Genomic DNA, 72,089 nt, shown 5'->3' on the forward strand with positions numbered 1-72,089 from the left:
GATGTTCATTGACGATTTTTTGCGTAAAGTCTGGGCTTACCCCATTAAGCTTAAGTCTGAAGTCTTGGCTATATCTCAGAGATGGCTTGCATTGGTTGAGAACCAAACTGGACATAGATTGAAATGCCTTAAGACGACTAACATTGGGGGAGAATATGTGTCACGTGCTTTTGAGCAACTATGTGATGAGAGGGGTATTAAGTGTCAATTGACCACTGCCTATACCCCACCCTAGAATGGTTTGGCGGCTAAGCGGATGAATAGAACCATCCAAGAGCGTGTATGCAGTATGCTTAGCCATGCATACTTACCACATAGCTTTTGGGCTGACGCAGTCAATACAGTTGTGAATGTCATAAATAGTTCACCTTCTAGTGGTTTGGATTTTCCGATTGTAGAGGAGGTATGGATTGGAAAACCTCCATCTTATGCACATCTACATGTCTTTGGATGTGAGGCATTCTTCCATGTGCCCAAAGACAAGCGTACTAAGTTGGATCCTAAGAGTGTCAAATGCATTTTCCTTGGCTATGGGGATGCAGGCGAGATGGATTACCGCCTCTGGGATCCGCAAGCATGGAAAGTCATCCGTAGCCATGATGTAGTCTTCCATGAAGACAAGATGCATAGACAGCCTGTGAAGGTGGTAGAGATACTCAGGGTTATATTCCAGGAGGAGCCACGTGCTCCTGCACAGCTAGTTGGACAGCCTGCAGCAATAGTTGGTACACACGGCCAGGGTGTTGGACCGGTCGTAGAGCCTGCCATGAGACGGTCTACTAGAGATAGACGTCCACCTGATAGATTTGAGCCCTCGATGCATTATGTCTTGGTTACAGATGCAGGAGAGCCTCTCACCTATGATGAGGCTATGCAAAGGGGCGACAGTCACTCTTGGGAGAGGGCTATGTAGTCTGAGATAGACTCCCTGCACAAGAAACTGCCTCAGGGCAAGAAGACTTTGCCATGCAAATGGGTGTACAAGCTGAAAAGTACCCCTGGAAACCCAAGGTGGCTTATAAGGTAAGACTTGTCACTAAGGGTTTTAAACAAGAGCATGGATTTGACTTTGATGAAGTCTTTTCTCCTATGGTCAAGATGACCACCCTACGCTTGGTTTTGGCCTTAGTCGCACAGCTTGACTTGGACTTGTACCAAATGGATGTCAAGACTACATTCTTGCATGGGGATTTGCATCATGAGATTTATATGGAGTAGCCTAAGGGCTTTGCAGAGCCTAGTAGGGATCATCTAGTATGCAAGTTGAAGAAAAGTCTTTATGGCTTGAAGTAGGCACCTAGGGAGTGGTATCATAAGTTTGATGCCTTTATGCAGTCACAGGGCTACAGTAGAAGTGCTATGGATCCATGTCTTTATGTGAAGAAAGCCCGTGATGGCTCATTGCTTATTTTGGTACTTTATGTGGATGATATGCTGATAGCAGGGAAAGCTCATGATGAGCTGGATGCTCTTAAATCTCAGCTAAAGAATAGCTTTGAGATGAAGGATTTAGGACATGCCTCTCACATTCTTGGTATACGCATTAAGTGCGACAGGCATCAAAGACTACTCTACTTCTCACAGAGGGAGTACATTCATAAAGTCCTTGAGCATTTCCGCATGCAGGACATAAAGCCTATTGGTTGTCCATTACCTTCTTATGTGAAGGTTTCACAGACCGATTGTTTACAGACGGATGAGCAGAGGATTGAGATGGTCAAGATCCCTTATGCATCAGCTGTGGGCAGTTTGATGCATGCCATGATAGCCACTCATCCAGATATTGCCTTTGCAGTTGGTGTTGTGGCACGCTATATGCCTACACCTGGAAAAAAGCATTGGGATGCCATAAAGGGTATCATGAGATACTTGAAGGGCACAATAGATATGTGTATTTGCTATGGTAGCCAGGATATAGGACTTGTGGGCTACACAGAATCCAACTATTCAGGACATGCAGATAGTAGGAAGTCTACTTCCGGCTATGTCTTTACCTATGCTGAAGGTGCTATTTCTTGGATGTCCAGGGTTCAGAAGTATACGGCTCTCTCTACCACTGAGGCCGAGTATGTTGCAGCCACTGAGGCTTGCAAGGAGGCCATATGGTTGGGCCGTTTGGTTCATGACCTTGGGATTGATACTATACCTATGTTGCATTTGGATTCTATGAGTGCTATTCAACTAGCCAAGAATACGATCTTCCATGCGAAGACGAAACACATTGAGGTGAGGTATCACTTCATACGTGGGGTCATGGAGGACAAGTCTGTTGACCTTGTCTGACGAAAATCCTGCAGATCTGCTTACAAAAAGCCTCACTAATGAGTGCTTTGCCTTCCTCAGGAGATTGATGGGCGTTGGATGAGATGGTGTTTTTCCTCATCCTGTTGTACATGTGTACATTGTACTATCTTTTTTTTTCTTTTCACTCCTCACTAGGGAAAATTCACCTTTTAGTGGGAGGTTGTTGGGGGTAAAGGTACCTCTGCCTAGCCGCCCATGTATTACTACACTAGCATTACCCGCCACTGCACACTGTAGGTGGTGGGCGCCCGTCACCTTCACTTTATTCTTTATTCTTTTGGTGACAGTTTGAATAAATGAAGGCCCGGTCACACATTGTGACTATTGGAGTTCCCATTTGTGTCTCTCTCTCTTCTTGCTCTTGCTCTCCACCATAGCTCACTTCCAAGCAAGCTTCGATCCTTCTCACCTTTCAACTTGCTATTAATAGCAAAAGTGGAGAGGAGAAGGGCGAAGAAGTGTTTTTTGTCTTGGCATCTTCCTACTCGACATGAACATTTTGTTGTTATCACCATTGAATTTGGAAAATGATTGGAGAGGGCAAAGGTTGATTTGATGATTTCTCTAAAGTGATTGTTGTGTAGCAAGAACTAGCTGATTGCGTTGACCGAAGACCCCTCGGTCTTAAAGCACTTGGGCCTTGGCCTCTAGGCCACCAATTCATTGCTTGGCCCATGATATACAAGTTGGCCTTATTGGGGATTAAGCACTCTAACTCTACTCATTGGCCGTAATCCTTGGGTTTGGCCCAATAGAGGGTTTTCTAATTTGACTTCATCTATGTCACTCTGTCCATCTAGGCCCATTCGACACCTCCTCCTCCTCCTCACAACCCTCTACTCTCCTCCATTTAGCCATTGACTTCATAGCCCATTAGACTTCCTCTTGCCACAGAAGGCCACAAGGTTTTTATTTTTTACATGTTATTCTTATCTTGATATATTTATTAGACAATCATTCATTTCAATCCTTGAATGACCAAATAAGCCTTTAGTAAGACAGAGTGAGGCCTTACACATGTCACCCTCATTGAGGCGGCCTGTGATACATGCCAGCACCTCAAGAGCACCTCGATCACCAACACACTACTCAATCACAAGGTCAACAAGCCGATGAACACACAACATCCGCTTCCTTAATCAACCCCACAACTGAGGTGGCCTAGTCTGAATGGTCGAATGTGCCACCAGCCCCATGAACAATGGGCTCATTCTGTGACTAGAGTCAATGGGCAATCCAAGTCCCCCTACCACCTCATGATTGCAATCATCAAAATCGGGACCCCATATTTTTAACAAAAATACGATAACTTTATGTTCTTATATTTGGTGGGTCTTGTAATGAGAAGCCATAAATATGATGTAGGAGGTGATTATCTAGCTTGCTTATACATCGTTGAGTATGTCCTACCTACACCTCCCAAAAAATCCAGTTGCCCTACATTATTTTCTTATCTTTGGGGGCCTTTGAGATTAAGGGTACACTCAAGAAAATCACATGTGGTACATTATTTTAATATTTTGGGGGCCTTTGGGATTAAGGGTACATTCAAGAAAATCACATGTGCTACATTACATTGTACACCTTTTTAACCATCCACTTTTAATTGTTGATGTGTACATGCCGTCTTTGATACAAATAGAAATTTGATCTACCTTGAAAACAACTCTTACCACCAAAAAGAAAAAGAAAAAAGAAAAATGCAATTCTCAATGTTCTTATTATTAGTGGCTTTTGCTATGAGTAGCCACATATAAAATTTAGTAGGCAATTCTTGAAACTCTTTTGGCTTCCATGCTACAAATTATTTGATGTCACTTGCTTTCACCTCCCAAAAAAGGTGTGTGTGTGTTATTTTCTTTTGGTAAATGTTGGGATATTTTGGGATTAAGTGCATGCTCAAAAAACTAACATGTGATACATTCCACAAAACAAGTTTTAGCCATTTGATTTTAACAGCTCATGTGTAATTGCCCTATTTCAAGGAACTCTTGCCTCTTCACGTTCTCCTTATACATAGCTTGAATAAGTGAAATTTCTTGTCATTTTGGGGGTTGTGGAGAGATGAACATACAATGACTTGGAAGGGCTTGTAAGCTTGGAATAACTACAAACCAAAACAAATGTTCACAAAGATTCAAATTTCTTCCCTAGCTAGTTGTGCTGTGACATTAAACCATTGTAGTATAAAACACGGTCTCATGACCCATGTCATTAGAAATGAAGAATATGATAATCTTATTAAAGTTATTATCAATCCACGTGCAAGTAGCATACATAAATATAGTAATTTGGCTTGAATGCCAATGCATGCTTTGAATGTTATTTCATTCCGACAACATGCACCTCTTTATATAATCAATAATTGTGACAATGAATTGTTACAGCGTTATCTATCCATTCTTTAGATTTCACACATTTAAGAAATCATCATCCGATTGCACTATATTATCCCCCATCTTGCAAAACTCTTAGCTTGGCCTTTTTGTGTATGAACAAAAGTCATAGGGACTTAGGTAAAAAGAGTTCAATACAAGGAAAGAACTTTTAGTGATGGGAGATGAAGAATACTTCACACAAGAAAGTTGTTAATCATAATTATGACCTTATGTATGCTTGAAAATCACTATACCTAGCTTTATAACTACAATTTTCCTATTGCTTTGATACCACGTGTGACATGCCTCACACACTCTACTCTCCTAGAGGAAGCTCCACTCCATTCCCATGAGGATCAACCTATAACAAAGGCTCCCAATTGATCCTTATGTCTAACAAGTTTCTCTAGCATCAATTATGGGCAGCTAGCTACTTGTGTGAGACAATCTGAACCAAAGAGGACATATATCATACTTGATTCAAAGAGAGTGAGAAACAAAGGTGAGATAAATGTGTCGATCCCTCTACTTGTAGAGTAAGGTCTCACTTGAATCCCATGAAATGGGAAATCTAAGATGACGCTCTAAGATAGTCAACATTCAACTCTTACTAAAGACTTCTAATCTAACATGTTCTTGTGGAAAACCTCTTTGCTAACCAAGACCACCTACCATAGGATGAATCCGTTGGGGATTCACCCTCAACTTTTCATCCTTGAAGGGTTTTCCTTGGTTTAATATGTAAAATCAACTTGCTTAATTATCTCATTAAAAAAATGTATGTTTAGTAATTTAATCATTAACAAAATAACTAGAAAAACAATCCTTTCTGAAAACATAATCCTTTATTTCAAGTTGAGCAACTATTTATTGATTACTTCAATTCTAGTCTATATATAGGGCTTTGCCTAAATGGCAAATACCACCAATCCATCCTTAGCTAATATCAGGGCCTTGAAGGAGACTTATACCAAGCTTGTAGGTTGTTGGACTAGTCCTAGTGCACTAAAAGAATCATGGTCAAACCCCATTGGCATAAGTCTCCTAGCATTTGGATCAAATAAAGAACTCCTTTGTGAAGAGTTCCAAGCTTAATCTTGGGGGAGGCCTAGCACACATTTCCAAACTTTTTAACATATGTTGGTGCAACCTTAAGTTATAATGCACAACCATCCAAGCTGTCATATCTAATGCACTAGGAAATTGCTAAAACACAATTTATACATTGGAATCCATTCTAGGTGTCATTCCATCCAGCATGAGATTTTACTTAACTAAGTTGTCATGAGCTTATCTTAAGTATTAGCCTATTATTTTGAAAGAAAGGTCTAGTCATGGGCTATGGTGACCTCTCTGATTGACTCTAGCTCCCTCTGTGGCACTTTAATTCCTCCTAATTAAAGTATGTGACTTATAAGGATCTTACGGTTTCCTTGAATCATAACCTCTTTGATGCATTATAAGATTTGTATTATATGACTTATTGAAAATTTGTGGGGAAGTCTTCTTTTTCAAGGGTCTTAGAAGGGAACTATCTAAGTACGTAGACTTCTAAGCTCTCTCCAAACTAACTTATCTTTGTCTTTAAATCTCGTAGTGTGGATGATGACTTGCTAGTTCAAGGAATATATACTTATTCTTTTTAGCAAATTCTCCCTATAGATAAGGCCTTGATGAGATGGGGTTTTTAAAATAACGTTAGGGTTATTCAACCTTGTCTAGATTGGCTATTTCGTTTGTATTTACATAGTATAGCTTGTTATCACCTAATTTATTGTTTTTTTCTCTCAAGAAGGGCTAAGTATTAAACCTAACATTCTTTTGAGGCTAACTTTCTTAGGGGAAACCCAAGTTATATTTAAGGTTACATCAAGCATAACTTAGAGAATGAAAGTTTAGTATTTGATCTATCATGAAAATTGGCTATATGTTCCTTTCTCTATTTCAATAATTTTTATATTATCACAAATGAAGAAATTAATTTAACTAGCACAAGATAGCACATTATGTATGGAGTAGTTGTGCCACAAGAGGGGATGCTCCTTTTGAATGTATAACACAATCTTATTAGGGATGTATATCATACTATACCCATCGATCCTGGCTAGAAAAGCTAGTTCTTAAATCTATGTCTCAAAGTAGTAGTTTCTAAATGCAAGAATGGGACATCCTTAGCCACATGCCTTTGAGAGTTAACAAGACTTGATTCCTTACTCCTCATGTAATGATTGTTGCAAGGTGAGGTGCAAATAGTGCATTTACTAGCATGCAAGGTGATTCAATGTACTTGTGTTGCCTCGATTTCTCAAAAGTGTGCTTTGTGTTCCTTTAAGGTTTTGCTATGTACCAGCAAGTCATCTGTGTAAATGATGGTAAAAATATTTACATCCTCCCCAAAGACTCCACCCATCAATCCATAGAATTTTCTTGGCCCACTACTCAGTTTTAATCCTAAAACTAATTGTTCATATTACCATATCAAGTATAGAACACCATCTTTGGAATGTCTTATTCAATTATGCAAAAGATCTATATTGTTATAATATGTAGCTCCATGTAGTCTATCTAGAACGCTAGCTACCAAGGGCATTGGGCACTTGTTCTTTGTGGTGATTTTATGGAGTGCCCCATAGTCCAGGCACAATCTTAGCACAATCTTAGCCCTCCATCCTTCTTCTTCACAAATGACACTAGGGCTCGAAAGGGTGACTTACTTGGGTACATGAAGCCTTGTTCCTCTAAGTCATACTTTTGCTTTTTAATTTTATTAGCTATTTGTGATTCATTAAGTATGGGGCCTTGATTGGTGTACTGAGAGTGTATTGATCTTGGAACAAATTCGACCTTGTCCATTTCTTATTTCCCACTTGGAACTTAGGTGTTTCTACTTCCAAAGGCCTCACTATACATAAATAAATCATGTTTCCTTGCTTCACTAACTTCTCCACTTGTTTGGTGTTGCATATTATGATTCTAGGTTGAATGCTAGCACTCATGTTGGTCATGGGCCCTTTCAATGAAACATGCTAGAGATCCCAACTCTTGGATGGTCTTGGATCTATCCACTCCCATATGAAATCCCTTGAATCCATGGGGCTTGTGGCTCATCTCATCCATAGGCACAAGTAGTTGCTACACTTGATCCACTTGATGTTGTGTCTTCCATGTTCAAATGCTCCCCTTGGTACCAAGGTAGATTGTGATGTGACTGGTGTCCCTCAAAAGCTTCCACGTATGATTTCTCACTTTGGTGCTCTTGGAAGGGCTAGCTTAGGGTTGCTCCTCTTTCTCCTTCTTCTTCTTTCTAGCTACTTTCTCATGGGCCCTCCTATCTACTCTTCTTTCATCTTATGCCTATTCTCTTCCTTGCTGATGTCTCATCCATTCTAGGTGAGCATCTTCATTAGCCTTCCTGTGAGCTTCCTCTTCTTCCTTCCTTTGCAGTTTCTTCCAAATGGTGTCCAAAAGTGTAGATATGCCTATTATGTACTTCTCCAACCTAGCTATTAAGAGTAACTCTAATACCTAGCATAATGCACCTATCCCCAACTCACTCTTCCTCACCCACTCAACATGGCATGGAAAGAACACATGAAATGTAAGAATAAGGTAAGCTCTTGTATTACTCAAAAGAAAGAAAGGTACGACATCAACAAGCTTCATGACTACGCCCTTGTAACATCATGCATGTGATGGTTTACTATTGAGCATAAGGTTAAGTAAATAGTCTTTGGAATATCAAGTTAACCTATATTACAATTCATGGATGGATACCCTTAGAACATTACACCTATTTTTTACAAGTGCGTCTTATATAGACATTTATTACAAGTGCTCGATCATGAGTAACTAGGTAACTCGATCTCTCTCACTTGATTGCCAAGCAAATTAGTCATGTAGATCTATCTTTCTTAGGGAAAGTCAAGCATATTTATGCTTGGCATTTATCAAATTTTCTAAAGCAATATTATAGACTTTGTATACAATAGATATGACAAAAGCTTTTATTTGCTTTCTTCAGTACATGAGTATACAATGTTGTGTTTACATTTTAAGTGGATCTATGTGCATTAGAAGCAATGGAAGTATTGTGATGCCACGAAGCAACCTAGCAGTCCTTGCACACAAAGCGCACGAGGAACGTTAGTTGGAAGCATGAGGAATGCTAGTTGGAAGCAATGGAAGTGTTGTGACTTATGTTGCATTACCTACACTAGCATTCTGCGCGCTCTTCTCGCGCATGGAATGCTAGGCCGCTTAGCTTTGCTGTTTCAAAGCGGCGAGCAAAGTAGCGGTGCTATCGCACGGCAACTTCACTCAACAATCCATTTCTCATCTTTCTCTTTCCTCTTTTTCCTCTCTCTCTCTCCCTCCCCCTTCCAAATTCCCTATGTCTAATTCTCTCTTTCTTTGGCTTCTATTTTAGTTTTTTTTTTCTCCTCTCCTGGTTCTCTCTCTCTCTCTCTCCAATTTTTCTCTCCCCGCTTTTCTTCTCTCTCTCTCTCTCTCTCTCTTTATTCTCTCCTCTCTCCTCTCTTTTTCTTCTCTCCCTCTCCTCTTTTTTCCTATTTTTCTTCTTCTTCTCTCTCTCTCTCTCTCTCTCACTCTCTCTCTTCATTCTCTTTTTAAATTTTTTATTTTCTCTCTCTCTCTCTCTCTCTCTCTCCTCTCTTTTCCTTCTCTCTTTCTCCTCTATTTTATATTTTCTCTCTCTATAATTCTCTCTCTCTCTCTCTCTCTCTTCTTCTTCTTCTTCTTTTTCTTTTTTTCCTTTCACTTTCTCCCCCCCCCCCTTAGTCTCTCTTAAAGTATGTAAATTTTATATTTTCCCTATATATAATTCTCTTTTTATGTTTATATTCTCTCTCTTCTTCTCCTTTCTCTCTCTCTCTCTCTCCGTCCCCTTTTCTTCTTCTCCCATTTCTCTTAATTTTCTGTTTTTTCTTCTCTCCCTCTCCCTCTCTTTCTTTTAAATTTTATATTTTTCTTCTATTCTTATCTCTATTTTAAATTATATCTTCTCTCTTCCCCCCTCTCTCATTCTTTCTCCCTTCATCTCTTTCTCAAAAAATATTTAAATTTTAAAAAGACTTTTCTCTTTTCTCTTTTTTCCCATCTCTCTTCCTCTTTCTCTTCTCTCTCTCTCTCTCTCTCTCCCCCCTCTTCTCTCTTTTCCTTCTCTCTCCTCTTTTTTCTTTTTTTTCTCTTTTTAATTTTTTTATTTTCTCTTTCTTTTAAATTTTATATTTCCTCTCTCTATAATTCTCTTTCTCTCTGTTCCCCCTCTCTCTCCCTTCCCCCCTCCTTTTCTTTCTTTTTTGCTCTTTGTATATTTCTCTCTATTTATTTTATTTAAAAAAAGTTTATTTTTTTCTCTTTAAATCTTTTCTTTTTCTCTTTCTTTTAAATTTTATCTTTCCTCTCTCTATAATTCTCTCTCTGTGTTTAAATTCTTTCTCTTCTTCTTCTTGTTTTCTCTCTCTCATTTTCTTCTCTCTATCTTTCTCCCCCCTCTCTCCTCTCTTTTCCTTTTTTCTTTTCCTCTCTCTATCTCTTAAATTTTATATTTCATCTCTCTATAATTCTATTTCTTTCTCTCTCTATAATTCTCTCACTGTGTTCAAATTCTTTCTCTTCTTCTCTTTATTTTTTCTCTCTCTCTCTCTTAAATTTTATATTTTCTCTCTCTATAATTCTCTTTCCCTCTGTTCCCCCCTCTCTCTCCTTCTCCCTCTTCTCTTCTTTCTTTTTTACTCTTTGTATATATATATATATATATATATATATCTTAGATTAAACCTTTAAATGTAAACTTTTTGTTTAATAGAGAGAGAGAGAGAGAGAGAGAGAGAGAGAGAGAGAGAGAGAGAGAGAACCTAGGTCCTATATATGAGAGGGAGAGGGGGGAGGAATTTAATTAAAAAGGGGAGGGGGAAAAGAAAGAGAGAGATTATAAGTGAGAGAGAGGGGAGGGGGTTTTAATTTAAAAAAGGGAGGTTTGGGGGGGGGGAGGGAAGAGATGAGGCTTTAATGAAAAAAGGGAGGGGAAGAGAAAATGAGATATTACAAGTGAGAAAGAGAGGAGGGAGGTTTGGAAAAGGGGGTAGGTTCGGGAAGCCCTCTGGATGTTCGAGGCTTTCCAAACCTATAGCTAAAATAATATAGTAGTAAGATATGGGATCATCTTCTACACATTATGTGCCTCACGGACATAGTTGTTTTCATTTTTCATAGTAGAGACTTTTGTATTTACCATAAAAAATAAAGTGTGTGAATATTGGTCTAAGATTTGCGTGCATAATGGTCTAAGATTTGTGACATAAAGTTTTCTTAGCAGGTTAGTGATTAATTATAACTTTTTAATGATCACAACGAAATACGGCCGTGTAAATGTTTAGAGGCTGATCATTAAACTTGTAATGATTAATGGTTTTTTTGGCTGGAGGAGAGAATCATTCGTTGCTTTACGTGTACTTCAACAACGACAAATAACAACAACAGGCCAAGGATGTAACTCGCGTCTCCCAACAGACGTCAATGGCTCTCATGTCATCTTCTTCTTCGTCTCCGGCGGTGGATCGCGGGGACTCTGTGTGGAGCGACATCGACTTAGCCGAGAGGTACTGTCTTTCTTATCATGTTCCATGCAGGAGGGGATCCTGACTACATAAAAGCTCAATCTGTAACAGCTTTACTTATGTTTTGAAAGCTTTATCACAGGCACTTGGTCAGCTCACAGTTTGATAAAGCGGCAGCCCTGTCTACAGAAATTTTGAAGAGATTGATATATTCAGATTCAAATCACGCAGTTTTAGATAATGAAATTGAAGCAAACGAGATTGATGACATCCTGGAATCTGCAGGAATGGTGTTCATTCAGGCGTATAACGAGGCTGACAGGTAAATTTTGCTTTTATGCAGATTAGCTGTTGAATTTTGCTACTGCTATTGAGTCAAAAATGACAGCAGTTGGAACCCGATCTTAAAAATGAGACTTCTTGCAAGGCCAATACACATTAGGCATATGCTGACACTGGATTGGATGTTTGATAATGACATGTCCTACCATCACAGAACTAGAGAAGGCAGGTTACAAGTCTACTGCTCAACAACAGTCCATCTAAATTGATCCTCTAGTTGGGTTTCTCAAATATTGGCTCTAGATTTCAGTTTTTTTTATCTGTAGCCCAAATAAAAATAAGTTTGTGTATCCACCCCAGCAATGAGGCATGCGAAAATATTGAACAAAATTAGATCAAATAGAAAAACATGGATTTAGACCAATCTCCTTTATGCTGACCACTCAAGGGAGAAAGTCCAGCACGGCCAGGGTATGGATAAGTTTTATCCAAACTTGTGAGTCTCTCGTGGAGAGGAGGTTTGATGGTCTATGGCCTATCTACAACTGTCTGTCCAAATGTACAAGGCTATGATGCTGAAAATGATCTACAATCTGCTGCAATGTTTTGCGTTTAGAGTGTAATTCACCCTTAGCCAACAATATAAACTAAAATATGGGATGCTCTCATATATATCCTACAAGTAGAGCCCATGTTAGTGACCATTTTAAATGGACATCTTGAGTGGGCATCAAGAAATTGGCCACTGAACATTGACCATTAAGTCACCAAGTGTGAATATGGCCTAAGGCTAATGTGTTAAGGGCCTTGTATTGTGAATGTGACCTAAAAGCTAGTGTTGCTAAGGAGTCCTGTAAAAAGGACTCAAAGTCTCATTTTTGTGACATCTTGTGTGACCAGTGTATTGAAGATCCTAGGCACTCCCTGTTAGCAGAGTATTTGTCAGCTCATGTGTGAGTCTGAGCTTGATCTGGGCTGGACATTTTTGTTAGGTATTTTAGGTATTTTTCTGGTGTGGCATTTTATGCCAGTGGGACATTTTATGCACCAGTCGGCCAGCATTAATGCTGTCCGACCAGCATTGTTGCTCCCCACTTTTTTAGCCTATTTATACTCAGTGGCTCCTCCTCAGTCAGTCACTTCATCTTCACCATCTGCAGTCTCTGTGGAGAGAGGAGCCAGTGGCAGTGCCCACGCAGCCAGTGACTCACTGTTGTATGCGACTGTCTCGTGTTCAGATATATGGATTCCATTTCCCGTGCATACATCTGAGTTCTCATCTGTATCGTGTTCTTTTCTTTTCTCTTTTTGTCTTGTGTTTCAGCAGTTTATTTCAGCACATGTTTATGCTTCCACCGCTGCTCCACTTCTGACATGGTATCAGTTTTCAGGATTTGTGTTTCTGCTGTGTTTTCTTGCTGATTTCAGGACTGTTTTGTATCCTTGCTGATCAGACGACTGCTGTCACAGCCAGGCGACCTGTTTTGGGGCTGTTTTCAGCCTGCGTTTTTTGCAGTTTTGCCATCGCCTGCTGCCTCCGCACCCTCTGCTGCCTACGCACCCTTTGCTGCCTGCGTTTTTCATCTGCAGCTGCTGGCGATAGTTTTCTACCTGTTTTCTCCAGTTTACAGCCTGCGTTTTGCTGATTCAGCATCTCTCCTGGCTGGGTGGCTGTTCCTTCAGGCCGTTTTTGCTGTTTTTGGCAGTTTTTGACTGATTTTTTGTCTTTGTGCAGCAGATTTTGTCTTCTATTGATCAGATTTTGGGTTCTATTGCATGTGAACTCTCATTTTCTGTAGTCTGTGCTTGTGTTTTGGCTGTGTTTCCTCTCTCAATTCCATCTCTTCTCTACTTCTCTTCTTATCCTCTCCATATGGCTCCTCCGTGCACTTCCACTGATGATAAGCATGAGGCATCCTTGAGATTACAGGGGCGGCTTCCGGCACATTATGGAGGTGAGGCTTATGTAGCTTCAGAGAGGGGTGACGGGAAGAAGAAGTCGAAGGCCCAGTGTTACCACTGTGGCAAGAAGGGACATTTGCGGAAGGCCTGCAAGAAGTTAGCGGCTTTCAGGAAGAAGGAGCAGAAGACGAAGCGGGATGCTGACTCTACCGATGAGTCCTCTCCTTCCTCAGACTCCGACTCCGATCCTCCAACCAAGGTGAAGTCCAAGGCGCGGAAGGGATCCTCTTCTTTGGATCGCGGGAAGGGCTTGGTGGCCCCTTCCTCGGCTGCTTTCTAGTGGTGGTGATGAGGTCATCCCTCACGACTCTCGTGCCAGAGAGGGAGTGTGAGCGGGTGTTCAGATGGGGCAGCCGCGCCTCATCTATACTTTTATACAGGTGCACAGGTTCCAGAGAGGGACGTCCCTGACGCATCGACTTTCGTCTGGCGGAATCAAATCCTGGAGCTGGGATTGACATCCAGGTTCATGCTGAGCTGGTTATCTGACAGAGAGCGGGAGGCTTTCGTCTGGAGCTCAGATGAGGGGACACTTTGGCGGTCTGGCCAAAGGCGGGGACTCCATGGTCACCTATGTTCAGAGGCATTTTTGACAGGATGGTCTTGTATGCTACTGCGAGACATTGATGATGGATACAGAGACATGCTATGATATTCTCTATTTTCAGGTGTTTGGTACGATCGACATTGACATTAGGTTCTCTCCGAGGCACCTTGGTGGTGGCTTGATCACCCACTGCTTGGGTACCCATGGTTCTACTTGGTGGTTCTCTGTTGTATAGTTTATGATCCCTTTTCATTGTACTATTGTATTGTATCAGATCACTCATGATCTGAGAGAGGGTGTTAGCAGAGTATTTGTCAGCTCATGTGTGAGTCTGAGCTTGATCTGGGCTGGACATTTTTGTTAGGTATTTTAGGTATTTTTCTGGTGTGGCATTTTATGCCAGTGGGACATTTTATGCACCAGTCGGCCAGCATTAATGCTGTCCGACCAGCATTGTTGCTCCCCACTTTTTTAGCCTATTTATACTCAGTGGCTCCTCCTCAGTCAGTCACTTCATCTTCACCATCTGCAGTCTCTGTGGAGAGAGGAGCCAGTGGCAGTGCCCACGCAGCCAGTGACTCACTGTTGTATGCGACTGTCTCGTGTTCAGATATATGGATTCCATTTCCCGTGCATACATCTGAGTTCTCATCTGTATCGTGTTCTTTTCTTTTCTCTTTTTGTCTTGTGTTTCAGCAGTTTATTTCAGCACATGTTTATGCTTCCACCGCTGCTCCACTTCTGACACTCCCATCCACACATGGGATGGCATGGGCTGATGGTATGGGGCATTAGCTCTTGCGATGAGGTGCTAGCATAATATGTCAAAAATCCTAGGCTCAACAATGAGCACATTGGTCTCTATGAATTGGAGGTGAGTCCAATGTCTATCCTTCTATGTTTTTTGTGTTTGTATGGCTTGTGCCATGAGCATGTTGTTGAGAAACCCTTCACATGCGTTTCGTGTTTTGTGTTTAGGGTTTCGCGTTTTGTGTTTAGGGTTTCACAGTGGATAGCCCCAAGAAGGGGCTGGGTGCCACCCTAGACAACTGGCGCCCTCCCTTCGGGCGCCACCCTAGACAGTCTCTTGTCTATTTATAGGCTACCTTTGTCACTCATTATACACGGCTAATTTATTTAGTCTGTCACGTCTTCTCTCCAACCTCTCCACTACCCTCACACCCCTTTAAGAGGACATTGCGGTTTGTGGTTCGTGGCTGTCTTCATCATCTTCCTTGTGCTATGGCACCCTTGTTCCCTTGTATCACATTCACTCCATGATTTAAAACTTCATCATTCCATTCATTAGAGTTTCTTTTCTCTTCTCTTCTCTTCTCTTCTCCATGTTTGCCGAGTTCACTCCGTGTTCCTCCCCGCAAGCCCTGCTGTCTCACTAGTATGTTGTCTTTTGACACGTGCAAGTTGGAGATCTATGGGGGTTTATCATTGGTATCAGGACTGCAATGTGACGATCTATGGGGGTGTATCCCTATTACATGCCAATCAATATGGACAAAACCATTGGAAACTCATGGGGTTGTGATGGTCCATGCTTGACGGTTGTACTCGTGTTAGGAGTTTAGACAGCTCATGTGTGACTCTAGGACATGCTAGATATTACTAGGTTATTTAGGCATTTTATTGGCCTTTGTGATACTTATTTGGGTATTTATTGCTGGCCGACCTGTTGCTATTTATGGCATTGTTTTATCCTATTTATTTTGGGCTCCCTCCTTAGCCAGTCATTCATCATCTACAGGTTCTGTTGGAGAGAGGGGGCCGATGTCATCGCCTAATACAGCTAGTGACTCACTGTTGTACGCGACATTCTCGTGTTTGGTATATGGATTCCATTTCCCAAGCATTCTTTTGAGTTTTTTTCTTTGCAGCGTTCTTTTGTGCTTTTCTCTTCTGTCCTTGTGTAGTAGTTTATTATGGCATCTCTTTCCATTGCTGCATCCACTTTTGACATGGTATCAGATTTTAGGATCTACGCACCTGCTGCTGTTTTTTTACTGATTGCAGGTCTTCAACTGCTGATTATCGATCCTCTTTGTCTATTGCAGCTAGGCGACCAGTTTTAGGGACCTTTCAGCCATTAGAAATTTCTGTTTCATAAACTACACTCATCTTACATGCTGCGCCGATTGCATTTAATGCCATTGCTGCTTGCATTTTCAGATTTTTTTGCATTATATTACTGTTGGTGACTGTATTTAATGCCTCTTTTGTCTGTGTTTTGACCTGCAGCCTTTGTGTTTTCAGCCTCTTGGGTTCTTGAGGGCTGGGTGACAGCATTTTCAGCTTTTGTCCGTTTTCTCTTGGCTGATTCTTCCCGGTCTTTGCAGATTTTGTGATCCAACATTGTGTATGAACTCTATTTAGTGCAATCTGTGCTGTGCTTTGGCTGTACTCTCTCTCTCTCTCTCTCTCTCTCTCTCTCTCTTCTTTCCTTTATTTTCTCTTCCTATCCTCTCCAAATGGCTCCCCCCCCCTCCTGTTCTACTGATGACAAATTATATGGCCCTAATTACCTCACATGGATGGTTTGTGTAGAAGCAACTTTTTTATGTTGTGTTTGGTGCTTGTGAGCGTCCTGAGCATCCTACTTCTCTTCGAGCTGATTTTGACGAGAACAATTATGAAAAAGCTGCACTCACATGGGATATTGATGATGCATGTGTATATTTTGCCCTTTTTTGCTGCATCTCTAAATAAGTTCTTTTGGTAGAGTCACCTCTTGCAAGACTTCTCTAGCGATTTGGGTGAAGCGTGAGATGTTGTACGAGGCCTCCTCGCCTATGCATGTCATCATTCTTTATGGACAGCTTGAGTAGATGAAGTTCAAGTCGAAGAAGAATACTGCACTAATTGAAAAAGAATATTGATACAATACAAATGGATTGATCAGTCCTTGCACACAGTGGGGACTGTGCTCTACAAGCTCCCTCTAGAGCTTGCTAAGAGAGGCCAATGCTTTGAGGACTTAGACGTCATTGACACCTGTCGATTTCTTTAGATGTCCTCAATGTTGCTTGAGCATGAGACATCTTTGCGGTTATAGGACAGGCTTCCATAGCAATCTAGTGGTTCTAGTGAGGCCTTTTCAGCTTTAGAGAGGATGACAAGTAGAAGAAATCGAAGACTTGGTGTTATCATTGTGGTAAGAAGGGCCATTTTCGCAAGGATTGCAAAGAGTTAGCGGCTTCAAGGAAGAAGGAGAAGAAGATGAAGCTGTCTTCCCCATGTGCATGCAAAGACACCTTGAGGAGCCATCATTTCAAGGCCATGGCTAAACCTTTCTTGGCTGTAGGTGAAGATGTGATATTGGAGAGGATAAATACGTTTATTTTTGAAAAGCTAAATTAGCTAAGAGTCTTGTAAAAAAGACTTAGGTGTTTATTTATGTGACATTGTGTGATAGCCATACTTGTACTCCAGATCCTAGGCACCTCCATCCAACATTGGGATCATATGGGCTGATGGTATGGGATGCCAACTCTTGCCATGGGGGTACAATCTATTGTGTTGCTTGTTCTAGGCTTGGTGTTACATCCTCGGACCTCTAGGATGCACTCCTAGCATTAGTCACAACCTTGGATCATGAGTAACTTAATGTGAATGCATTAATAACATTTTAGGGTTAGTCCATTTGAGTCTTATAAATAGGACTCAAGGTCCATTTGTGGTTGCTCATATTTTATGATCACTACTCTTGGATTGAGCAATGATTGTCATGTTCGAACTTCTTACACTAGAACAGTGGGGGTTGGTGGGATATTGGTTCTAGGCTCGGGATGAGCATGTTTGGCTCTATTGGTGGGAGCTAACTATGTGTTCATTTCATTATGGTTTCTATATATGGGTATAGCTTGTGTTGTGCCTTGAGTGCAAGTTAGATCCTAGGGGGATGTTTCATTGGTATTAGAGTCTCAACTTATTTTATAATGAAACAAAAAAAAAACTCGTATCCTCTTAAATTAATTTGCATAGTCAATTATTTATTAAATTTATTTTCTTTGTAGAAAGCTAATAGAGATCTAGAAAAGTGCATTAGAGTTAGTTATTGATGAGTGGTCACAAGCTACCCACGCAATAGGTTAGAAGAAAGATGGTACACACTCCCATATCAATGACCTATTGAATGCTTGTAACTAGAACTCAAGCATGTTAGGATTAGACTTGCATATAGGAAGGATTAATGCCTTGGAATTGTAGGCTAGATCCTCTAGAAAAGAAAATTATAGTCAATAAGATGGCATTGTTATAAAAAGTTTGTACAATATGCATCACGAGGACGTGAAATTTTATTGTTTTTCGCATTTGATTAAAAGTTAATCAAATGTGCTAATGTGACTTATACATATGAGATATAAGTTAATTGTTTCACAGTGTGGGACCCAAGACCTTGAGATATCAATTGGTGCCAAAGGCAAAAGTTGTAATAAGTTATGCCTGGCAGGTACTAGGTGGCACCTGGTGTCAGATTTGTGCCTAGACCAATTTATTGGTTGCTAAAGTCAGTGGTGACATTAGAGACTAGGTATTAATTAATTAATTATGTTGGTCTAACGGTCAATAACTGCTCAAGGATACTTGTAAGAAAAATTGGCCTAGCTAATTTAATTATTAGCGTGTGAAATTAATGTTTTGAGCACTAGAATAATTATTAAATTAATTTTTAAAATTAAGCTTTTGAAAATTAATTTAATAAACTGGATATTGGGATTAGAACGCTGTTACTTGGCAAAACTTGCCCATGCAAGTGGAAAAAGCCTTTTTGGGGGCTGGTGGAAGTTTATTCGAGCCATTGTGAGAGAGAAGGAAGCTGTTAGAGAACAAGCAGAGACTGCTGATGTGATTTCCAGCCACCAGGGATTAGTCCTATAGCATGTGACAATAGTTTTGAGCCCTCCAGGAGCAGGTGACAGCAGCCCTGTCCTTTTGGTGTAGATGACATCATATAGGAAGGGGCAACAGTCCTTTTGGTGGTTCTAAGTTGTAGGTGATAGCTTCCAATTTTATTGCTTGCTGTAATTAGTGCTTAATCAGGTTATTCACCACCCTATATAGGGAGAAAGGTTGGTTACAATGTGCATGTGTAGGTTGAATGTTTAAAATACACGTCTTTTCATAGAAAAATCTTGTGAGAATTCTGAAATTGTTCTTGTGATGAATTCAAATAGAGCTTCTTCACAATATCTATATTGGGGCCGCTAATTGTAGGAGCCTTGAGTTGGCCTAAAAATGCTAATTCTAAATACGTGGCCAGTGTCCATATAAACATGCTCATATGTCAAGTAGGCAATGGGTTGAGTGGAGGCGGATGACATGGTCATTGCAGCATGATGGATGATGATGATGACGATGGAGAATTGGCATGGTACGAGATGAATCGGGATGATAGTGGGAGTACACATTGAGTCCCTTTTTACATAATGTTTTGAGCCAATTGTCCTACTGAAATGTCTCTGTAGTGTCATAAATGAATAATCGCATTTTGGGGCTGATTTAAGAGCCAGAAAATAATAACAATTTGAAGTCAATTTTAGGTAGCTTAACAGACTATGGCCGGCAGCAACAAGCTAGGAGGGTGAAGCACAGGAGGGAAGAGGGGTAACACAATGTGGGGAGTAGAGGCGTGGAGGAGGGAGAAGATGGGGTTGTGCTGGCTGGGCTTAAGAACCACAGTGAGGAGAATAACGGCAGTTCTGTGAGCTCACATTGTGGATGAGGATCTTTGGTTTTAATGCTATGCTTCCAAGTTGTATGGATTACTTACGTTCGCACATGCATGTGCATGCTCACAAAATCCTAGTGCTAGGTGGGACTGTTTGTTTTAGCTGTTCTTATGTTCTACACATAATCAGGATTGCCTGCACCCAAAAATAGGAAAAAGAAACTAGTCATAATCATTAGAAATTTTCAAGCTTCCACTTGCATTCATTCTTCCCAAGCCAAAGGTTTTCTTATTTTGCTATTGGGTAGCAGATTGCTTACTCCTTTACACATGCATTACAGAAATCTGTCTTTTTTTTGGAGTTTTGATATAATTTATCCCCTTGTTCTGTGTCATGCTTTTTCAATGCTCTAATGTGGTCAACATCAAGAAAATAAAATTGTGTTTTGTATCCTTTGTGCAGGGCAAACAAAATTTTTCAAGACTTGGAGGTTGTTTTTGGTTCACTTGTTATGATTCCATCTTCTGTATTCTTTTATGGGTAATCTTTGATCCTAAAGTAATGCTAGCAATGGCTGTGGACAATGACCTATGCTCAATAACTTGTTCTCATTTCCTTTCTTTATGAGTAGAGCAGGTTGCATGGACTTACACTCATGTACTATTATTTAAGCTACATTTGATCCTGAACAGTCTCTCTTTTATCTGGTCAATGCAGCTCTTATAGGGCAGTGCTGAGTTAAGGTCCTCTTGTGATGTGCTTGTAGTGTGCATGTATACCTGCTTGCATGGACATGTGGATGGGCATGTAAATGTGTTATTGCTGAGCCTCTTATAAATGGATTTTGCAGAGTTGGCTTGCAGTTATCTAGAGGGCATTATGCGGATGCTCAAATTGCTTTGGAGTCTTATCTACAACAATGGACCTGCAGTTCGGAAAGTGAAAACTTTCGTGTACTCAAGTCTGCATCTAGTGCAGATCTCTGTACTTTCCATTTAAAGTTAGAGACATACGTAGAATTACTGGAAATATATTGCATCCATGTATTGGCGAAAGGTTTAAAAAGTGTGGACCTGGCTGTATGTTGTGCAAAGGAGGCAGCGATTCCAGCAAGCAAGAAGCAGGTAATCACTTTTTCTTTGGCCTTGTCTTAAGAGTGGTATGAAAGTTGCAACAAACAATTGCTGCTGCTTTTTCTTTGGCCTCTCTTGAGAGTGGAATGCAACAAAATATTGCAGGTTCTTCAATACCACATTAAAAAGTTGGCTTGGTTGGTGTTGTCAGATAGTCAAATATTGTAACCCATGGCCATTTACCTGAAAGACTATATACCCCTATGAATATAGGATACATACTTGCTTGCATGCACATGAGAGAGAGAGATGGGGGGGGTGGTTAACGATCATTCCCTGGACACAGGCATTTTCCTCTTTCAGGCAGTGTGCAGAGCAGTTCAGGGTCAGTTTGAGTGCCACATCAGCAGCAGGGTGCCACATCATCATTTCTGCCAGGTCAGCAGTCACGGGTGGTGGGAGATGCTGTCGCAGATGCCACATGGCAGAGGACTGCGCAGTCGGACAGTTTTTGGCATTTTTGTTGCTAGACATTGTTCCTTTCGAGGCTATATATAGCCAGTCTTTTGGTACACTCTCACAGATTCACAGGCACGCTCAGCAGATCGTGATCAGGCCTTGCTGTCCTCGAGGTGTGCTTGTGTGGTGACATCATCGAGAAGGAGATACGCAGACATACGCACTGCTCCCTTGTACAGATCTGCATTCCTTTGTATTCAGCATACTTCTTACAGCAGATCTTCTTGTTCTACTGTCTCTTTCTCTCTCTCTTCTCTTTGTGTTCACTCTCTACCTCAGTCTTGGTCCCATGCTTCTGTATCGTTGCACTCTGACATGGTATCAGAGTGGTTAAGACGGACTGACTGAGTGAAGAACCTATCTGAAGAGGAGATTTTAGTGCGACACAAGGCTGTGTTTCAAATGTTCTAGGGCGAGCGGGAGGGCTGCGCATCGGAACAAGGCTGAAGCGAGCGTGGGTGCGTGGGAAAGGAGTCCAGTTGGTAAATTCGCTGTTGTTTATTGCTGTTTGAAGAGGAGGAAGGCTTCGTTTTCGGCCTTCAATTGCAGATTTTGCCTTCTCATCGCCTTTGGCGGTTGAAGAAGGTTTGGGAAGTTGAGGAAAGAGCCCTAGCAGGTTGCGTCTTTACAGTCAGAGGGAGCTGCTTTTGCGTTTGTGCAGGCATTACAAGTGAAAATGTCTATAGAGACTGACTTGGAGTTCCAGGCGATCATGGACCATCCTACCGGCTCTTCCATCAGATTAGAAGTTTGATGGCGACAATTACCGTATTTGGCGAGTGATGCTATTGGCCATATTGGAGTCTTATGATTTGGTGGAGCTTGTGATGGAGGAGATCACCCAGCCCTCGGTGAGAGATGAGTCCAAACTCTCTTCTAGTGCTTGTGCGGAGTTGACCAAAGCTCAGTCTCATTGGAACAAATTGAATGTCGGGATTTATTCTTTTCTCTTTCTGTCTTGTACAACAGTCGTGATAGCCCATATTGAGCACTTGACGGTGGCTTGGGAGATATCGCTAGAACTTGACCAGATGTACAACTAGATGACCCTTATGAAGAGGGTTTCTTTGGAGGTGCAGATGCGGACCCTGTCCGTGAACAAGTCTTCTTCGTTGGGGGAGCACATCAACAAGCTGAGACAGCTTCAGATGCAGATTCAGAATGCGGGGAAGTCGATTTTCTCCGAAGGCATGGCGATCACTTTACTGTCCTAGTTGCCGCCACGATTCAGCGCCTTTTATTCCCCTCTTATTGCTTCAAGGCGGGAGTTGACTCTTCGTTGGGAAGAGTTAGTTCTTATGGTCTTGGACCAAGAGGAACAGTTGAAGGGACAGAATGCTTCCAAATCGGAGGTATTGACAGGTCAAGCCTCTCAGAAGAAGGGGAAGGACCAAAAGAAGAAGAAGCAGGACAACAAACTAAAGAAGAACAAGGAGAAGAAATTGACATGCCACATTTGTGGTAATATCGGCCATTGGAAAAAGGATTGCCCTGACAAGGACAAGAAGGACACCAAGAAGAAGGACATGAAGGATTTTGGAGCGGTTACTGCATCCTCATTAGGTGCTTTTCTACACTTAGTGGTCATTGAGGACCCTCCACCGAAGACTTTTGATGCTGCAATGATAGCTCCCCAGGCTCGAGAGTGGATCGTTGACAGTGGTGCCTCACGGCACATGACTCCTATCATTGGTGTTGCCCATTTGCGACCTTTGTGTGGGTAGATTCTCATAGGAGATAGCTCTTCAGCATCCATTGCTGTGTGGGGTGAGATGCAGGTGGTTCCAGATGGATGTGGTGGTACCCATACTTTCTAGGCGTTGCATGTGCCAGGTTTAGGGTATCATTTGCTTTCGGTCCATAAGATTTGTTTTCTTGGTCTCTTGGTGGAGTTTGATAGTGATGCTGTTGGAGTTCTTGATTGTGGATTGAGGAGGGTTCTCTCTTCAGGGTATGAGGAGAATGGCATCTACAAATTGAAGCCTTTTTCCGCTCTTACCTCTCAGACACAGTCCAAGCTATGGCATGCTCGGTTTGGTCACCTAAACTATGAGTACCTTCGGAAGGCGTTGCAAGGATCGCTTGTTCAAGGTTTGCTGGACATAGTGGTGAGCGAGCAGCCATGTGTCTCTTGCATTCGTGGGAAATAGTATCCGAATGCGATTCCCAACAAATCTTCAAGGTGGTCTATTTCACCTATGGAACAAGTATCTATGGATTTTTGTGGCCTGATGAGGACCGAGTCCCTGAAGGGGAGCTTGTACTTCATGTTGATCGGAGATGACTACAGCAGGATGACATGAGCCTACTTCTTGATGCCGAAGTCAGAGGCTTTTTCCCACTTTAAGGATTGGCTTCTCTTCGAGGAGAACCAATTTGGCGGAAGATTGAAGACCTTGCGATTAGACAAGGGTGGTGAATTTGTTTCTAATGAGTTTGCTCGTTTTTGTGCAGATAGGGGCATTCACCAGGGGTTTGCTAATACCAACACTCCTAACGAAAATAGCATTTTGGAGTGGAAGAACTGAAGTGTGATCAAGATGGCGCATACCATGATGGAGCACTGATGGACACCTCAGTTTCTGTGGGCCAAGGCAGTGGCTACAATAGTCCACATCCTAAATCGATCTCCCACTTCAGCCGTTGATAGGATGACACCTTTTGAGACTTACTTTGGGACAGCCTGATGTCTCTTATTTCAAGATCTTTGGATGTGATGCCTATGTGCACATCCGAGAGATGCAGCGTAACCAGTTTGAGGTGGCTTCCCGAAGACAGGTATTTGTTGGCTACAGCTTCCAGTCCCAAGGCTATTGCTTAGATGATTTCGTCAAGCGGGATGTCTACACGAGCCGAGATGTGCGGTTCGTTGAAGTTCCGGGCCCCAAGGGGGGTGAGGAGCACCTCGTACTTGGAGATCTAGGGGAGAGTTGGACTCCTGAGACAATTCCCTTGGGAGCCAAAGCCTCTTGATGACGATTCTGCTTCAGATATAGAGTCTTTTCTTCCACCGGCCATCCCTGTGGAGCTTCTGCCGGTGGATGTATTTGAGTCTTCATCAACGGATGGCGAGCGACGGCCTCCTCGTTGGGGCCGTGACACACTCCGAGATTCAAGGATCAAGGGGATTCTTGAGGAGTGGAAACCGTTGGATGGACCGCGGAGGTCACGGAGGCACCAAGCACATACTACGGAGCTTGTTTGCTCTAACTATTGTTTGATGTCCCGTGTTATGTAGGATCGAGAGCCTATCTCAGTGAAGGAGGTTTACAACCTGATCATTGGCAGAAGGCGATGGAAGCCGAGTTGGAGGCTATTGAGCAGAATGGCACTTGGTTCCTTGTGCCTCATCCCTTTCATAAGAAGGTGGTTGGTGTTAAATGGGTCTTCAAGACCAAGTACCATAGTGATGGCTCTTTGGACAAGCATAAGGCTCGCCTTGTTGCTAAAGGTTTTGCACAACGCCTAGGTATTGACTTTCATGATACCTTTGCCCCTACAGCTTGCATGGTGACTATTCGTGCTATTCTTGCCTTGGCTGGCCATAGGAGATGGCCTATTTTTTAGTTAGATGTGAAATTGGCCTTCTTGAATGGTGATTTGAAGGAGGAGATCTATGTGGAGCAGCCTCTTGGCTTTGGATCCTCAGATGAGAAAGTATATAGGTTGAAGAAGGCCTTGTATGGCCTAAAGCAGGCTCCGCGTGCATAGAACAAGAAGATTAACTCGTTCCTTTAGTCAAAGTTGGGATATCAGCCCTCAAAAGCTGATCCGCAGCTTGATGTACACACTTTCGAGGCTGGTCGTGTGTTGTTTGTGTTGTATATTGATGATTTGATTCTTACAGGTGACCATGCACAGAAGGTCCAAGAGACAAAGACAGCTTTACATCAGACGTTCAAGATGATGGAGTTGAGGCTTCTTCATTTCTTCTTGGGTCATGAGACTTATCAGTCTCAAGAGGGGGATTTTCATCTTTTAGCAGAGAGACATTTAGGAGCTCTTGGTGACTTTTGAGATGGCGGACCATTTCTACTCCTATGGATCGGAACTGGAAGGCCACTTCACACTCAGATTCTCCCTTGACGGATGCTTCCCGCTACCATTAGCTGATTGGATTATTGATTTGGCTCCTCAACACTCGTGTTGATCTTTGTTTCGTTGTAGGTCTTTTGGCGGGTTTCATGAGTGAACCAAAACAGGTGCATTGGTAGGCTGCCTCGAGGATTCTTTGGTATTTGAGGGGGACCTTTGACTTAGGGATTTCTTATTCAGCAGGTATAGGTGCTTTAGATCTTGTTCTTGCCAGTTGGAGTGACTCGGATTGGGCTGGCAATGTGGACCACCGATGGTATACTACAGGCTATTATTTTACCTTGGGTGCAGGTGTTATCTCATGGAGTAGCACGAAGCAGCCCATGGTAGCCCTTTCTTCTATTGAGGTAGAGTATCGGGCCGCGTCTTCCACCACATGTGAGGTTGTGTGGCTTCGGAGATTGTTGGAGGAGCTTGGCTGTCCCCAAACTCGTCCTACTCTTCTACGGTGCAACAACAAGAGTTGCATTGCCTTGTTCTGGAATCTTGTATTCCATGCCTGGACGTAGCACATAGAGATGCAGTACCACTTCATCAGGGAGAAGCTTCTGGATGTGACCATTGATGTGAAGTATTGCAAGACAGAGGATAATCTTGTAGATTTGTTTACGAAGGCGCTTCCCCAGGCTCTTCTTCGGAGACATGCCAGATCCCTTAGCCTTATGCTTTATCCAGGATTTGAGAGGGGGTGTTAGAGATAATTCCTTGGACACAAGCATTTTCCTCTTTCAGGCAATGTGCGGAGCAATTCAGGGTCAGTTTGAGTGCCATGTCAGCAGCAGGGTGCCATGTCATCATTTCTGCCAGGTCAGCAGTCACAAGTGTGGTGGGAGATGCTATCGCAAATGCCATGTGGCAGAGGAGTGTGCAATCGAACAGTTTTTGGCATTTTTTAATGGAATTGGCTGCATTTAATGCAGCCGACCTGTTGCTAGACATTGTTCTTTTCTAGGCTATATATAGCCAGTCTTTTGGCACTCTCTCACAGATTCAGAGGCACACTCAGCAGATCGTGATCAGGCCTTGCTGTCCTCGAGGTGTGCTCGTGTGATGACATCATCGAGGGGAAGATATGCTGACGTACGCATTACTCCCGTGTATAGATTTGCATTCCTTTGTATTCAGCATACTTCTTACAGCAGATCTTCTCGTTCTACTATCTCCTTCTCTCTCTCTCTTCTCTTTGTGTTCACTCTCTACCTCAATCTTGGACCTTGGTCCCATGCTTCCGCATCGCTGCACTCTGACATGGTGTCAGAGTGGTTAAGATGGACTGACTGAGTGAAGAACCTATCTGAAGAGGAGATTTCAGCGTGACACAAGGCTGCATTTCCAGCATTCTAGGGGGGTGGGAGGGCTGCGCATCAGAACAAGGCTGAAGCGAGCGTGGGTGCGCGAGAAAGGAGTCTAGTTGGTGAATTTTCTGTTGTTTGAAGAGTAGGAAGGCTTCATTTCAGCCTTCAATTGCAAATTTTACCTTTTCATCGCCTTTGGTGACTAAGAAGGTTTGGAAAGCAAAGAAAAGAGCCCTAGCAGGTTGCGTTTTTACAATCAGAGGGGCTTGCTTTGTGTTTGTGTAGGTAATACAAGTGAAAATGTCTACAGAGACCGTGACTTGGAGTTCTAGGCGATCATGGACCAAAAGGTGCCTGTCCTACTGGCTCTTCCATCAGATTAGAAGCTTGATGGCAACAATTACCGTATTTGGCGAGTGATGATGTTGGCCATATTGGAGTCTTATGATTCTTGGTGAGATGAGTTCAAACTCTCTTCCAGTGCTCGTGTGGAGTTGACTTAAGCTCAATCTCATTGGGACAAACTGAATGCCAAGATTCGTTCTTTTCTCTTTCTGTCTTGTACAACAGCCGTGATAGCCCATATCGAGCACTTGATGGTGGCTCGGGAGATATGGTTGGAACTTGACCAGATGTACAATCGGATGACCTTTATGAAGAGGGTTTCTTTGGAGGTGCAAATGCCGACCTTGTTCGTGAACAAGTCTTCTTCGTTGCGAGAGCACATCAACAAGCTGAGATAGCTTGAGATGCAGATTCAGAATGCGGGGAAGCGGATTTCCTCCGAAGACATGGCGATCACTTCACTGTCCCAGTTGCCGCCACGATTCGATGCCTTTTATTCCGCTCTTATTGCTTCAGGAAAGGAGTCCACTCTTCGTTGGGAAGAGTTAATTCCTATGGTCTTGGACCAAGAGGAACAGTTGAAGCGACAGAATGCTTCCAAATCGGAGGCATTGACATGTCAAGCCTCTTAGAAGAAGGGGAAGGACCAAAAGAATGAGGAGGACAACAAACCAAAGAAGGACAAGAGAAGAAATCGACATGCCACATTTGTGGTAATACCGGCCATTGGAAGAAGGATTGCCCTGACAAGGACAAGGATACGAAGGATTTTGGAGGGGTTGCTGCACCCTCATTAGCTGCTTTTCTACACTTAGCGGTCATTGAGGACCCTACACCGAAGACTTCTGATGCTGCAATGACAGCTCCCCAAGCTCGAGAGTGGATCGTTGACAGTGGTGCCTCACGGCACATGGCTCCTTCTATTGTTGATGTTGTCCATTTGCGACCTTTGTGTGGGCAGATTCTCATAGGAGATAGCTCTTCAGTGTCCATTGCTGTGCGGGGTGAGATGCAGCTAATTCCAGATGGACATGGTGGTACCCATACTTCCGAGGTGTTGCATGTCCCAGGTTTAGGGTATCATTTACTTTCAGTCCATAAGATTTGTTCTCTTGGTCTCTTGGTGAGTTTGACAGTGATGCTGTTGGAGTTATTGATCGTGGATCGAGGAAGGTTCTCTCTTCAGGGTATGAGGAGAATGGCATCTACAAATTGAAGTCTTCTTCTGCTCTTACCTCTCAGACACAGTTCGAGCTATGGCATGCTTGGTTTGGCCACCTGAACTATGAGTACCTTCGGAATGCGTCGCAAGGATCGCTTGTTCAAGGTTTGCCGGACATAGTGGTGAGCGAGCAGCCATGTGTCTCTTGCATTCGTGGAAAATAGCATCGTGATGCGATTCCCAACAAATCTTCCAGGTGGTCTATTTCACCTATGAAACAAGTATCTATGGATCTTTGTGGCTTGATGAGGACCAAGTCCCTGAAGGGGAGCTTGTACTTCATGTTGATTGTAGATGACTACAGTAGGATAACATGAGCCTACTTCTTGACGCTAAAGTCGAAGGCTTTCTTCCACTTCAAGGATTTGCTTCTCTTCGAGGAGAACCGATTTGGCAGAAGATTGAAGACCTTGCGATCAGACAAGGGTGGTGAATTTGTTTCAATGATTTTACTCATTTTTGTGCAGATAGAGGCATTCACCAAGAGTTTGCTAATACCAACACTCCTAAAGAGAATGGCATTTTGGAGTGGAAAAACTGAAGTGCGATCGAGATGGCGCGCACCATGGTGGAGCACCGATGGACACCTTAGTTTCTGTGGGCCGAGGCAGTGGCTACAACAGTCCATATCCTAAATTGATCTCCCACTTCGGACATTGATAGGATAACACCTTTTGAGGCTTACTTTGGGACTAAGCATGATGTCTCTTATTTCAAGATCTTTGGGTGTGATGCCTATATGCACATTCTGAAGTTGCAGCGTGACAAGTTTGAGGTGGCTTCTCGAAGACAGGTATTTGTTGGCTATAGCTCCCAGTCCCAAGGCTATCGCTTAGATGATCCCGTCAAATGGGATGTCTATAGGAGCGGAGATGTGCGGTTTGTGGAAGTTCCAGCCACTGGGGGGGGACGAGAAGCACCCCGTACTTGGAGATCTAGGGGAGAGTTGGGCTTTCGAGACAGTTTTCTTGGAGCCAGAGCCTCTTGATGATGATTCTGCTTCAGATACAGAGTCTTCTCTTCCACTGGCCACCCCTATGGAGCTTCCGCAAGTGGATGTACTTGAGTCTTCAATGGATGGCAACGACAAGGAGAGATTCAGCCTCCTCCTCATTGGGCCCGTGACACACTTCGAGATTCAGGGATCGAGGGGGTTCCTGAGGAGTGGAAACTGCTGGATGGACCATGGAGGTCATGGAGGCACCAGGCACATACTACGGAGCTTGTTTGCTCTAACTATTGTTTGATGTCCTTTGTTATGCAGGATCGAGAGCCTACCTCAATGAAGGAGGCTTATAGTTTGATCATTGGCGGAAGGCGATGAAAGCCTAGTTGAAGGCTATTGAGTGGAATGGCACTTGGTTCCTTGTGCCTCGTCTCTCTTATAAGAAGGTGATTGGTGTCAAATGGGTCTTCAAGGCCAAGTACCATAGTGATGGCTCTTTGGACAAGCACAAGGCTCGCCTTGTTGCTAAAGGTTTTGCACAACGCCTAGGTGTTGACTTCCATGATATCTTTGCCCTATAGCTCACAAAGCGACTTTTTGTGGTGTTCTTGCCTTGACTGGCCATAGGAGATGGCCTATTTTTTTCAGCTAGATGTGAAGTCAGCCTTCTTGAATGGTGATTTGAAGGAGAAGTTTGGCTATGGCTTCTTGGATTAGGGTTTTGACCCAAGCCTGGTTTTTTGCAAATATCACGAGCTATACTTGATCATTTTAAAAAAAATTATATGGACATGAAGCTTGCATGATGGGCTATCAATGCCCTATGGTGGTCATCGACATTGCGAGCTATAGTGATGGCGACAGCAGTACAAAAGGCAACAGGTGCAATGCTGGGCTTTGGAGTGGCCAATGTCAAGGTGTTATGTGATAGGAAGCTTCTTCCCAAGTAAAGGCACAGCCTCCTGGCTTTGGATCCTTAAATGGAAAAGTATACAGGTTGAAGAAGGCCTTGTATGGCCTAAAGCAGGCTCCGCTTGCATGGAACAAGAAGATTAACTCATTCCTTTAGTCAAAGTTGGGATATTGGCGCTTCAAGGCCAATCTGCAACTTTATGTACACACTTCCGAGGTTGGTCATGTGTTGTTTGTGTTGTATGCTGATGATTTGATTCTTACAGGTGACCATGCACAGAAGGTCCAAGAGACAAAGACAGCTTTACATCAGACGTTCAAGATGACGGACTTGGGGCTTCTTCATTTCTTGTTGGGTCACAGGATTTATCAGTCTCAGAGGGGGATTTTCATCTCTCAGCAGAGATACATTCAGGAGCTCTTGGTGACTTTTGAGATGGCGGACCATTTCTACTCCTATGGGTTGGAATTGGAAGGCCACTTCACACTTAGATTCTCTCTTGATGGATGCTTCCCGCTACCGTGAGCTGATTGGATCATTGATTTGGCTCCTCAACACTCGTGTCGATCTTTGTTTTGCTGTAGGTCTTTTGGCGGGTTCATGAGTGAACCAAAACAGGTGCATTGGCAGGCTGCCCTGAGGATTCTTCGGTATTTGAGGGGGACCTTTGACTTAGGGATTTCTTATTGAGCAGGTATAGGTGCTTCAGATCTTGTTCTTGCCGGTTGGAGCGACTCGGATTGGGCTGGCGATGTGGACCACTGACGGTCTACTACAGGCTATTGTTTTACCTTGGGTGCAAGTGTTACCTCATGGAGTAGCAACAAGCAGCCCATGGTAGCCTTTTCTTCTATTGAGGCAGAGTATTGGGCCGCGTCTTCCACCACATGTGAGGTTGTGTGGCTTCGGAGATTGTTGGAGGAGCTTGGCCAGTCCCCAGACTCGTCCTACTCTTCTACGGTGCGACAATGAGAGTTGCATTGCCTTGGTCCGGAATCCTGTATTCCATGCCTGGATGTAGCACATAGAGATGCAATACCACTTCATCAGGGAGAAGCTTTTGGATGTGACCATTGATGTGGAGTATTGCAAGATGGAGGATAATCTTGCAGATTTGTTTACAAAGGCGCTTCCCCAGGCTCTTCTTTGGAGACATGCCAGATCCCTTAGCCTTATGCCTTGTCCAGGATCTGAGAGGGGGTGTTAGAGATCATCCCTTGGACACAGGCATTTTCCTCTTTCAGGCAGTGTGCGGAGCAGTTCAGGGTCAGTTTGAGTGCCATGTCAGCAGCAGGGTGCCACATCATCATTTCTGCCAGGTCAGCAGTCACATGTGTGGTGGGAGATGCTGTTGCAGATGCCGCGTGGCAGAGGACTGTGCAGTCGGACAATTTTTGGCATTTTTTAATGCAATTGGCTGCATTTAATGCAGCCGACCTGTTGCTGGACATTGTTCTTTTCTAGGCTATATATAGCCAGTCTTTTGGCGCACTCTCCCAAATTCACAGGCATTCTCAACAGATTGTGATCAGGCCTTGCTGTCGTTGAGGTGTGCTCGTGTGGTGACATCATCGAGGAGGACACGCAGACATACGCACTGCTCCTGTGTACAGATCTGCATTCCTTTTTATTCAGCATACTTCTTACAGCAGATCTTCTTGTTCTATTGTCTCTTTCTCTCTTTCTCTTCTCTCTGTGTTCACTCTCTATCTCAATCTTGGTCCCACACTTCCCTCCCCCCCCCCCCCCCCCAAAAAAAAAAAAACCACGATGGAGTTGAATCCTCCATAGTTCCCTAGCTATTACTCTTGGGCTCAATACCCAATAGTGGTCTCAGAGCATCAAGATTGGTTAACGTTGCAAACCTTGCACCTCTTGCCAAGCTATGCCCTTGGCTAGTGATGCAGCCTTGTGGAGCATTGATGCCACCAACTTGTTCGCACTGCCGAGGATTCATGTCATCTCGTATTGCTGTGCAGCATCTCCTATTGCTGAGCATCAAGATTGGTTAATGTTGCAAACCTTGCACCTCTTGCCAAGCTATGCCCTTGGCTAGTGATGCAGCCTTGTGGAGCATTGATGCCACCAACTTGTTCGCACCGCGGAGGATTCATGCCATTTCCTATTGCTGCTCAGCATCTCCATCGCATGTACCTTCTCCTAGCACTGCTGTGAATTGTCTCCAACATCGCCTTGCTGCAGATATCTCTCCTTGCTTGTCGACTTCTTTGCCAACTCTTTGCTAGGACTTGATGCTGTCTGTAGGCAGAGGTGCTGCCTGACTTGTGTAAAGAAATGGTATGGCAAACACTGAAATATGAATGTGTACGACAACATGTAGAACACAATCTGTAGAATATTGAAGCTAATGAAAGAATTATGATCCCATAAACACAGCAGCATGCAGTCTTTGTCTGCATATATGAAGCAGCAGTTTGAGTGACCAGCTGATTGAAAACACAGATCCATTTGGATGAAGATGATGCCGCTTGTTAGGAGCAGGCTGGAAACGCAAGGCAGCAGCAGGGCAGCATGTAGGTCCCAATCATTTGGAAGAGGAGTGAAGGGCTGAGGCCAATCAATAGCTCTAGAAGCAATGTAGCATAACTGCTTCTACAGAAACCACGCTTCCATGGTAGCACTCCATGCAAGGTAGTCAAGGCCATGAAGTTTATCATCACTAGAGCAGTAGGGAGCTGCCATTTGGAGAGGATAGGATGAGAAGATAAAGCAAAGGAGAGAATCAAAGAGAAAGTACAACCAAAATACAACACAAACTGCACTTGCATGAGTTCACATGTAGTATAGAGACAAGCTGATCACGAAATGACTACAAGAAAACAGAGAATTGGCAGGAAGAAAACAACCAAGAATCACTATTAAAATTCTTAAATGCTGTTGCCCAACTGAAAGGAGCAGTAAATGCACAAAATGCAACTGCTGTGCAGCAAAACACAGACAGGAGCATTAAATGCAGCAGATGATGAATAAAAGAATATAGAAAATGTTGGGAATAAAGGGCCATCGTGCTTTTTATACGTGCACGGGTGTGAACACACCCTTAGCACATTGTACTTTCATACATATATCTATCTAAAAACCTGAAGTGGTACACTTGTCATTGTATCGAAAAACGTGTTTACTCTCTACTCTGCTCACTCGCACACTCTCTGTCTCTCTCACTGCGCGTAAGGTCTGTCTGCCTTGATCTCCATGCCTAACCTTTCCCTACAAACTGGTATCAGAGCTGGCAAGAGACAGCCAAGGTGCTGCAGGAGTTCGACGAGTAGCAGTTGAGAGGCAGTCGACAGGAGCAACGGGCAGGTTGTAGGCAGGCTCATGTGTTGCAAGAGTTTGACAAGGACAGCAGTTGTCAGCTTCAGCGCGTGACGGCTTCAGCGGGTGACGGTTCCTTCAGCGCGTGACGGTTCCTTCAGCGGGTGACGGTTTCAGGGGGCTGCACGGATGCGCTAACGACCGACCACACAACAGGAGAATAGGTGTGAAGCACGGACGACTGCACGGCGGGCACGGCGACCAGCGCATAACGGCGAACAGGCGGGCGTCACAGCGCACGACTGACGGGTTCTTCGACCTGTCAGATTTTTTTCAAAAAGTCAATATTTTTTTGAAATTTCTTTCACCCACTGATGGAGTTTCGCGCGCGTAACCACAAGATCTCAGATCTGTGCAAAATCGGCTTAGAAATTTGGGGCTTTTCTCAAATCTGGGGATCTCAACACAGAATTGGACAATTTGACTCAGAAATTGCAAAGTCGGTGCACATTTGCTCGGGAATTTTGGGGCTTTTCACATTTTAGTGAAATTCTTTCAATTTCACTGAAATTAGTACACGCAGGACTTGGAAAATTTGGGGATTTGTCTAGATTTGGTGCGAGCAAGATGCAACATTGATATTTGTCTTAGAAATTGCAAGAATTTGTGACATTTTGTCCCCGATATTGAAGTGCGATCGAGATGGTGAGGACTATGATGGAGCATCGACAGACATCTCAATGCCTATGGGCCAAAGCACTGGCCACTACTATTCACATCCTTAATGGATCCCCTACATTAACCGTGGTTGGTATGACACCTTTTAAGGCTTACTTTGGGCAAAAGCCGGATGTATCTTATTTCAAGGTACCCTCACTTGAATCTTATTGAGAATTAATTCTCATCCCTGAAAATTCAAGTCTTGAGGCTTCAATCTCCTGGCATGCGTTTGAGGTTGTTATCAAACCCTAGTTTTTGTTGTAAATTAGGGTTAATAGTAGAGAACAATACAATTTCTCAGCCTCAAGGGATTAGAATGCTTAGATCTTCAAAGCAAGGTTGGAAAATGGCTGGAGAATGAGAGAGAATGTTGAGGAGAGAGAGAATTCCGAGATTCTTTGTGAGAAGTGGCCTGATTTCAGCCAAAAACAGTTGCTACCCTGTCCTTTGACAGCTATAAAAACTATCACCAACAAATAGAGAACCCTAGAATGGCTGTTGCCAACTATCACCCAGTTGGTGAGAGGACCCCTTGGCTGCTGTCACATGCCCCATAACTGCTCATGACTGGCTGGAAATGACCAGAAATTGATGGCGACCTGTTGCTACAACCTCTCCAGGATTGAATTTTGCAAAGAATGATCTCTCTCTCTCTCTCACACACACACACACACACACACACACACACACACACACACAACCTTCCAATTTTTTTTTGCAAATAAAGTGTGGCTAATTATATTACTTTAGAAAAAACTTGAATACAAGGAAGTGCTCATGCTTAACAGACTAGCTAGAGCTGATGCAGAGTCACAGATATATCAAATGTACAAGCCTCTTAGGGCGGTCTAGGGGGGATGGGGGCAAGAAGCCATGGAGGGGGGGGGGGGTGTATCGCCATCTGGGGCTGCTTGCATGCATCACAAAAAACAGGTCTTGGCCACCCCAAGTGCACATGAAATGACAACGGAGCTCCTGACGAGTCTTGGAATCGCCTTGCACCTGGTTCTATCGGCCGCGGAGGGGGTGGATGATGGAGGTCCAAAACTCTGCTAAGGTTGCCTGTACTGAAAGTCTCTCTCCGCCAAAAGCATCCTAATACTGCGCCTTCCAAATATGCTATCCAGTAAGACTCCCTATGATCTCCCATACCTCAGAGAGGTCTACTGTGGGCTCCAGTACCTGGCAGATGGGTAGAGCTTCCAAACCAACCATTGTGCATGACCCTGCCTCTATAATGAATATTGTGTTCTGCATCTTGGCCTCATACAGAAGGTGACGGCCTTGGCTAACTACCTGCCAGCAGAAAGCTCCCCATGAGATATATCCAAGACTAGGTGCTATACGGCAAAGGATGCGGCATGCTTCTCTCCACACGAGTTGCGCTGCCTCACACGACCAAAGGCAGTGCTTTGGAGTTTCTAGAGGCTGCTGTATGCAACGCTTACAACCTCCCTCCTTTTGCATTTGGGCTAGCCAACTTCCCACTGCCACCAAGCCTCCACGTGCCACCAGCCATAAGAAATACGATACCCTCCTCGGCCTCTAGTTATCCCATAGGTGGCGCTAGAAGGTTTGTCGAAAAGGCTCCATGATGCTGTGCTCCGCCCACTGCTTGCTACATGACGGCGCCCAATCCATGTCCTCCTACATGAGTATATGTCTGCCAATCGTAGCTATGTACTCCAGGAACCTCAGTGGCTTCTTGGCGACGGCAGTGGCCGGCCATAGCCACTCTCCTGGATCCCACTCTAGCTCATCAAGCGGCCTACTCTCCTAGATCTAGAGGTGCCACTCCCTGAGCTCCTCCCAGAAGACATAAGGGTCCAGCCACCATGTCTTTCCTTGAAGGCCAATCACTCGAATCCTCCTCCATGAAATGACAGCTATCCCCTCATTCTACTGCCCTCTGTCAAGGGCCAGAGACCCCTCCTTCTGCACGGTGAAGAAGGTTCCCAGTGGAGCGCCGCCCACTCTACTTGCCACTTGTAGGGGGATACTTGCTGGTGAAAACCTAGCGGCCCATACTTTCCCGGGCTCTACTGGCTCTCGTATGGGAGGAGCAAGCCACTCGTGAGGTATTGCTGCGTCTATCTCCCTTCTCCTCAACTCCACTCCTCTCTGACAGTTTGATACTCGTTGCAACATCTCCTCATCCACCATCCTGTATACCTCTCATCATGTCCTGATGGTACGAGCCGGGCCGGCCTCCCAACCAGCCCACTGGATGTGGGGGCGCTCACCAATCTGTGCCCCTTCTCGATCTCTGACTTGGGGGTTCCAGATCACTGGTTGATGTCTATCTCCTCTTGGCAGCTTGGGGGGTTGTGGATTAGGGCCTGACGGAAGCCCTGCCACATGGAGCAAGCTGCATAGGAAGGGGGATCTAGGGGGGTGGTTTGGGGCTATCGTGAAGATCCATCTCAGGAATGGCCTCTACTTACCGCCAAGCCTCGGTCTATAATCTTGAAGGCCCTCCTGCAATAGGACCTTCCAGGTCTACCTTCTTGGTGTGAGGCCGCGGACTACTAGCTTGCCTAAGAGGGCCATACTCTGATACTCTGAGTCTACGATCCCAAGCCCTCCCTTTGATCGATGCCGGATGATAGTCGCCCACGCTACCTTGGCTCGGGAATCCGTGGAACTAGGCAGTGAAGCTGAACTACACAGGATGAGGAGAAGCACCAATATGAGGCGATGCACCAGGCCGTTGCTAGGAAGACCTGGTTAACCACCAGGGCTCGGCCTGCTAAGGAGAGGCGAGCAGTACTCCAGTAGGTCAACTTCCTCCGAATAGAGTCGAGGACTGGAAAAAACTGCTAGGCGGGAGTGATGTCGAGTCCCACTTGGAACCCTAGGTAATGGATGGTTTGTCCTCTGCTCACCCATCTAAATCCCAGGTGGATGCCCCACTTTGTGCTAGAGTCCGGGTCTGTAAGAAATCCAACCGACTTTTGCCAGTTGATTTTCGCTCCCGCTGTAGTGGAGAACACCTCAAGAGCCAATCTCACTCTTTCCAGTATCAACTTGTCGTTCTCTATGTAGAGTGCTATATCATCTGCATACTCTGAGTCTAATAACTCTGTCTCCTCTCTCACTGGAAGTTGTTTGACTGGGGGCACTCATAGAATGCACCGGCGTCTGACCAGAGGTTTCCATTGCGCGTCCCTGCTGAGGAATTACCACTCATGTTGCTACGCTGTCGGAGAGGAGGGGATGTTGCTATAGAGGAAGGGAGCAACTGGAGGGGAGGAGGGCCGATGGCGAGGAGGGGGGGGGGGGGGTGGAGAATGCTTTCTACACGATGGGGGAGGTGTCGGACACTGCTGTAGGCTAGCTTGCAGCGAGGCGAATGCGTGTGTTAGGCCTGTCAGACAGAGCCACGGGCCACAATATGGGAAAAGGTGGAGGGGAGGTGGGGGTTTTAGGGCGAAGGGGTGGGGAACATTCTTAAGTGGAAGGATAGGGCGCGGGTTCAGGTGGGGGGGAGGTGGGGTTCTAGGCGGGAGCAATCAGGCGGCGTGGGTGAGACAGGGGAGGTGACGTGTGCAGGGGAGCAGACGGCGTGGTGTTCAGCAGAGGCGGATGGGTCGCTGGGGGGGGGGGAGGGGTCATGCTTGGGGGAGATGGGGGAGAGGTTGAGCAGAAGACGGGGGAATAGCGAGACAAAGGCGCATGCCATGGGACAGTGGCGGGGGCACGCTGGTTCGATGTCGGGGACGAGGGAGTAGCAGTGCGTTGGTAGGAGCTGCAAAAACAAGTCGAAGACACTCAAGACCTAGCTTTCACAGCCTCCCAATAGCCTCCACTAGCTTGCATTTGCAAGTGTGCCAAGTGGTAGCCTTTTAAACTCAAATTTTAAGCATTATTTGCATTATTAAATTAGTTTTCAGTTTTAAAATTCTAAAAGTTAATTTAATAATTATTTTAGTGCCCAAAAAATTAGTCTAACTAGCCAACAATTGAATTGGCTAGGCTAATTCATCTCCCAAGTGTTCTTGAATAGGTGATACTTGGTTATAAGTTTTGGCCTATTGGCCACTAATATCAATGGTGACATTAGAGACTAAGCATTAATTCCAATGTAAGGATCAATAATTGCTTAGGGATAATTGGGAGATAAAGTGGCCTAGCCAATTTAATTATTAGTTAGTAAAATTTTTTGGATACTAAAATAAATATAAAATTTATTTTCAGCATTTATATTCAAAAAATCAATTTAATAAGCTAGATGATGTTGAAAAGTGGGATTAGACAGTTTCCGCTTGACAAAACTTGTCCATGCAAGTGAAAGAAACGTTTTTTAAATTAGGAGGGAGAGAGAGAGAATTGCCATTGTTGTTGCAATAGTTTCCAGTCCCAACAAGGGGCCCTCTAGGAGCTCATGACATATTGAGAAGAGACTGTAGTAGTAGGTGACAATGGTTTGAGATTGTTTCAGCCAGGCAACATAATACCTGGGGTGTTTCATTAGTGGAAGCAACTTTCGTGGTCGTCTAAACAAGGCAGTAGAGCTGATTTTTTTCATTTTCTCATGATGGAAGTTTGAATTTTCTCTCTCTTCAGTATTCTCTCATCTTCCAGCCATATCTCAAGTTGTGTCAGTCAAATCTAGCCATTTGAGTCATCAGAGGTGGAGATTTTGGTTAATCTCTATTGTAAGCCCTAATTTATAGCAAAAATTAGGGTTTGACATTTGCCTTGGGACGCATGCTCAGAATTGAGGACCTAGGACTTGAATTCCAACAATTGAAATTGAAGAATTTCAAAGAGATTCAAGAGGCCAACTAGCGAATATCAAATTTGACACTTGTCTCACAAGGGGCAGGATGAAGGCCAAACCAAGGGGCAAATTGGTTTGAAGGATTATTGGTCGTCTATGATTGCAAGAGGTACTTGGGTTAGTGGAGGAGATTAGTGAATCTTATTTGTACTCCATCCATTTGCAATAGAAGATAAAGAAATACCGCAAGGGGCACCAATTTTGCGGCCAACAGGTTGTCCATTGTCCAAGGTTAAAGTGGTAGAGTGCGCATTTAAGTTTATGTGATTTATTTACTTAGTGTAATTATTGTTAAATCAGATTATTACCACCCTCTTTACGGACGAAGGTTGGTTTCATGGTTCCATTGCTGGGATACCATCAAATCCCTTGCCTCGGTGGGCCCAAGGCACATGATTGAATGCCAGAAATATTGCTCTAGTGTTGAAATTGTCAGCAAGTATATCATCTTATAGTGAGATGGGATGAAGTAGTGATAATGCATCTCATTTTGAAAGTGCACATGATGAAGGGAAAAATGCAACGCCTAATTTTGAAATAGGCTTACAGCATGGACAGCTGTCATGAGGATATGTATTTTTGAAACCTCACTTAACATGTGGATTAATTTTTAATCACATGGTTAAGTAAATGTTGCACATGTGAGTTGTAATTGGGGTTAAGAGTAAATTTTGTGAGCCCGGGACGTGAGGAAACCACGGGATGTCAAAGGCAAAAGTTGCTATAAGTTATACTGCACAGATACTCGGTGGTATCTAGTGCCAGTTGTTGGCCTAGGTCAATTTGGTGACACTAGAGAAGTGGTGTTTAATGGTACCTAACGCCAATCTGATGGTCAAAGATGGCACAGCGATACTCGGGAATGGAAGTTGCCTAGCCAATTTAATTATTGGCCAGTCAGATTATTTTCGGGGCAGTGAAATAATTATTAGATTAATTTTCAGTATTTAAAGACTGAAAATTAATATTTAATTATGGATAATGGTGGAAAAACTATTTGGGAAGGCTGCCACTTGTCAAAAATGCCCATGCAAGACTGAAAAACGTCTTTAGAGGCTGGAGAGGCATTTTTATTGTATTCAGCTTGCAAGAGAGAGAGAGGAGATGCTGCTGGTCTGATTTGCAGCCATTGGAGGACCTTTTGAGGCAGCCGGGGGCTGGAGAAGACAAATCAACAGCAGGTGACAACATCTACAGGCTGTTGAGACAAGGTAGTAGTAGTAAATGACTGATTTTCTTCAGTTCTTTGTATCTACAACTTGTTGTGGCAGGGCAGCAGTTGCATTTGACTGATTTTCAGTCATTCTTCGCGACAAAACTCTGAATTTTCTCTCTCTACAGCTTTCTCTCTCATCTCCCAACCATTTCACAGCCTTGCTCTGAAGATCTCAGCATTTGGACCCTTGGAGGCTGCGAAATTGCAGATTTCTCTCTTGTAAACCCTAATTTATAGCAGAAATTAGGGTTTAACAACAGCCTCGAGAAGCGTGTCAAAATTTGGAAGCTCCAAGACTTGGATTTTTCAGGGCTGAAGGTGAATTTCAGCTAAATTCAAGTGGACTAGCCAGCCATTGAATTTAGGGCATTTCCATCGTCTATGAAGTGGGTGAAAGCCAATTAAGTGCCCGAATCAAGGGGCAAAATAGATTGAAGACTTGTTGGTTACTTTGGACAGCAAGGGGAGTTTGGATTGCGAAGGGGATCGGGAGAATCCCATTGAAAATCAACTTCTTCTTCAATAAAGCTAAAGAAATACCAAAAGGGGCGCCAATTTTGGAGCCAATCGGGTGTGCATTGTCCAAGTTCAATAGGTAAATTTGTATTTTCAGATTTGCATTAATTGTTTGCTGCTGTAATTAAGTTGTAATCAGGGATCTACCACCCATCCGCGGAAGGAAGACTGGTTATAGACAGCAAGGAGAAAATGTGGTTATTGACCAAGAAGCGGGTCCTTCTAGGCCACAAGATGCAAATGACCAGCAAGGAGATGAATAATAGATGACTGGTTGCAGTAGCTAACATCTTTGCTCAATTGGCCAAAGATTTTTTAATTCTTCCAAAAAGGACAACAAGGGTAAGAAGAAGATGCCAACTTGAAAGGCCTTTGGGTAGTAATAAGCTTTCAAAGGACAACACTGTAGCGTAAAGATGCTCCCAAAGTTGCGAATGAGGAAAAACAATCGATGCCAATGAGGCAAGAAATGCAATTGCAATGTCATCATGGAAGTGCCAATTCCATGGATTTGGGGCAGCAAGGCATGCATGCAACTGTGGGGCAGCCAGGGTACTTTGGTGGTGGCACCATTTTTCATGCTATGGTGGGTTAAGGACCGTATATGGGGATGTATGATACAACTCTTTATGTTATGCAACAACCAATGCATGGTGCGCAAGGCCCAATGTATTTGAGTATGATTGGTAATATATATAGCTCCATGTAAGTGCTATTGCAGTAGCACGAAATCCTGTGGTTCATGCTCGCAAAAAACACATTGAGATTCATTACCATTGTATTATAGAGAGATCTTATGCAAGAGAGATCAGCTTGATGTATGTTCCTACACATGAAAATGTTGCAGACATTTTCACCAAGGCTTTACCACGCGAGAACTTTGAGGCTTTCTACAAGTCCTTGAACTTATTATCCTTTGGTGATTGATGATCCTTGTACTTCATCACATTGTCATTGTAGGGGGGTGTTAGAATTTGCCAATTTTGGCTCTTGGACAATCTTCTTCATCAATGGCTTCAAAAAGATGGCCAAAGTTGTATGGGAAGATCTTGATACTATTTTTGGAGGGAATATGAATAATCCAGAATTATTGTTGAAATGCAACTTTATAGTTTTTCCCATAATCTATTAGACTCTTGGAAGCAGCATTTAGATGGCCTAAGTATTCTCTTTTAACAACTCACCACACTAAAAAGTTGTTCAGATGATGACAACAAGAAGGTTGTATTTCTTATTAGTTTGGCAAAAGAAGCTAGCTCTCAAGGTAGAATGAAAAATGTCATGCAAGGAGATGGTCGCCATTCCCATGGACGAAGAATGACAAAGCACAGACATAGAATTGATCTTCAATGCCTTCTACAATAAGAAAACATGCCACCCAAGTGCACCTATTGCAACTATTGTGAGTGAATTGGTCATACAATTGATGAATGCTACAAGAAGAAAGGGAAGAAAAAAGAGAAACAACATGCAAACTATGTAGCTGTCACTTCTTATATCAACAGTGACAAGGATGTGCTTGCATTGACCACCAATGAAGCAGTCATAGTAATTGTTCAATCATTGTCTTGGCAATGGTGAACAAAAATATGAGTATGCTTTTCAAAATTCCAAGGAAAAAAATAAAAATAAAAATGTGATTGGAACTAGACGTTAGCCATGCACCAGCTTGTGCTAAGACCTTTCCATCACATGCAAGTGTGGGGTACTCTGCGCAGATTTTAAATCCAAAAGGATTTGTACTTCTCAATCTTCTTTCTAGATTCTTGAAGGTGTTATATCTTTCAGGGGGCTTGCTCATGTGCATTGTGTCTCTAAGCCATGTACATGCACATTTGAATCATGCCCAACTTTTAAGTCCTGATTCCCTGAGCTTGTCAGTGGACCAGGCCATGTTCTAGCACTGGTTACAAATAACCTCTCTATTTTATTACCTCTCCTCTCTAGAATCTTTTGTATGGGAGTAGATCATGCAGGAGGGAGGGGCCCCACTGGGGGGGGGTGGGGGGGAGGTAGGTAACCTTACAGTTTTTTAAGTGTTATATAAGTTTTTTAAGTCATGTAACCTCATTTATAAGGTTGTGTGATCAGGCTATACTTGACAAAATTGAAAAGCTGACTGATAAAGGAGAAAGAGAGAACAGGGGTTTGATTCCATCTAAGCTGGCTGGAGCAGCTGATTGTGATGTCACACTGCCCATGTCACCAATGTCACAATTGTCAGATCAAATCTATGAAGAAAGGAAAAAGACACATGCATCAAAAGTAGTTGATGCACACTTTTCATTGAGGAGTTTCCATCTGATTTCTCCAGTTATGGGGCTTCTTTCAAGCTGCGTAACAGTAGATTCTGTCAATCACTCACTACATGTTTCAAGGTGGCACAAATTAATCCAACATCTGTCCAGGCAAAAAGCAGCTGTTGGAGGAGCTGTGACATTTTTTCTCATGTTTGCAATCTACAAGCAGAGGCTTAAACTTCACAGGTACTATGCCTTTTTCTTTTATGAGGTTCTCTATTATGTACTCTGTATCTCATATTTTTCAACTTTATAACTTGCACTAAACTTTTCAATGAACAGGATTTTCCAAAAATTTGGCCTTGCCTTCAGGAATCTTTCACTTGCCATTCGTTTGGGGTTGATTGACTTTTGGAATTTGGCATTCAATGTTCAGCTCAATCCTCTTGCAGCAGTACAACCTTTGCCTTCCTCACAAGGTTTGAGGAGGTGAATGCAGCACTGTGGTTGAGATTATGTTTGATGCTGAAAAGAGCGAAAGCATCACTGTAACTAGTTTGGGTAATAAATCTTAAATTCTTTTCAGGACCTTTGCTAAGATGGGTTAATTGAAGCAGATGCAGGCCATGTGCTGGTGCTTTGGGTGCATCTCACCATGTTTACTTGTATGCGTGACAAATGAGTATAGGCTTCTTAAGTAGATGTAGCTTCTGGAGTGGTGGGTTAGGTGCATTTTGCTGCATTTACTTGTATGCATGCGCATATGTACAGGAACTGGGTGTAGGCTTGTGGCATGCCTGCTTTTGGTTCTATATCATGTATCATGTTTACATATATGTGTGGCAGGCTATGTGCTGGTGCTTTGGGTGCATTTCACCATGTTTACTTGAATAAGGGGCAAATGGGTTGTTTTGAGACATAGGCTAGAAACTTCTTTTTTGTCTAGCGTTATATGAATTTAGACTCAGCCATCTCCTGAGTCGAATGATTTTTCCTAGGAGATAAATTAATGCGCAAATCAATAGAATCTGGTAAGCAGGTTTGTTAAGCAGATAGATGTAGCTTACATAGTGTTGTGTTAGATGCATTTTGCTATGTTTACTTGTATGTGTGTGCATATGTACAGGAACTACGTGTAGCCTTGTGTCTCTAGCTGGTTGGCATGCCTGTCTGGTTCTATATCATCTATCATGCATGTAAAGTAGTCTGTAAGGTGTATTTATAGTTGATGAATGTGTATTGCCTTCTTCATATGCCTCATCTCATACTAAAAACAATGATAATAGAAAAACTCCAAAATGGCATAATGGTGTGCAGACACTTGGATCTCTATTGATGATATTGCAGCTAGGTTGCTTTTGGCTTGATCAATAGATAGAGCGAGAGCTTAAAGCTTAGAACGAGGTTTTCGATGACTTAGTTGAACTGTGTATATCCTTGTTGCCTGGAGTCTTTTTGGTATATCCTTGTCGAGGAGTGTAATGAGGAAAGATGGAGAATGGGCAAAAAGCTAACCCTACTACTAGCAAGAGGAAGAAGGGAGTTAACCAATTGTTGGTGTTTGGCCGAAGCAATGGGCTCTAAACCATCATGAAGTGCAAATTTCTTGTTTAGATACTTCGATGTAGCAACAATAATAAATTCTCATGTGGGATAGGCAAATGCTTGAATATAGGACACAGAATTTGCAAGCAATACTTTTGTTGGGAAGAGATCGCATTTTTTCTCCCAAACTCTCTATCTGTTAGTTCCGTGACCATCTTTAACTATCAACATGCCAATCATCTCAAAGGTGGTTGATAGTTGATGTATGATGTCAGCCACCTCACGGGCACATGGATATGTAATTAAAGATATTCCACACACCATGTCATGAAGCAAAACAAAGAAATAGCTGAAAATAAATACAGGTTTGTGTCTAGCCTATTGCGAGTGAATCCTTGTGACGAGAAGGAATTAATGCAATGGTGCTTAAGGGGTTGTTTCAAGCCATAAAGGGCCTTTTGCAAGAAGTAGATGAGCCTATATCTTGTAATGGCAAACCACTCAAATTTCTTCATGTTTGAAATACGATTGGATGTGAATATTTTTGTTATGTGAAATATAGAATTTGATTGCAACACTTCCAAGAACAACAATTCTAATGTTTTGGGTAAGCTGTGATGGCAAGGATAGAGCTTGTACTCCACTGTCATGAAAGAAACTAAAATGGAACTAAGTGGCCAATAGAGTGTGGATGAAAGTATAAGAGGGGCAAAAATAAAGATGAATTGAGATGAAAAACTATAAAGGGGTGCCTTGCATAAATTGGAAAAAATAGGCCAAGCTTGATTGTAATTTGCCAACCTAGTCCAACCAGCAAGTTGGCCAATCCAAAGAAAGTGGGCCTAGGATGGAGTTGAATAAAGTCACTCTCAACAAGAGTGCTAATTATATCTTGAAATCTCAATTCTTCTCTAATTTGTTGTGCACTTGGTCTTTTTCTCAAATTCTATTCATTGTGGGATGTGTAACTTCTACATCCATGTCACTACTAGCATTTTTATCCATACTACGTCTACTACTTCTAGCATTTTCATCTATACTATGTTTACTTCTAGCATTTTCATCTTTACTATGTCTACTGCTTCTAGTATTTTCATTTATATTATTACATCGTGCCTAACTACTATTTCCTATATATATCTAATGTTTGCTTCTAATTAATATGAATGGTTGTTGCTATTAATTCTCATTGTTACAAATGTACTATTATCACTAGCTATTACAAGCTACTGACATTTTTTATTGCTCTCTACTATTCCCACTAATTAGTAGTAGCTATTATCTTTGTTGCTAACTAGTATCATAAAATTGCATTATAAGTTCATTACATACACGTGATGGTTATATGCTAGTCAATACAGGTCAAATTTCAATAAACATACTAAAATGCGAATTAAAAAGTTTCAAAAATGACCCATAAAGTAGAGCATGTAAACTATTTATACAAAATCATAGATTCTTTAAGGCTTGTGTAAAAAATGTGCACACTTGGAAAGCTTCATGTGAAAATGAGGAATCAAGAGGGGTGTAGTTTATCATAGTTATTACATATTCTTTATTGGAATGTGAAATGCTCTTCAAATGGGCTTGTAATAGTCACTTATATCAAATCCCAAAGACAACCATAGTCTCACTTGATGAAGATATGGTTTTATTTTCGTCTTACTATGCTTTTCAAACTTTTCCATGATTTAAGAGGTTCCACAAGGGAGCGAACATAGAATATATTACAGTAGTATTGAGTTTTTCTTATGCAATTAGCATGCATACTCCTTGTTTCCACATGTGCGCATGCACACACAGATGACAATGATACTCAAAACACATGCACGCGTGCATACACACATGCACATAGTTCCTCCTAAAGGTTATCCCATTGTCCTTGAGATACCTTCTACTCCTCAATCAAAGGTTTCAAAACCACTATCGCTTCAATGAGCATGATTTCGTGTGGGATGAGATGGTGGTTTCACACCCTCTATGCTAAGTTGATGTCCTTATGGGGCTTGGGGGAGGGGGAGGGGAGGGGGCCTATTGATAATTCTACCCCTATTAAATATCCAATAGGGTTGTCAAGCTTGGGGCAGTGCACAATAGGCATCAACCTCACGATACTCAATTTGACCCCTTTGATATCTTAACTAATCCACTTGATTGACATGATTTTTTGGTCTAAGAATAACTGTTTATTACCGTAAAGCCAAGTAGAAACCCCATCTAATTTGGCATCACCTCCATCCAACTAAGTAAGCACATAGATCGTCTCAACCCCAATACAATTAATTTCTTACCCTTTCCTATGTACAATTAGCTATCCCTCCTTAGGTATTCAAGTTTCTAGTGAATGCCAAGGCCAACCACACCATGCATTTAGTTCATTGTCCTTTGTTATATATAATTGACAACCTCTCTCGATCTTCAAGTTTCTAGTGAGTGCCAAGGTCAAGCCACTTCAATAACAAGGGGAGAGATCTTAATGAATCTTGGAAGGGCACTTCTATGAAGAATGGTTGAACGATCCCACAAATACTGAAGAGAACACACAATAGCAATGCAACTTAAACTCAAAAAGCAGGTAATAAAAAAGATCCATACAAGCCAACCATTTATAAAGTTAGCAAGTTTTGGGATTTGTGGCTATCTAAGACTTATTCATAATGCTTCATGCATGATGTTTCATGAACTCCCTCTTCTCTAAAGAGGTAGGAATCACACATAAATATGTAAACATAGAATACCAATTGAATCTTTTTATGTTTGTGCACTTTAATGTTGTGTACTTCATGAGTGCTTGAGCATTTTGTTTCTTAGATGTGGCCAATGCTCTAGAGTATGGAGAATGGGAGAGGGAATTGCAAGCTTAGATGGAAATCTAGTCTGATTCTAGCTAAAGAGGAGTTTAGGTTTAGAATATAGAGTAATCTAGGGTTCAATGAGACTATGCAAGTGTACACTTAGGTGTACTTAGCGCAAGTTGTATTATGCTAGTCTTATTCTTACGTTAATTGTAGATTATGCTATGTTAGAGACTTACAAGGCTAAAATATGGACTTACAAGGTTTAGCCTTAGCTTAAGCTTAGTCTTAGATCAATCTATGTTAGGATATGGACTTACAAGGCTAAAATATGTTATACCAAACTAGGCTAAACTATGATAAAGTAACCTATGGTTTATTGTGTATAGATTATGTTTAGGTTATATAGTTGTGCTAGCAATGATTGTCATATGGTTTATTTTTGTAGATGTCGTCATGATCATTGTAACAAAGCTCCTGAAGGTATGATGGTAGAGATGTGTCTTTCTTATGGACACCCCCCATTGTTAACAATGAGGTGTTTGAGTATATATCCACCTCTCAAGTGTTTGGCGCCCTAGAGTGCCACAAGGTGGTTCCCCAACTAGACCTTGAAGGGTGTCCAACCATAGGGACTTGTTCCATACCTCAACTATCTCTGTCTCGCAAACAACCATAGGGACTCCCTTGACCACTCCTCTAGCATATGGATTGTAGACAACCTCATAGAATCCTATGAAAGGTCCATTCACCACACAAAATCCATTATGCGCAAATCCAATATTGCCTATATCTATTCTATTTATTCAGTTGTCCCCATGTAGGTAGCAATCCTATAAGAGTGGTGGCACTCAAGGATGCTATCATAGTAGGAAGAATGAAGGTAGAGGATCCTTAGAAGTAGTAGAGAGAGGGGATATCACTTTAGGTCACCAACACCTTCTCAAGAAGGTATGATGTACTATGGCCTAGATAATGAGGGTAGTATGAAGTAGGACATGTGTGGAAAGGAGGTGCCTTAGTTAACTACCTTTGTTCTCTTGTACATGCAAATTGTAAAAATTATTTCTTGCACTTTGAAAAGCAAAAGCCAAGCTTACTTGTAGAAACCATGAAGGTTGTGCACAAGAGGTCCACTAATCTTGAGAAGTAGATGTTTAGGTTCAAATGGTGAGAAGTAAGGTGCTAACAATCTTTGGTAATAAGAGGAAATTGTTGATGAGCCATGCGTTAGGAAAAAAGAGAAGAATGGTGCAAGGGATTCCTCTATGAGATTAGTCTACTATGGTTCACAAGGGGGAGTGGAAGGAAACAAAGAAGCATGCATCATTGAAGAGCTAAAAGGTCTATAGTCAGTAACATGAAGAGGCATGGTGAATTTAGATGGAATAACAAGGATCATCATTCTTTTGATTAGGAGGATGAACATCATGGAAGTTCAAGTTTGTAAGCATCTAAGCTATAATTAATTGAGCTTGTGTGTTTCCAATCTTTTTGAATTCTTCCATTACATGTATATCCTATTATTATTTTATGGATACATCTTGCGGGTAGACTCTTGACTACCCTAAAGATTGCATGCATTATTGACATAATGGGCGAGATATGTGGGAGCATCCCCATAAAGAGGAAATGATCAATGAGTAGCAATATCATCACATCATATGAACATGGATACAAATCAGGTATTCACAACTTATTATGTCATTTATTGTGTAAAACATTGTTATATTTTCTTAAAGTTGATATGGAAGATGTCTCATTTGCTAATTATAGTTTTTTCATGTTGGAACATCTCATTTGTTAGTAATAGTTTGTTAGGTTGAGAATTGCAATCTTTTTCTTGATGTTTACATCTAAAATGTCTCATTTGTATAGGCACAATGTAACCAAAAGATAGAGAGGAGAAAGCAACATCAAAGAACTCTAATGGATATGATGAAGGTAGTAGAGTGAATGACAATAGATTTCAGGAGGGGTCTACTAGTGTATGAGACACACCATCTTAGGTTGTAAGTGTTCTACTTTGTAAAGCAATCCAAAATTTAGCTTCCTACGTTACACATATATTGTTTGTTATTCGGATTGCAACAAGTAATATTATTTGGTAGGTTTGAATTCTTGTATCTAGTGTTGCAAGCTCACATTCAACTTCCAAAGCTTTATGTATATCCAATCTTATGCACATCCATATATATCTTACTATGCAACAAAGAGTTTTGTTTGGTTAATCTCATTTTTATTTTGTACTAAAATGCTACATTATTGCTTGTATTTTTTTTTGTATTGGTTCAACTTGTTAGAATGTGTGGATTCTTGTTAGAATAAATAATGCTTAACATGCATTCATGATGAAGGGAACAAAAGCAACCAAGGAGGTGCTAGTCATAGTAATCTAGCTTTAGCACAATTCTACAAATGCTAGCTCCTTGGTTTTTTTGCCAACATGCATGGCATCTATTGGTGTATTTACATGTGTGCTTAAAGTTATGTAAAAATTGTAGAAAGGATTGTGTTTATAACTATGATTAAATACACATCGTCGTGTGGTTTGGAAGGCAAGACATACAAACTCTTTGAGTAAGCATATTTGGAAGATATATGAGGCTCAAATAAAGTGGACCTTTCTTGATGTACATTGCACTTGACTATAATGCAAGACTTGAATATGCTTTACACTCATAGAGCTTAAAGCTTGATGGAGTCAATCTATGATTGCATGAATGAATGATGGTTCTAGAAGTGTCTCCTTTATATAGCTTGCAAAGGGATAGGTCAACATGACCAACATATCATATTATGTCTTTTCTAATAAAAGGAACATTTTGAGAATATTTACCTTATCATTGGGTCAAGAGCACTACCTCAAACCCTCATTAGGGGACTATTAGTTTCCTTAGAAGCCCCCAAGTAGGTGCCTTCTATATATTGTAGAAGGCAACCACTAGGACTTAAAATAAGGGAGTTACAACCTCCTCAACTACTCTATCTAATTGGTAGACTAGACTCATGTAGTGACTTCTTTTACCATCTGATCACATAGACCTCAAGATCACGTTCACACATGGCCTCTCCACATATGAGGACCTTACAAGTTTGAGTATTATGGATCATTGGTGGCACCTTATGAGAATGCGGCATTGAGCATATCTAATAGTAGATTTTTAGTAGTGTAAGTGATGTTTATAGTAATTAATCATACTAGTTGCATGATAATTGGTGGCACCTCATGAGATTGGGGCATTGAGCATATCTAATAGTAGATTGTTAGTAGTGATGTTTATAGTAATTAGTCATACTAGTTAGTAGAAGAAACACACTAATATGTATTAGTGCATCAATTACAACTATTACTAGTTAGTGATGGTTAAAATATTGAAAGCCATCTATACGTTTGCTTTCCCCTTAATTCTCAATTTGTTCTTCATTGGATGGGAAACAAGATCGTTTCATACTATGCATTTGGCGACATAGAAATTCACACCCTATGTATAGTCTTCTACATGGTTTCTTTGTAGCAAAATTTTCCCCAATAGAAAAAGTATCAATTATGTTGGGGTGTTAGTTTCTTATTGCATATCATCCCATAGATATGGAGGGAAGCACCTTATTTAGCTACTTGGAAATTCAAACAAAAACATAATAACTTCATGCTCTTATTTTGGTGGGTCTTGTAAACGAGAAGCTACAAATACAATGTAGGAGGTGATTTTTGGGAACTTATATGGATTGTGAGTTATAAATCATTGAATATGTCCTACTTACATCTCCCAAAAAATCTTATATCTACACTACATTATTTTAGTATGTTGAGGGACTTTGGTATTAATGGTACACTCCAAAAAATCACATGTGCTTAACTATCTAGTTTTAATTGCTTATGTGTATGTCCTCTTTGATACAAATAGAATTTTGATCTACCTTGAAAACAACTTTTACAAAAAAGAAGAAGAAAAAGACAATCTTCATGTTCTTATTGTGAGTGGGTTTCTTATCACAGTAGCCACAAATAAAATGTGGTAAGCAATTCTTATGAGTGGGTTTCTTGTGAGTGGATTTCTTATGAGTAGCCACAAATAAAATGTTCTAAGTAATTCTTGAAACTTTCTTAGCTTACAAGCTATAAAGTATTTACCATCACTTGCTTTCGCCTCCTAAAAAACAATGTATGTGTTCTATTTTCTTTTGGTAAGTATTGGGGGCTTTTGGGAGTAACTGTGCATTCAAAAAACTATGATGTGCTACATTGTGAAAAACAACTTTTAGCCATCCAATTTAATTGCTCATGTGTAATTTCCCTTTATATATGTGAATATATAAGTTTAATTAATCAAATATTTGGAAAATAAAAAATTATGCCAGATTGTTTAAAATGCTAGAAAGTAACCATTCATCTATTTTCCCAAGTTTACACACGACCCCCCAGAACCACACCACTTTGGCTTTAACAACTGGCCAAGAGGCTCTAACAATTTCACCTCTAAAGATTGCTTGAATTCTTGCATCCCATATCTCCCATAGTAAGACACTCCTTGCAGAGACTGGAATACAATCTCCTTGTTTTGTTCAATACATTTGCTTTGCATGCCTTTGTGGTTAATGCCTTTTATAAAGGCTGGCCATTAACTGAGAGCATGCTGAGTAGTATAGTACTTCTCATCTCTCCCTCTACTATCTTTGCATTATTGCATAGTACATAAGCCACTACTTCCCATGCTATCTTGTTCACCCTTGTGAGACCTTGTTTTGATCTTGCCTCTTCAAAATTGTGCATTACTTCATTAGTGTTTTGTGCCAATGAGCTACCATATGAAGACCTTTCTTTGCAAGATACATGCCATTTCTTCCAAGCATCTCTGCTATGGGGGGCTTGCATGGCCAAATCCAATATATGTTCTCCTCCTTGTAGAGGACTATGCCATTCCATTTGGGATCCTTAAGGATTCTCTTCCACGAACTTAGAAGTTCATCTAGTATTCCCGATCCCTTGACCACATATATTGCTATTGACATGATGGTATCCTATGTTGTGAGCTTCCAGGAGTTGCATCATTGTGCATTGCTCCTCCGTATTACATCCACCAATATCTGTGCCCATGGGATTTTCTGCTCCTACATCTTTTAGGTAGTTTTTCTCTCAAAGAGTCACTTTTTGACTCTACTGACAATAGTTTTAAACCTCCCTCTTCTCTTGATCCTTTTAAGATACTCATTATAGTTGGTGTGAAATACCTATTTCCATTGCTTTTTTCCCATATTAACATTTTACCCACTAGAGAGTCCCTTTCAGCCTTATTTTTCTTGCTCCATTGAGTTAGTGGCAGGTAGAATCATACCACTGGATAGATAAAGTGTTTGAGGGATTTTAATTTGACATGGAGAGGCTAGTTGTTGTCGTCCAATACTTGAATTTTTTTCTTAGCTTTTCAAACACCCATTCTATTCTCATCCCTCTTTTACATCTACTCCCATCACTTACCCAAGTATCTCTTGAAATGGGGCTAATAGAGCACCATTAAGCTTGAGTTGATAGTAGTGAAGGATGCTTGGTTGTTCTACTAGTGAATCCCATCTTTTCCATGACTTGCTCAATAAACCACCATCTAATCGTGTTTGGTGCTTTAGCCCAATCAATAGTGATAATGGCATTAAGTACATTGTCCAACAGGTTTCTCCCCTTGATGAACCCATATTGGTGCTTGCTAACATGCCTTTGAATGACCAAAGTTAACCTATTTGCAATTCCTTTGGACATAATCTTATAGATTGTGTTGGCCAATGATATTTGCAATTCCTTTGGACATAATCTTATAGATTGTGTTGGCTAATGATATTGGCCGCGTCTCTTCCTTTGCCCCATTTTTGTGCACTGCTCTTGCTTGGGTACCAAAGTGATTATACTCTTCTTCCATAATGTCGAAATGCCCCTTGCTCCCAATATTGATTGATCATCTTCCATACAAGATCTCTAATCTCCTCCCAGAAGTGTTTAAGCATTTCCATAATAATGCCATCATATCCACATGACTTCCTGGTTCCTAGCCCTTTTATTGCAATATCCAATTCCTCTTTCAAGAAGTGGATATTTTAGTGTTCATTTTCCCCTTAGGCGATGATTGTCTTCTCCACCTTCTCCAGTAGAATTTTAGGTGTTGAGGAACATCTTCACTATAGAGCTTTTGAAAGTGGGCTGTTGTGTAGAACTCAAAAATATCCTTATTCTCCTTTTGGTTCACTATCGAGACATTATCCTCCTTTTGGATTGCAATTAGGCTCTCCTTAGATCTCCTACGCTATAGGTTGTTGAGAAACTCTAGTGCTTCCCTTAGCTGATTTGGTGGCAAGGATTTCCAGCACCTCCTCCACCCATATCAATTCCTCTTGCTCTTTCCTACATAGCGGGGAGCCCTGCAAGCTGATACTATATTGGACCGTGGTAATGAATCTTGACCATGGGTCTTTGTGTTGATTTTCCATGTTATCTTCCAACTTTCTGATAGCCTCTTCCTTGTATCATGTAGCTTAAAGCCACTCGTGTGTAATGGTGGGGGTTAGCTACCAACCACTTGTGGAACCCTTTTATTCTAAGTAGCTCATTTTCTTTTAACTCCCCACCACCAATATCGAGGAGGCATGATCCGATAATAGGAATTTGTAATCCACCTTCTGTGTGACCATTGCTAGGAGTCACTTCCATTGTCGATGCAATACCAACAATCGAGCCATGCCCAATAGCTCATATTTTGGTTGAGGGAATTGTATGTGTGTGGTTTTTGCTCTAGCTGCAAATAATCCATGATGTCCACCAATCCATGTTTTTCCCCCACAAGAGTTCCAATATTCAAGCTCTCTTCCCATGCAATAGGGCTGCATCCATGGAGGCAACTTCAGGTTTGATGATCATGTCAAAATCCCCACCTAGTAGTCCATTCTTTATGTTGAGCCCCTCTAGTTTTGATCTAGATATTTATTCTTTCTCTACTATTATTGTTGTTGAGAATAACAAATGATGCTTGCCCATAAGTGGCTTTTATGAGAGATATGACAAAGATGTATGCTCTAGAAGCATGCATTTGACACTCATTTCAAGAAATGGTACAATCAATTTGAGTCACTCAAGATTGTGTTTATGAGTCCAAGCTAATCTATCTTGAAACCTAATTCACTTGAGTTACAATTCCTCATTATGATAATGTATAGTGTGTATGACTTGCATCCACCATAGCTGATCTAGCTCTAGATCCGAGTTTCTTGACATGGTATCGAAGCCATGCCGAGCTAGTTCTAGCGTCACTAGTGAGTCATACTCTAGCGTAAATGGATAGGAGTTGAACCCACCTTAAGGCCCTCTGCCATATCCATTTTGGGTGGAATGAGATTGGAAACTTGGTAACCCTTGGCTTATTAGCTAGTATGTTCCTCTTAGTCTTCTCCACAATGACCTTGGCAGGAGGGTCTTCTCTCATCTTCTCATCATCGTACTCATTGTTCATGTAGTATCCCACCCTTCTAAATTCTTGCCCTACGTATGAGCATGTTAACAGGAGAATAGTAACCCCTAGTATGTCTTCTTCAAGGATCTTGGCAACATCTGGAGGATTAGCCTGGAAAACAAATCTGTAATTGCCAACATTCACCGGCCCAACAAGTATGCTTTCAAGAACTTGGTCGTACTTCTCATCTTCGAAAGACTCGACATAAATCAACTTCCACTCAAGATCATCTGTAAGAGGTAGGATGCATTCATATGAGATCTCGAACTGAAAAGGGTTGAGGAACATGGCAAGGTTGTCCAAGATGGAGACGTTGGTGACATTGGTTGCACTCATGGCCAAAGAGGGGATTGAAGGGTAAGGGCAACAAGGAAGAAGAAGAAGTAGAATATGATGATGATGATCTTACAACATATTAAGCAAGACATGAATTTCCCATTTGGGGCTAACTTACCCAACATAAGCGAATTTCCTTTAGAAAAAACATTGTGATAATAATTTAACGAGATGATTTACAAGACCCTTAAATAGACAGTAACTTTTCATAACAAGCGTTAATCAACCTTACCCTTGTCGTATTGACAATATATCGAGTTATTTTATTAATCTCAAGTGCACATATAGTTTTTTACTCATTTCGTGCAATATTCTCCTGGAACTATTTCCATCATGATCTTATGAATTATAATATTGATTAATCTAATTAAAAATCATAGGTAGTAGTTAACCATTTATGCATGTATTAATACGCTCTCTAGATAAAATTGTCAATTCGTGTAAGTGAAAAATATAGAAGCTATTTTTTTAATACTTAATTCTTATATGGATGTTGTCCATGCAATCTAACAAGTAGATCTTGTACCATTCAATGAAAAAGCTAACATTTTATGTAAAATTTTAGTAAAATACTATTATTTTATGTGGTGATATGAAAATAAGAGCCTATTTTTGAAATGTGAATAAACTGGTTTAGCACGACAACATTGGGAATTTCGTCTTTGCTTGCACTTGCATTTGCCACACCCGATGTTTCGTTAGTAGTGGCAACTCCAGCAACCTCGGGCACTCTCATATCTCTGGCAATATTGTTCTTTGGCTAGTTTTGGTGGTTCTCATGGTCTTTCCACCTCTTGCTTTGGAGCCATCATTCGCAAGTGGATTCAAGAGATAAAGAAGGAGGAATGAATTTGGGATGGGAGAGCATAAGAGAAGATGGCTTAATCGAAGACTGAGACAAGGGGGTTGAGCTAACTCTCTCCCTCATCCTCTCAAGGTAACTCCTCTCTCTCTCTCTCTCTCTCTCTCTCTCTCTCTCGCTTCTTCCACCATAGTTCTTGCTTTCGTTCTGTGCTTCCACTTCATGGCTTACTACCTTCAACTGGTGTTAGATCCATCTTCCCCAAGAGCTCGAGCCCAACCATGCATTGCTTCAGTTTGTGGAGAATACCTTCAGCTTAGAGTTTTAATGGCATCCATGGCTCAACTTGAAGTGGTATATATTGTTGCTCACTTACTTCCCAACTTGTCAAGGCATGTTCTAGAGCTTCATTGAGCTCCCCCTGAGCTCCCCTTCTCAGCCTAGGCACAACACTGAACCCAGGACAACAAGCACAATTTGCATTGACTAGGGTTGCCCCCATCCTTGCTCACATTTGCTTCGTTCTACCTCATCTCCAGCTCCTGGGATTTCTCATGGCCTTGGGAAATCATTTGGCATCGTAGTAGTCAGCCAACACCTTTGGCATGAGTTTGGGCATTAGTTGGAGCTCTTGGATTCACTAGCTTACAACTTATGATATTTTGTTATATTACAATTCTGGATAGCCCTTCACTCATTGTCTAGAGGTCACTTATGCTTCCCGAGACACCTATTTGATATTGGATCATCTAGGGATGGTATGCCAATGTATTGGAGTGCTATGGGACAAATTTGAGCACTCTTTTGCTAAGTTTTATAGAGGTTTTTTTAACTATTGTAATAAGCAGGGCTGAATGCTCTTTTATCAAGGATCTTGTATGCATATTGCTATTGGATGCTTCTTGAGCACTTTGGATGCTACAATGGGGCATACCATTGATATTACATGCTTGGTTATGCTGTTTACATGCATTTGAGCTAAGATTGGAGCTTTGAATCTTGACATTAGTTGTCATTCACTTCTATGTATGGTCATTTGATGCTCCAGTAAGAGCTTTGTAGGTTACTTGGGTTAGATGCTCCTAGATATATGCTACTTGGATCTTGGATGTATGGATGCCTTCCACATGATGTTTTGAGCTTTGTTTGCTCATCTAGCATTTGACCTTTGTTCCAATGGGAGCCATTGGTTGACACTTGGATGTTACATTGAGAATTTGGTTATGCAGTTGAGCTTGAGGATCTTATAGTGAGACTGTGGGACTTGGTGACGTGCATATATAGTAGCTGCAATTTGTCTTATATCAATGATTGCCCCTCTTTGGTATTTATTTCTTACTGTTGTACGTTATTTTTAGCATGCTATAATTGCAGTTTATTGCACTATTCATATGAGTAGTTACCTCTATTTGACAATCTTTTGCGTTGAGTTTGTGGATAGCTCATTACTTTGGCAATTTCCCTTGTTTTTAGCTTGATCTGACAGAGGTTTTGGGGCTGATTTGCAAGTTATTACAGTAGCAAGAAACACATGGACCTGCACATGAAGGAGGGCACTTCCATGTCAACCCACTTAAATGAGTTTCATTCCATTCTCAACCATTTGTCTTCATAGGGGATTGAATTCAAGAGTAATCTTCCTTCTTTGTTCCTCTTGGTTACATTGCCTAAATCATGGATACATTTCATATTGTTATGTGTGTAAACATGCTTGATGGGCTTGAAGTTATAGGATGTAGAGGGTGCAGTCTTGAATGAAGAGGTTAACAGAAGAATATCGATGCTTTTCGCACCTCTCATGATTTGACAATTAAAGGTAATAATGATAGGAGTGGTAATGATCGCCGTGGGAGAGACTCTCAGCAGTCTCATTCTTAGTCACATGGACAATCTCGAAGTAAGTCTTGTGCCATAAGTCTTCATTGACTTGTCATTACTGTGGAAAAGTAGAACATATTCAACCATAGTGCCATAAAATGCACGAAGACAAGCACAAGGAAAAGAATAAGGATAAAGTATAGGACAAAAATGATGATTGCAACATTGTCCCTAGCAAGTCCAGCATTAAGATTGAAGAGATTAATATCGTGCATGTTGATTTTGATCATGATTTTATACTTGCAACTTCTTCTGTTGATACTTCACAGTTGACTGATGCTTTGTCAAGGTATACTCAGTGTTGGCTAATAGATTCAGGGGCTTCCTTTCATGTGACTCTGCATAGAGAGTGGTTCCACTCCTATCACAATTTGACTAGATCTATCCATTTGGGTAATGACCTGGCATTAGAGATAGTCGGTATTGGTGATATCCTTAGTTCAGGTTGCATGTTTACTCTTCATGATGTACGTCATGTTCCTACTCTCATGAAGAGCCTTATTTCTATTGGCACTTTGTATGATGCGGGCTATGTAGTTTCTTTTGGTGATTCCTCATGAAAGATTACCCGTGGGAATCTTGTCATTGCATGTGGTGATAATTCCAAGAATCTATCCCTTGCTTGTATCTGGGTCAATTTTTTGGCAATGGATGTAGTTCCAAATGTATCTCTTTGGCATCATCACCTTCTTGGAATATGTCCCTAAAATTAATGAAAATGCTTACCCATTTGCAGTAGCTTCCATCCCTTGACTATAAGTGCTTTCAGTCTTGTGATCATTGTTTATATGGCAGGTAGACATGTAATACACATAAAAAGTCTGGTATGACACGCATGGGTGAGCCTTTGACTCTTGTTTATTTGGATGTATGTGGATCCATGTTGCCCTGCAAGTCGTTAGGTGGCAAGAAATATTTCATTACCTTCATTGATGACTATACGCATAAGGTCTGGGCATATCCTATTAAACAAAAATTAGAAGTCCTAGCTACATTTCAACGTTGTCTTTCTTTGGTTGAGAACCAATCTAGGTATATACTGAAATACCTCAGGTCAAATATTGGGAGTGAATATGTCTCTAAAGCCTTTGAGCAGCTTTGCAATGAAAGGGGTATTCAACATCAATTGATTGCCCCATACACCCCACTATGGAATGGTATGGTTGAGCACATGAATAGGACAATTTAGGAGTGATTCCACAATATGCTTAGCCATGCAAGCTTACCACAACATTTTTGGGCTGAGGCAATTACTACTGTCGTACACTTGTTTAATCGGTCCCCATGTACTACTCTTGACTATCATGTTGCAGAGGAGGTATGGTCTGGAAAACATCCCTCCTCATATGCTCATTTCCGTGCCTTTGGTTGTGAGCCTTTCTCCCATGTTCCCAAGGACAAGCACAATAAGCTAGATCCTAAGTCTAGGAAATACATATTTCTTGGTTATGGAGATGCGGGTGAGATGGGCCATTGCCTATCAGATTTGCAAGCTCGAAGGGTTATCCGCAGCCATGATGTTTTTTTCCATGAGGAGAAAATGCATAAGGAGCTTGAGCATGTCATTGAGCTAAACAACAGGGTGATATTTCAAGAGGAGCCTCTTGTTGTTGTACATCCAGCTAGACAGCCTACACAGTAGCGGCACACCATGTATTAGTTACTCACACACATGTACACTATAGATGGTGAGTGCCCATCACTATCACTTTATTCTTTATTCTTTAAGTGACATTTGAATAAAGGGAAAGCCGATCACACATTTTGATTGTTGGAGTTCCCACATCTTGTGTCTCTCTCTCACTTGCTCTTGCTCCTTCTACCATAGCTCTTGCTTCTGCTCCATGCTTCCACTTCAAGGCTCACTCATTTCACTATAAATAGCTGAAGTCCCCCCAAATATTGTCAACGTACATAAAGAGGCCCTAAGTATGATTGACCTACTTTAAAAAACCATAGGGCTATAATAAATGCAGTCTAATAGTATGGAAAAATGGGACAAATAATGACATGGCATCCCAAATAGTTTAGAAGTGGACATGCATTAACAGGAGGTGTAAACTGATTGACAAACATTGGGAAAGGGCCTAAATTAGGAGAAACACATAATAAAATGCTAGAGTTCCCACATATTTGTCAACTTTGATAGGAGCTCACAATGAGGAGATGATAGACAGACAACACTAAAAGTGATAGGTGAACAATCATATAGCAAGGTTAGCCTCATGTTCTCAAAAGAGATTGCTAACATACTAGAGAACGAGGTCACCTGCAAGCTTTCATTTGTGGCTAAATTCACCATTGAGCTTTAAAGTTTAAAGTTTATCACATACCTTTGATACTTTGACTATCATTAAAGTAACTATAGACCTTTGAATAAGTCTTGGTATAATTGCTTGAAAATAAGTAGACATACATTTTTTATTAATATGGAACAAGATTGATTCAACAAAGAAATAAGATCAAGAGATGTGCTTTCTTTCATATTTATGTATGCATTGATAAGCTTCTATGATGGATTTGGCTAGCTTGATAGTACTCATTAGTGGTACTAATAAGGTGTGTAAGAAGAGATGCCTATGTTTTCAGGTTGAAGCAGCCTTCTAGATGACTGGGTCAATAAGAGCATAGTTGTAATTATAGGAAAAAATTAATTCATTACTTCATACAAGGTTTTATACTAGGAAAGATTTTAAAAACAAGGACCAAGATCATCCCAAGATCCACTTCATCAAGCCTAGTCAACTCTTTTTGAAGGTGTTAGTCTACTTTTCATTTGGAAGACATTACGAGTAATCCCTTGTCACAATTGTAGGTTCAACATAGATCTCCTGAAGGTATCATGACATATGGGGATGGATTGTGGCATGTTAGGTCCAACTCTACCTCTTGGCATTGGAATTCGTGGATGTGGATATTCCCATGGCACATCCCAGGAGGAGGATTTGGGGGAAAATGCAGCCAATCCTGTAACATGGGCCAAAGGGGTAAAGGGTAAGCACAAAAGAAATATTGATGGAATGGAGTGATCAAACCATGGATCTTATTAGCATTTATGGTCACAATTGTCATCAAGAAACACGGATCTAGAGCTAGATCAGCTATTGTGGATGCAAGTCATACACATGATACATTATCAGGATGAGGAATTGTAACTCAAGTGAATTAGGTTCCAAGATAGATTAGCTTGGACTCATAAACACAACCTTGAGTGACTCAAATTGATTGTACCATTTCTTGAAATGAGTGTCAAGTACATGGTTATATAGCTTTTGGGTAGTCCCTCTATTCCTCATCATGCTTATGGGATTTTGGACATCTCTTCCTAGAGCTTCTAGAGCATACATTTTTGTCATATCTCTCATACAAAGCCACTTATGGGAAAGCATCATTTGCTATTCTCAACACCCCCCCTCAAAAGATGAGTCTCTACACTTGCTGGCATTTGCCCCCCCTACATGATGACATGGCCCGAGAGACTAGCTCTTTGGCAGCCTAGTCAAGTTAAGGCTTGAAACTTTACATCTTGGTAGGGTTTTTTACATCCACTATGGGAAATAAGATCCACTACATGGGAGATCCACTATGGGAAATTCTTTGTTGTCAACAACGGAAAGTTCTTTATCGTTTCCATGCTGCTTTGGCATCCTTTGCTTTTCTCGATCTTCTAGGTGTCTTTAATCTTCTTGGACTCCTTTTTGGTCTTCTTAGTTCTTTTTGTCTTCATACTCTTTAACTTGGTTATACTATTTGTCCCTTTTATTGATGTGTGGTACATGCTTTTTGCTCTAGTCTTCTTGACACATTCTTTCTGCTTAATGAACTTGAGATGATACACATGAATACATTGTTTTGGCTTAGTAAATTCTCTCTGACATACATGACTTGGTGATTCATTACATTGGTCTTGGGATACATGCATTTTGGGATTTTATGAATAGTGCAATGGCTTGGGCATACAAGTTGGATACATATTTCTTTGGATAGCATTTGGGTTTGAAGTACATGGCTATACATTTCATTGACATTGGACATTTTAGGATGGTGCAACCAAGTCACTTCAAATGTGGGAAGGTCTTATTGATTGAGCAAATGCTCAAGGCAGTGTCTAGTCCCTTACACATTAATTTAGCTCAAGAGAAAGGTAAAGATGATGAACCTCTCAAGGTGCAAAAGTGAAATAAAACCAATTTGAAAATACGAGTGTGAAAGGGATTTTGAAGCCTTATAATATAAAGCTTATGATATGACTATAGCTGTGAGAATCTAAGCACGTCGTTGACTGTGGTAGTTGACTGTGGCCAATGACTATGGCTAGATCTGTTGGCATCTTTCGATCTGTTGATGTCAATTGTGAGGCTTCGCTTTGAGGCTCTAGCCAGGCGGCATTGTTCTATCTTCTTGCTTGATTGTACTCTATCATCCACCCTCTATGTTCAAACCTACTACTTACTAAACTGTGCAACTTTGCTCATTCGACAAGCTACCTGGATGCAACCTGCGTCAGTTTTCTTCTTTCCCATAGGCTACAATAGCACACTCAATGAGATGGTAGCTTGGTGATGAGCTTCAAATGCAACACTGATGCTAGATCTCGAACTAAACGTCACATAAATAACATGGCAGGGCCCAAGTCGTATGAAATGTGAGGAGGCGTAATTTGGAAAAAGGAACATAAGACCCATCACATTTCATACGTTGCATTAGAAACATGGCAATGTTAAGTCGTATGAATTACAAGGAGGCCTCACTTGGACAAGAGAAAACTACATCTATCGTGTTTAATCATGCATATTCTTGCTATAACATTCAAAGAACAATATGTTGTATGCTACAAATGCATCTATTCTATGAGATATCTTCACCTAGTACCTTCTTGCAACATTTTCCATGTCACTATCTAGAAGCAAATTTTATATCTCGAGGAATTTATATTTGAAGTTAAAGGTCATATAACATATTCAAAGTTCTATTACCTGCATGAAGTTTATGGATGAAACGTCTACACCCACGTCACAATAGAAACAATGCAAGCCTTATTTGTATGAAATGCGAGGAGGCCTCACATGGATAAGAGGAACCTAGCACCCATCGCATTTCATATGTTTGGCATTTTTGGGGATGATTTGGTAGAACTATTTAAGTGATTCAGAACTAACTCATATTTTAGCAAAAACTTATGTTCTTGAGTGTTGGGTGGATATGCTATCAATGAAACCTTCTTTAGTAGCCTTGCACAGAAGAATAATTTTGTACTGCAATCAAATTAGTGTTGGTGTGGTTGAGCATAGAGAGGGTTTTGTCTTAAAAAAACCTCTTTTGCTGTTCAGAAGTTGGGTTTATAACAATGTTGGCTTACATGTGTGGTTGATGTTATGCGTAGTAAATTCACATGTGTGATTGAAGACCATTTTGCATGGGAAGTTGTGCCACGTGTCACTTACTTTTTCTTCATGATAGCGCTTTTATGGCTCTGATTTTTAAGTTTTTTTCATTTTCATTTTCATTTTAAGTGCACATCCTCCAATTTAGTGCAGCATACTTTTTTATCAAACGTGCGGTGACCATTGGTGTATATATATATGAACACTCATGTTTAGGTTTTGGTTACTATTTCTTTCACGTATCTTGTCTTGTCTTCAGCCAGCTTTTTATCTTGTAAGCATCACAAGTCAAACCAAGCATATTCTCAGGAGCAAGGCCTACAAATATCAGGTATCACACTTTTCTTAATATTTTATTTGCAATCTTGAATTTCAAGGCATTGAAGATGTTTGTTTGTTTAAGAAGAGAAAGATACAACAGGGACTTAGGAATTCCGTAATGGTTTATCTTTATTTTTCTATCAATATTGGTCTAGCACACATGTTAAACGATGGGGTTTTGATCTTCTTGAAGCATTGTTCTGTTCAAATTTTCAAGATGTATAAAATGCGAATTCATGAAGTTTTTCTTAAAAGTGACTTGTGAAATGTGATTTTGTGAACTGTGAGGTGGTCTGTATCATTGTTTTCGCGTTTCATGAGTTTGTATCACTATGCTTTCTCTGTTGCATAAATTTTTAATTCATTTCATCCATCTTGTATTTCCTAAATTTACTTAGCAATCTTTCTTTAGCCTACTGTATATGAGAAAATGTGGATTTGTATATCATGCCCCTTATTTTTATTTTTATTTTCTGGATTTTTATTTGTGAGTAATCAGGATGATTAAAAGGAAGTTGTCTTTAGAGGTAATGGAGGAGGAGGATTTGGAGGTCACCTATGATGAAAAGATGTTTGATTTTCTTCATGCAATTGGAAATTCATCTAGATTTATTTACATCAGAGATATGCTCAATGTTCCCTTTGATTTGCAAGAGCTTTTGAAGGATCTTGAAGATAAACTGAAGAATTTTAAGGTGTTTTATGATAGACATCTGGAAGGCCTAGAGATTGAGGGATTTGTCCATTATAGCGATGTCTATCATAAGTCTCCATTAGAGGAGAAACCAAAAAGTTCAATAAATCTATATGATGATAGTCTTCTTGAAGAAGATGAAAACCCTAAGATATGAAAGATAATTCCAAGATATCCATTGTAATTTATATTAGAGTATGCTATACATTATACACAAATATTTTTGGATATTTATCTACTGACATCTTATACTATTGTGGTTTATTGTGCAAATAGAAATTGAAGATGCAGACAACTTTCTTGGAAGAGCCAAGGGCTCAAGGCCATTGAAACTTGGTAAAAGTTAAGGCCTTGGTCATTATATTGGAAGATTAAATAATCAAACAATTGCAATTTATCATAGCAAGTTGTCAAGCTCTCCAAGCTTACCAATAATGGCTTTGAAAGCTATCTCCAAGGTGATTGGATCCCAAGCTTTCAATAGAGGTTCAGACAAGATAATTTTGGTGGAGAAGGAAGAAGCTGTAAGAGTTTTTGTCTTCATGCTTGGATACAATGGATCTAGGGCAGGATACTTTGGAGTTCTTGCCTCTTATTTGCTCTCCCATGTAGAAGATGCCAAGAATTTGAAGCTCCTTCCAAGCTATAGGAAACAAGAGTTCCTGAAATGTAGAGGTCTCATCGAGTGGGATAAAACAAAAGATTCCCTTAGAGGACCTAGTGAATTCCTTGAAACTAAAGACTCTTCTTCAACAGAGTCAGACTAAAATATGTTAAGGGTTTCTTGAAGCCCATCTTTTTCCATCTCTTTGTCTAGTTTGTAACCATTTAGAATATCTTTGCTTTGCATAAGAGTTTAAATATCCCTCTTTTCTTCTTTGGGTAACAGTGGATATAGTCCTTGCCAAAGATGATGTATTACATGATGCGTTGTATCTTTGAGCTTGAATTTGTACCAAATTTGTTTGTAGAACCATTGAAAGACCTCTAATAAACAGTTTGCTTTGTATCTTCCACCTCCATGTCTTGTGTGTCTAAAGTATTTTGTTCTTGCTTGATAATGTGAATTTTCTATACCTTGGGTTGACCAAATAGATAGAGATCCATATTTCTTGATAAAATATGGAGCATGGTTGTATAAAATATATTGCATAGTTAACAAATAAAGAAATTCAATTAGAAAACCTTATATGAGTGAGACAATAAAGAGACATACATATGCAAACTTCTTAACATATAGTGAGTGAAGTGTTGATTACCGCCAAGCTTCTGTCATTGCCTTTTTAAAAAGGTTCAATTGGTTTTTGAAGTCTTAGAGATCATCACCATTCCACTTTGTTTTATCACAATAAAAGAATACTTTGTCTAGTGTTCCCCAAACATTGGGTTTTCTATTTCGAGCTTGTCCATTATTAGCATGATCCTAACTGCATTATGTAGGCACTTCCATTTATTGTATCTAGATATCATTCCTAGAGTTTATTTTACCAAGTCTCCCATGAAAGTCTAGGAACCTTCTAGTCTTTACTCCACTAATAGATGGATTTTTGGGGACACAATTGCCATCCTTAGACATTTGAAGATCTGGTTTAATAACAACATTACCACCATGCAAACCAATTACAGATAATACTTTTTCAATCTTTGTTATAACATTTGTTCTAGGTGATAATGGCTTCAGCTTTCATGCAAATCCTATATAAAGATGAAAAGCTTTTCAATTATCCTACAAAGTGCATGAAGTGTACAGATATGGGCATTCACTAAAGGAATATCTAGGACTGGCTTAGACTGTGGATCCTTGTTATGCCTAGAGGGAGCTCTATTCCAATTGATTGAGTTCAACTCTCTGGCTAGGGACATGCAATATAGGCAAGGAGATCTAGAGTTAGCTCCGTTTGATACATTGTACATACATTTAGGTGTCTTTAAGTCACCAGCTATGTGCCACTCAATCTTATAGTTCCCAAATCCTTCAACAAATAGCTCTTCTCCTGCTTGTTGTCTCTTAATAACATTAGATATTGGTGTTCGATGAAAAACCCAATATAATATATCAAAATCCTCTGTATCTACTCCGAATGCTCCTAGCCACCAGATGTTGTGTTCCGATTGAGCACTGAATGTCATTGAGTGATTGTAATGATTTGATGAAAGTGCTCTATTCATCAAGGTAATAGATACCCTCTCTAGTTTTGTACATTTTAGAATCTCACTTTCATCAAGTTTAACCACAAATCTAGCCACTCCTTGTGCCTCTTCTAGTGACAAGTCATAGAATCTAATCATTAAGCATTCTAGGGTGGGAAAGTCAAGAAAAATATTTTAAAATCATTGAATAAAACTTCCTTTTTCTTGCCCTTGAAGCTAGCCTTGATATGGAAACGCTCACTCAGAATCTCCATTACCTTGTTATTCACTCTTTGTCTAATAGTTCTAATCACAGATGGCCTTAGAAGTATGCAATTGCGTACTTGTCCTTGCTTCATATTTGACTATAAAAGGTGGAAAAGTTGTATATAAGCATCTCGACTCATACCAATATTATCTAGTGTCTTCTGCACTAACTCAGTATCCAAAGAGAGATCCTTTATAAATGACTCCAAGCATTGTTTCTTTGCCTTTTTAAATTTCTTCTTCTCCAAAATATCTTTCGAAACCATTGAAGGAAGAAGATGATAATAAATCTGAGATGCTTTCAAAGAATCTCTTTCACTTGCATTCGGTTGAAGAAGAGACCTAAACAAAATCAACATCACAAATCAATACAATTAATTATAAACAAAGTCATATTTCATATTTTTAAAGTGGAAAAAAATATACCTTGTTGCTTGGATTCTTTTACTACAACCACCTCCTTCTCGTCTGAGACTCAATATTTCTAAGAGCCTTTTGTCATTTTGAAGTCCTAGTATAATTTGCTTTCATTGATAAGATTTTCTCCAACAAATGAATCATTTGTTGATAGCCTTCTAGCTTCTGCAGTAACTCATTGTTATGTTTTGATAAAAGATGGTTCTCCAATTTGAGGACATCCTTTTCTGCAACCAAGTTAACTGTAGCCTAGAAACCCATTATAACCATCACCAATGAACCTCAATAATGAAGAGCTATTATAGAAAGGTGGAGTGCTATTTTTGATAGGATCTTTGGGATATAGCTTGCCATCTAACCAAAGATCAAGATTCTTCTTTTCTTCAAATCCGAATATATGTTTCATAGACTCTGTAACGATAATGGGTTTTATTCTCTTTCTTATTGGTTCATACTCACTATCCAACTCAATATGAAGATGATAGAGAGGAATTTTACTAGAGCTACATAGATCATTGGATGACTGATCATACCTAAGGATGTGATTAGAAGATTGAATTGGAAAAGTATGCGAATTAGAAACAAGAAGGAAAACAAAGAAGAAAACTAGTAAGGATGGGAAAGAAAGAAAAGAGTGAGAATGGAGGGAAGTAATCAAACATCAAACAAAATTCAAATTGAATATTAGTTTTCACTTTAATGAGGATGAGTAAGTTCTTCATTATGACAATCTTTGTCACCTTTATGGAGGCCTAGATTTCTAGGTTTGATGTGACCACGAAAATATCACAACAATGACTTATTAACACATATTTTCTCTCTCTAATATCGCTTATAGGGCATTTTCGAGACCTCAAAAATCCTCTAATGCTATCTATTTTATGAGGCCGATGTAAACCCAACCTTGTATAATAGAGGCAAGAAGATCAAACTAAACCAGCATATCTATGAGAAAGTTACGAAGATCCTTCCAACCCTGACAGAATAAATGTTGTAAATTGCCCTAACCACCGCAACTATAAAAAGGAGGGATTTTCTAAACTCCCTAAAAAATATAGATTCCTAGATATCTACTCTCAAAATCCAAGCTACTTCATAAATGATGTATTAAGAATGTCATGCTTAGATTGTAGTAGGGAATCTTTTTTTGAAAAAAAAAAGATGAGCTTATGAGCTATCTGAATAATGTATTTCTTTCCATTTAATTACCTTGTACATCTGTTGTAATAAAGATTGATTGATACTTTATCAATCAGAGAAATAATGGAATCTTATTTTCCCTTGGAACCTCTGAAATTGGAGTTTAACTTTAGCAGTGGGAAGAGAGTTTTATTTAAAACTTGTTTCAATAAATTAAGTGAGAAATAATTTGAGTATCAAACTCTAATATTAATGCTATATAAATTTTCTAAAATTTGACATGGAAATTGTTTAAAATTTTCTAGAATTTCGCACCCACAATAATTCCCAACGAAGCCCAAGAGAAAATGAATCTTTTGAAGCAAGTCAAACCTCTGGAATTCAATGGGAAAGGCGAGAATGTGGAAGCTGATGCAAAAATTTGGATCAAATCCATGAAAGATTATTTTAGTGCTCCTCGACTATCCTAGCCAACCAAGCCATGATAGTTAAGCGAAGCTCGACTCTGGTGAAAGCAGTGTTGTCGAGATCAAGGTGTCCTTGAAAATACCATTACTTGGAATTTGCTGAAAGAAGCTGTAAGAGGAAGATACTTGCCTCCAGCTTATCGCACCCAAAAGATGAATGAGTTCTTTAATTTGAAGCAAATGGGACTGACCCTGGAGGCATATTACTCCAAGTTTGTTTCACTTCTTAAATATGCACCCTCCATGGATACTGCTCAACAAGTGTCAAAGTTCTGCAATGGGCTAAATTCTCCTATGAACACTCATTTGGAATCAATGCGTCCAGTAGACCTTCAAGATGCTTTGATTTGAGCTGCTCCTATTGTGCAGAAAGTACAATTAAAGCCTAAAAATAATAAGTTCTGGAGCTACAATAACCAGAACAAAGGAGGATTCAAATGTCAAGCAAAAAGAACCCAAGGCCAATTTTACCAAGGTTTAGAAGAAAAAGGCAAAATCCAATGCAGTTGGAAATTTTGTTCCTACCCAGGGAAACATAGATGGTCCAAAAAGAACCCAAGGCCAATTTTACCAAGGTTTAGAAGAAAAAGGCAAAATCCAATGCAGTTGGAAATTTTGTTCCTACCCAGGGAAACATAGATGGTCTTAGATGCTTTCACTGTAATGAGCTAGAACCTTTTAGGAGGGATTGTCCAAAGCTTGGTGGAAACCACCACCAAGGCCAATTTTGAGATCAAGGCAGAGTTGCTGAAGGCCATGGTCAAGTAGCTATGGCAAGAGGAAGAACTTCAAATATTACCCTAAAAGAGATTAATAAGGAGGAAGACCCTACTATGGAAGAAGATATTGAAAAAGCAATAGTTTATGCTGCATTCCATAAGAAGGGCCCAAAATCATCACTATTTGATAATACAGATACCATCTTGTCACCAAGGTAAATCATTTAAAGTTTTGATTGACTGTGAAAGTACACACTCATTCATTTCACCCAAGTGTGCTAAGAAGTTAGGAATAGATACAGTAAATGCATCAAAACTTCTTGTGGAATTAGCAAATGAAAAGGAAGCACTTTTTACATAGCAAAATGCCAAGATAGAGTTTAGCCTAGGAGAAAACCTTTCAAATATGAGGTTCAGAGTAATGAACTTAGGAGCTTATGAATGTTTACTAGGAATGAATTGGTTGATTCCTAATGATGCTCATATCCATTGTGGAAAAGGTCAAGTCACATTTCAAGATTTGAACGGTGAAATAGCAACTACACAAGGTGAAACAAGGAAACCTAAAGTTCAATTAGAAAAAGCTTCTAAAATTGTGAAAGGCTTGAAGAAAGGATTACCTATTTACTTGATCAAGATTAACAAGGTAAATCAAGATAGTCCAGACAGAAGAAGAACCATCTTGGTTAAAAGAGTACACCAATATATTTCCTAAAGAGCTAACTAAGTTACCTCCGGAAAGAGAAGTCAATCATGCGATCAAACTTGTTCCAGGAGCCACTCTAGTGCAAAAAGACCTTACAAAATGTCTATTCCTGAAGCCATCGAGCTAAAAGAGCAACTCAAGCAATTGCTAGAATAAGGGCATATTCAGCCAAGTAGTTCACCATGGGGAGCCCCAGTATTATTCCAAAAGAAGAAAGATGGAACTCTCCATCTTTGTATCTACTATCAAGGGATAAACCATGTAACAGTAAATAATAAGTACCCGATCCTGAGGATAGAAAAGCTTCTTGATTGTCTACAAGTAGCAAGGATCTTTTCTAAGATCAAGATCTTCGGTTAGGATATTATCATATCAGAATCAAGGATGAAGACCTTCAACACAAGATACAGTCATTTCGAATTTATCATGATGTCATTTGGATTGGCAAATGCCCCAGATACCTTCAATAGGTTAATGCAAGACATTTTCAGACCTCATCTCAATGACTTTGTTCTTGTATTCTTTGAAGAAGCGTGACTTCTTCAAAAGGAAGATTGAGTACTTGGGATTCATAGTGTATGCTGAAGGTGTATCAGTGCATCCTTGCTAAGGTCAAAGATGTTCAAGATTGGCCATCCCCAACCACTATTAAGGAAGTGAGAAGTTTTCTAGGTCTAAGAGGATGGTATAGGATATTCATCAGAAACTATGCCCAAATTGCAACACCTCTTATAGACCTACTCAAAAAGCAAGTTGCCATTATCTAGATGCCAATTGAATAATCTAACTTTCAGCAAGTAAAGCATAGTTTGGTAATAAATACTCCTATTTTAAGGCTACCTGATTTAAGCAAGGAATTTGAAGTTGTCATAGATGCCAGCTCTCTTGCATTGGGATGCGTACTAATGCAGGAAGGACATCCTATAGCTTACTCTTCGAGAAAGTTGATACAGATAATGGGGGTGAGTATGTCTCACATGCTTTTGAGCAGTTATGTGATGAGAGGGGTATTAAGCGTCAGTTGACCGCCCCCTACACCCCCCCAGAATGGTTTGGTTGAGTGGATGAATAGAACCATCCAGGAGCTTGTACGAAGTATGCTTAGCCATGCAGGCCTATCATAGAGCTTTTGGGCTGAGGCAGTTAGTACAGTTGTGCATGTCATAAACAGATCACCCTCTAGTGTTTTGGATTTCCAGGTTGCAGAGGAGGTATGGACTGGAAAACCTCCCTCTTATGCGCATCTCCGTGTCTTTGGATGTGAGGCATTTTGCCATGTGCCCACGGACAAGAGAAGTAAGCTGGATCCTAAGAGTGTCAAATGCATTTTCCTTGGTTATGGGGATGCAGGCAAGATGGGCTACCATCTCTGGGATCTGCAAGTGTGGAAAGTCATCTGCAGTCATGATGTAGTCTTCCATGAAGACAAGATGCATCGGCAGCCTGAGAGAGTTGTTGAGATCCACAGGGTCATATTTCAAGAGGAGCCGAGAGCTGCTGCACAACCAGTTGGACAGCCTACCGCGACAGCCTACTGCTGCAGCAGATGCTCATGGTCAAGGTGTTGGACAGGCAGCTAGGCTGGCAACAGAGCCTGCCATGAGACGGTCTACTAGAGATAGACGTCCACCTAATAGATTTCAGTCCTCGATGCATTATGTCTTGGTTATAGATGCAGGAGAGCCTTTCATCTATGATGAGGCTATGCACAGGGGTGGCAATCACTCCTGGGAGAGGGCTATGCAATCTGAGATAGACTCCTTGTATAAGAATGAGACTTGGGATTTGGTTTCCTTTCCTAAGGGCAAGAAGGCTTTGTCATGCAAGTGAGTGTATAAGCTGAAAAGTACCCCTGGATACCCCAAGCTGACATACAAGGCTAGACTAGTAGCAAAGGGTTTTAAGCAGGAGCATGGTGTGGACTTTGATGAGGTCTTTTCTCTTGTGTTTAAGATGACCACCCTGTGCTTAGTCTTGGCTTTGGTTGCTCATTTTGACTTGGATTTATACCAGATGGATGTCAAGACGACTTTCTTACATGGGGACTTGCATGATGAGATTTATATGGAGCAGCCTAAGGGCTTTGCAGAACCTGGCAGGGAGC

General features: G+C 41.0%; 1 protein-coding gene and 1 pseudogene across 3 annotated transcripts; one reads left to right on the forward strand and one right to left on the reverse strand.

Annotated features, from left to right (window-relative positions):
* Window positions 1-11,107: 11,107 nt before the first annotated feature.
* Window positions 11,108-49,381, forward strand: APEM9 (3-phosphoinositide-dependent protein kinase-1). 3 transcript variants are annotated; one of them, XR_015690678.1, is made up of 7 exons: window positions 11,109-11,302; window positions 11,403-11,582; window positions 20,195-20,272; window positions 20,583-20,856; window positions 42,743-43,137; window positions 43,234-43,452; window positions 49,110-49,381. XR_015690678.1 is itself a non-coding variant. In XM_087676641.1 (6 exons), the coding sequence occupies exons 1-6, from the start codon at window positions 11,220-11,222 to the stop codon at window positions 43,382-43,384; spliced, it is 1,161 nt and encodes a 386-aa protein (XP_087532767.1). In that variant the 5' UTR covers window positions 11,109-11,219; the 3' UTR covers window positions 43,385-43,476. The 3 variants fall into 3 exon arrangements, 2 of the variants coding, with proteins under 2 accessions (XP_087532768.1, XP_087532767.1); XM_087676641.1 differs by lacking the exon at window positions 49,110-49,381 and having other exon boundaries at window positions 43,234-43,476; XM_087676642.1 differs by lacking the exons at window positions 20,195-20,272; window positions 49,110-49,381 and having other exon boundaries at window positions 11,108-11,302; window positions 43,234-43,476.
* Window positions 49,382-52,523: 3,142 nt separating this feature from the next.
* On the reverse strand, window positions 52,524-55,060 carry LOC148037706 (histone chaperone ASF1B pseudogene; annotated as a pseudogene).
* Between the last annotated feature and the right edge of the window lie 17,029 nt (window positions 55,061-72,089).

This window comes from Lygodium microphyllum, chromosome 4 (genome assembly GCF_053477565.2).
Source record: "Lygodium microphyllum isolate KBCC chromosome 4, Lygodium_microphyllum_v1.1.10, whole genome shotgun sequence".
Lineage (NCBI taxonomy): Eukaryota > Viridiplantae > Streptophyta > Polypodiopsida > Schizaeales > Lygodiaceae > Lygodium > Lygodium microphyllum.

What these genes read in the sequence shown, in the direction of transcription:
- APEM9 (XM_087676641.1), top strand. Translation starts at nt 11,220, where the DNA reads ATGGCTCTCATGTCATCTTCTTCTTCGTCTCCGGCGGTGGATCGCGGG. An exon ending in TTCCAGCAAGCAAGAAGCAG is followed by an intron (nt 20,857 to 42,742) that starts GTAATCACTTTT and finishes TTGTGTGATCAG; the next exon opens with GCTATACTTGACAAAATTGA. An exon ending in CAGAGGCTTAAACTTCACAG is followed by an intron (nt 43,138 to 43,233) that starts GTACTATGCCTT and finishes TTCAATGAACAG; the next exon opens with GATTTTCCAAAAATTTGGCC.